We start from the raw sequence: 61,948 nt of genomic DNA, 5'->3' as shown, positions 1-61,948 counted from the left end.
TGCTGTTTGGAAGCCTGCTGTTCTTTGCCCTAAATCACACCACCCACTTGTCTTTCACCCCTGACAAAAAGCAGAACACAAAACTATGAGAATAGGGGTGAGGGGGGCATCTAGATAATACCAGTGAGAAGTTACTGTATCTCAAAAATATAAATATGGAGGTGATAATAAGTGTTAATGCCTAAAATGACTAGCTTAGCAAGTGTATGGCAGACTCAACCACATTTTAATAATCACTGCCTAAGGCCTCTGAAGTTAAAGAAAGCTCTTAGGCTGAGGAGGGCAGAGGCAGAATACTTTGGATAACATTAGAAGAATAAATACAAGGTTGGGGGAAAGTGCCTAAAATTTCCTAGACCAAGGAAAGTCAATTCAAGGAGCTAAGGTACAGAGAGAAAGATGGTATAATTTGGCTTAGAATTAACTGCAACTTAAGTGAATGTAATGCCAAATAATTGGGTATTATACATATTTTTATTATGTTCTCATGATAAGAATTCAGAGAAAAGTGATGGGATGTGCCAACATAAATAATAATAAAGCCTCACTCCTATAAGCCACTGGCTCGACTTTGACATTTGTGACCTATCTCAGTAATTAAAGCACTGAAACAGTTCAGGTTCACTGCTGCTGTTATAAGGAAGACTGCTCGGTAAGATTCAAAGGAGCCAGTGGAATGTGAATTTTATGAAATCATAATTATTTTCACATGAGAACCGCTCAAAATGCAGAAATGCAAATAGAAGTCTTTAAAAATCTTTTAAAACTGAGGGCAAAAACAGGGTTAAAGGGAAGATAGACTGTCTGATTCTATAAGTAAGAATATTTCATTTTGAGAAAGTAATATATATAACTGGCACTCAGCAAGGGATAAATGGCTTCTGTTTCTAGCTAATGAGATTTGATTTAAAATTTTTAATTGGGAGCAATGGACGAAGCTCAGGAACCAGAACCAAGAGCAAATACTCAGTTTTTCTGAGGGGTATGACAAAAATTCGTCCTTATTTTTATACCATGGAACTCTAAGATGCCTTACTCACTGCAGTAGACAACCCTAGATCCTATAATATTAAAATAATAAAAGGATATAACACTAAAAAAATTCAGGGCTTCCCTGGTGGCACAGTGGTTGAGAGTCCGCCTGCCGATGCAGGGGACACGGGTTCGTGCCCCGGTCCGGGAAGATCCCACATGCCGCGGAGCCACTGGGCCCGTGAGCCATGGCCGCTGAGCCTGCGCATCTGGAGCCTGTGCTCCGCAACGGGAGAGGCCACAACAGTGAGAGGCCCGCGTACCACAAAAACAAAAAAAACAAAAAAAAACAAACAATCAAAGACTAATTAAAATAAATTAAGAAATACATTTATATGGAAAAAATGATAAACAGGTATCCTGAGTTTCTCAACTATAAAAAGAACACAATAATCTGAAAGGTTATCATGATGAGTAAATAACATACATAAAATTCTTAAAGATGTGTCTGGTACACAGTAAGTGCTTTGCAAATGGTAGCTATTATCATAGCCAGGATGAAGAATAACTTTTGAGCTAATTAGATTGGACTAATCACCACCTCCTCCATGCTTCAGTTTCATTCTGAGCATACAGATGTGATCACTGTTAGCCGACTAGGCAGCTTTTGAGATCTTTGACTAGATCACACAAGAAAACCAAAAATAGTATTTGGAAACCAAGGTGAGGGGAAAAGAGTTACCTGAGTAGGCAATGGCTAGCAAAACATATTATGACATTATTTATAAGCAGCATTCATAAGGCAAGGGGTCACTCACAGTACAAAGATAAGAAGTCAAAGAAAATCAAGGCAATTTAGAAATCTTAAAAATTAAAGGAAGCTGTGACATAAGCCCTAATGAAAAGTAAAAAGTACTTCCAAAGGAACCTGTAAGACTCTTTGCTGGAACCATTTTCATCTAATTTGAAAACAATTCAAGACTCATGATTTTTTCACCTACCAACCAAGAGTCAGTATACTTATTTTCAACCCAGTATAGTTCTAGGAGGATTTGGATTTATTCTTCTTGGTTTTATGAAGCACTTAATTCCTTTCTGCTCCCAGTATGGAATTTATTTTTTAAGAATTCCACTTTCTTTTCCCTTTAAAGTCAAGGACCTTTCCCCTACTCATGTAATCCTAGAACTCAAAGCTGACAAAAAAGAAAACTGTTTTAACTCTGGGAGCATATTCTTGGGCAGGACATTTAAGGCTACATAGAGGAATGGTTATTAACGTATAAAGAAGGTTCCACGGGGATGAAAAAGAAATCCTTGTGCAATTTGAAGGCTAAATGCAGAGAAAAAGCAAAGCTCCTGAAGGGTAGGAGATAAAAATGTAATTACTATGGCTTTTCCTCTCTCGCCATTAATGGAAATGCTGTTTATGACTGAGAAATCTCTTAAAAAATATTCTGAAAGTTGCCAGGTAGATTATTAACAGATTTATCTGTTTATTCCAAAGTTTGGGATTTGCTTCTTTTCAAATATTCCAAGAGTCAAACTGAGAGAACTTGTTTCTCAGAAAAACATTAATAAATAAGAGCTTGGATTTTATTGCCTTTGTCCACTCTCCTGATACTGTTTTTTCCTTCTTTAAAAACAATCCAAATGCATCCCTTCCCAAAATACATATTGATCTTAACAGTGAAATAAAGGAACTCTTTTTTTTTTAATCTTCCCACATAAGGACTCATAAAAATAGGCCTAGAGGTAAAGATGTTAAAAAAAAAAAAATAGGCCTAGAGGACAGTGACCTGAAACCAGAAAAATCTAGGTCTCCAATTCCCATCACAGTCTCTCCAACCCTACAAGCACACTTAAGGTTCAAAAAGAAAAATTAATGCCCAAACAGCCTGTGAGGCACATAGACATGGAAAAATTTTCTATCCTGGTCTTACCAGGCATCAGATAACATATTGTTAAAATCGTCAATGGACCATTCATTTAGAAAGGGTTCTAACCTTTTAAAATCACGAACTAACATCAGCAACAGTATGTCAGGGATCTTGGACCACACTCACAATGGCTTCTTTGTCGAGTAAGCAAAGAAGCTGTGTTATTTTGGTTGCCTGGAAATTCTTATTTGTTCCACTGAACTGCAAAGATCTTGGATCCCTATTAAAGGCTGTGGATCTCCACATAAGTGATATCTCTGTTACAGAGAAAGAAGGGGCTGCTGCACTTGCTAGAATGTCTTCGGCTTTGAATCAGATGCTCCAAGTTTGGTTTCAACCAGACTTCCAGTGTGCCCAATGCCAAACTTCAAGCTTTAAGGGGAGAAAAGTCTAGATCCCAGGAGCACACCAAATCACTCAGATAAAGGAGTAGAAGCATGCTTCAATTGGACTAAAGTTGGTTCCCTTTGTTAGCACCAATCTCTCATTTAGTTCTTCATAGAGTAAATTACAGCTTCTCTCAGAGAAGAGGACCTGGATATTGAGAATGAATTAAAGTAGGTATTAAAGTAGAAATTTCAAGGCCAAATATCCACAAAGTCAGGCAAAGCAGCATCTGAGGCCAGTACCAGAAAGTGGTGGAATTCAATGGGCAGCAATTCTGAATACTTGAGTTCCCCTAGAACCTGTCCAGCCTCATGGCCCAACCTGTACCCCAATCATGGGCACCACCTCCTCGATCCACAGTAAGTCCAATGGGGTTGAGGCTCGACTTTGTCGGTGGTGAATTCGGCGTAGCCGCAGAAGGTACAGGATGATGGCCAGTAGCACCACCAGGATACAGGCGAAGAAAAGATAGTGGTTGTACACAAAGGAGAGACGGAACCAGCTACCATGGGCTTGTCGGGCACCTTCCTGCCGTAGATCCCTAAGGAAGAAGGTGGAAAGAAATGTTAGTTTAGGAGAGAAATATTTATGCCAATTTAAAAGGCCCAGAGGTTTTACCCATTTACTCCATCCATGTAAACATGCTATAATACCAGCTCCACAGAGCAAGCAAAGCTGAAGCATGTCCCCAGGCCCAGAGCTGGTATGTGTGATTCCTTCTGTACCTTCCTTTCCCCGGCCTAGAGGGAGCCTCACAGGCCTACCCCCTCTAGAATCTGGGGGCAAAATTAGAAGCCAAAGAAATGAACAGTAAGACAAGACTGGTCATCTGTCAAATAAGTCTTAACAGTGACCCCATACCACCCTGGCCTACACAGTTTGTAAATATGGTGCTAATGAGTAGGGTGGCCCCTGAATTTAATCAAGAAATCAGAGTATATCTAAATCTTAAAAAAAAAAAAAAAAAAAAAAAAAGTTGCTGTGCTTCCTGAGGATTTAGGATTTATCTAGAGAAAGCTGTCACTTAATCAATTGTATTGTAAACCGAAGAAAAAATAGACATGTAAATCTAAGTGCAGTGATCTGTCTAGAACAGAAGTCCTTCTCTCATGGTCCAGATACCAGATCCATTTTCATTCTGTTTGACCTGCAGTGTTTTTTAAAGATGTGAATCTCCAAACAGAAAGACCACATATAAAATATGGATTTCTGGCTTCTCGACAAAGGAGAGCTGGCAGATGCTGGGACAGCACTTCTGCATGACGTAATCAGCCTTTTGTTCGGGGCACATACTCTCCAGTTCCCCACTTCTCTCACCCGCCTGGCTTCTATACTGACTTTAAAGAAACAGGCACCAAAGATTAAGGGTTCATCTTAGTTTATTTAAAATAGTCCAGAGGAGAGAGCACCTACAAATTATCCCAAATATCTTATGGTACGTAAGAGCAAGACATCCCCTAAAAGCATCTCAGGTCCTTTGTTCTAACTCTGGCCCACCAAAAAGCCTTCCAAGTCAATGACATCTCTAGAGTGACTCTACCCATTAGGAAAGATTGCTGTATAGGAACAACATATCCCAGTCCTCTAGTCAGATAGAGATAGTTCCAGAGTAACTTTAGTTCATCAGTCAGTATGTTAGAAGTTGTTAGTAAGAGCTTAATTCTAAAGATTGATTTGTTGTAAATAAACAAAACTGAATTCCTGGGAACTCCCTGGCGGTCCAGTGGTTAGGACTTGGTGGTTTCACTGCCGAGGCCGTGGGTTCAATCCCTGGTCAGGGAACTAAGATCTCACAAGCCACGTGGCACGGCCAAAAAAAACCACTGAATTCCTGAAATTGCAAAGAAGAACATACTCCAGACCAATAATTCTCAGACTTCTTTCTGTTTCAACATGCCTGGTAAGTAATAGTAGTTTCACGTGGCAGTAATAAGGGGAGTTTGGGTGGTTTTTTTTTGTTTTTTGAGGGGGAGGTTACTTAAGAAACCTATTCTGAGGCACCAACTAACATCCTCTGAGCTCAAGATGCCAGCTTGGTCAGTCCACTTTACCTGAGTGGTAAGAAGCGTGTTTTATACAAAATGGCTCCCAGTGTCCACTGAACCTCTCGGTCATAGACCAGTTGGGCTGTCTGCAGATTTGGGTAGTCATAGGGAAAGTGGAATCCTTCATGAAGAACTTGGTACATCCAAGCTGACTTAAAACACTGATATCTGTGTGACAAAAAATAATTAGTTTTTTTTAAAGAAGGAAAAGAGGGACTTCCCTGGTGGTGCAGTGGTTAAGAATTCGCCTGCCAACGCAGAGGATGTGGGTTTGAGCCCTGGTCCGGGAAGATCCCACATGCCACGGAGCAGCTAAGCCTGTGCGCCACAACTACTGAGCCTGTGCTCTAGAGCCTGCAAGCCACAACTACTGAGCCTGTGTGCCACAACTACTGAAGCCCGCACGCCTAGAGCCTGTGCTCCACAATAAGGGAAGCCACCGCAATGAGAAGCCTGCGCACCGCAACGAAGAGTAGCCCCTGCTCGCCGCAACTAGCGAGAGCCTGCACGCAACGAAGACCCAATGCAGCCACAAATAAAAATAAAATTTTTTTTAAAAAAGAAGAAAAAAAAGAATTCAAATGCTTTCTGCATATTCCCCCTAGATGTCAAAAAGACCTCTCTTTCCCCGTTTCACCTTCCTCACCTCTAGGTGGAGCCAAATCTGAGCCTCCTTTATGTTAACATTTAACACAAAAGGGAAGAACACCTCTATGCAATGTAACAACACTATTGTGAGTACGTTTTACTTTTCTTTTTCTTTCTTTTTTTTCTAACAGCCCTTATCTTCAGGGAGAATCCTGAAATATCTACAAATATGATGTTTTGGATTTGCTTCAAAATGACTGAATTGTGGGGTGGGAAAACAGATGAAACAAGAGGGCTGGAAGCTGACAGCTATTAGGAGAGAAGCTGGGTGACAGATATTCAGGAGTTCATTAAACTGTTCTATTTTTGTTTATGTTTAAATTTTTTTTAACTAAAACATTTACAAAATGGGAGGACTGATGAACCAAACTGGCAAAATACTGATATGTGTTCAAGCTGGGTGACAGTTACATGTGGGTTTCTGTTACTGTTCTTTCTACTTTTCTGCATGTTTGATATTTTAATTAAAATTTAAAAATAAAAAGACCACCACTTTTGATTTAAAACCACCTGGAGAGAACACTTTTTGGTAACCACCAGTTTCCCTTGGCTTCACTAAAATAAGCTCACTATTTTGGCCTCTACCCTTCAGAAAATCAAAATCTGAAGTAACCAAATTCTCCTTCAACATAAAATCCAATCTGTACTATCACTTGCTCTCTTTCATTCATTGTTCATACGCTTTTTTTAAAAATTTAATTTAATTTTATTTTTTTGGCTGTGTTGCATCTTCATTGCTGCGCACAGCCTTTCTCTAGTTGCGGCGAGCGGGGTCTACTCTTTGTCACGGTGCTTGGGCTTCTCATTGCGGTGGCTTTTCTTGTTGTGGAGCACGGGCTCTAGGCACATAGGCTTCAGTAGCTGTAGCACGGGGGCTCAATAGTTGTGACATGCGGGTCCTAGAGTGCATGGGCTTCAGTAGTTGCAGCGTGTAGGCTCAGTAGCTGTGGCGCGCAGGCTCTAGGGCGCAGGCTCAGTAGTTGTGGTGCACGGGCTTAGTTGCTCCGTGGCATGTGGGATCTTTCTGGACCAGGGCTCGAACCCACGTCCCCTGCAATGGCAGGCGGATTCTTAACCACTGCACCACCAAGGAAGTCCCGTTCATACATTTTAAGGCCACATCTAAGGGAGAAAAGGAAGTTACTTACTTGAGTCGATGCTCATCTGCATGTGATGAAAAGAGGCCATTCTTGAATCTCTGAGTGAGTACTGACCAAGCCATGCCACAGTAATCCTGGAACAACCACAGAGAAATGGTGCAACATGAAATGGGAGGCAAACTGTAAATCCGCCACAGTCATAGCTGTTCCATTTCTAAAGTTACTTGTGGGATACTAGTTGACAAAGGAAAACAGAAATGGCATATTCATTCACCAAACACAGTGCTAGGTCCTGGGCAAAGCAAGTCCCTGAACTCAGGCCACTGAGTGACTTGAGTTACCTGGGAATAGTCCTTTTTATTCCTATTGCCTCCACGTTCACTACGAAGCCTGCCTGACATGGCTCCTGAGCCTCTTAGGCTTCAGATATGGGTAAGGTTAGGACCAGGAGTAGCAACATCAAAAGCCAAACAGAGCTTCATTCTATCCTATGTAGGACTGACATGAGTAGGTCAAACAGATGGAACAGAAAATGGTCAAAGATCTATCACTGGGACTTCCCTGGTGGCACAGTGGTTAAGACTCCGCCTGCCAATGCAGGGAACACGGGTTCAAGCCTTGGTCCGGGAAGATCCCATGTGCCGCGGAGCAACTAAGCCCGTGCACCACAACTACTGAGCCTGCGCTCTAGAGCCCGTGAGCCACAACTACTGAGCCCGTGTGCCACAACTACTGAAGCCTGTGCGCCTAGAGCCTGTGCTCTGCAACAAGAGAAGCCACCGCAATGAGAAGCCCGCGCACCGCAACGAAGAGTAGCCCCCGCTCGCCGCAACTAGAGAAAGCCCGCTTGCAGCAATGAAGACCCAATGCAGCCAAAAATGAAATAAATTTATATTAAAAAAAAAAAAAAGATCTATCACTGGCCTGCCTCTGTGTTGTAATTCTCACCAAAGGAATCATTCCTTTTCGTTTGTTCAGTGAACTAACATTTCCTGCATGTCTACTATATGCCAGGTACTATTCTAGGTGCCAGGGGGATCCAGCAGTGAATAAAACAGACAAAAATTTCGTTCCTTATGAAGCTTACTTTCTAGTGGTGGGGGACAGACAATAACCAAATATACATGCATACATACATACATATACACATACATACACAGAGTGGGTTAGATGATGTAAGTGCTCATGGGAAAAATAAAGCAGGAAAGGGAAATAGGTAATATTGGGGAGGGCTGCAATTCTGTATAGGATGGCCAAGGAAGGTGTCACTGGGACGATAACAGTTGAGTCAAAGTTAAAAAAAACAAAGGGCGAACGAAATCATCTTTTACCTAGGAAAGAAAACATATTAAGCCACTAGCAGTTTGGGCAAGTAATAACCTGAGCCCTTTGATGTTCAAGGGAATAGGATTTGAGGAAGTTTTAAAATGAGAGAAAGATTCAGGCTACGGACGCTTAGGGGACGCTGGAAAGGAAAGGGAATATGAGGGTATTCCTAGAGGCAAGGGCAAATACAAACCAGGTTTTCCTCACTATTTCTTAGGGACTGCCTTTAGAGAACAGAATAGTACTAACACTGCAGATATTATTCCTTTTGGAAGCCTTATACCAAGCGAACCTTAGAGAATTCTAAGAAAGCAGAAGGGAAAGAATAAAAAATATAAAAGAGGACAGATCTCCCCATAAATTTTTCTGATAAAAGAGACAGATAGGGCTTCCCTGTTGGCGCAATGGTTGAGAGTCCGCCTGCCGATGCAGGGGACACAGGTTCGTGCCCCAGTCCAGGAGGATCCCACGTGCCACGGAGCGGCTGGGCCCGTGAGCCATGGCTGCTGAGCCTGCGCGTCCGGAGCCCGTGCTCCGCAACGGGAGAGGCCACAACAGTGAGAGGCCCGCGTACCACAAAAAAAAGAGACAGATATACAAAAATTAAAAAGAGATGAATCCAAATTAAAGCAGACACTGTAGAAAGCTAGTAAACTTTTACCTGTCCAAATAACTAATGTTTTAAACCTATAAGATGCTTAAGTCCTAAATGTGCTCTAAGTGCATGTTTACTTCTTCTGCAATTTAAATGCACTATCGTTGCTTTTTGCAACATCTTTTTAATATTCTAAGTGACCCTATACCATCCTTAAAACTCAAGGTAAGAAAATGAAAGTGGACTTGCCCACCTGTGTGACATCATCTCCAAAAGCACATTACACCTGGGAACAACCAGTAAGGGAAAAATACCTGGAGATGACACTTTTGGCCACAAACATTAATTAAGACTATTGGGAAGTTGGAGGAAAAACCATTAACCACCATGACAATATTAGGCCTGGGTGATAATTTGGGTAATAGGACACCCGTGGAAACCTAAGCTTAATTAATTAGAAGGCAGTATAGCACAGCAGGTTCCTTAACTTCTCTAAGTCCACCTCCTCATCTGTAAAATGAGGGCTCACAGGGCTCCTGCCAAGAATCCAGTGAGATCATGCATGCAAAGCCCTTCGCACGGCATCTGGTACAAAGTCAGGCGTACAATAAATGGCTGCTGCCAGGATGAGTCACTTTATTATTAATAATTTACCTGAGCAGCCTTGGCAAACGTTGGCCCGTGGTAGCGGCCACCGATGCGTAACACATCCTCTGTACAGTAAAAGAACTCGGAGAAACCATAGAACTCGCTGTTGTTGAAGTCAATGGGTGACTGGTAGATGCCATTCAGCGAGGCCTGGCTGGTGCTGGAGCGAGCCAACAGGGGGCTCAGCATGGCCCCACAAGCCACCCAGTCCCCTCTTCCTCGGACATGAAGGACCTGGCTGTTCCTTTCCACCACATCTGTGAGTCCCACAGGCAGGCAGGGATCTAGAAATGGATTGTCAGGACTCAGACCTGTCTTCTGGCCCAGCAACCTGTCACAATGACAAAAACAAACAAAACACATCAGTACTGTACTCAGCCTCCTCTAAGATGCTTCCCAGATATCTTGTTATTCTTCTACATGACACCCCTAAAAACAAGGATGGAGTGTTACCACGTAGTTGTGTCACGTGAACATTTAAATTATGCAAATTCAATTTAGAAAAAGAAAGAAATATGGCAGTGATTTTGTTCAACCTTTTAGTCAACATGTATATTTCCCAATGTATAGTGAAACTGGAGATGTGAATCTGCTGTTCTCCCTCTGGTCTTCATTCCCATTTGCCTCTTAAAAGTGAAAAGATCTCACCATTCTGAGCGCAATTCTAATGTTTAAAAAAACAACTGGGAGGAGGTGAAGTGGGAAGGGCTGAGGAGTGTCCTGAGGCAGGGACCATGGCAGTGGCGCAGTGGCGATGGGTGGCAAAAGTGACCGAGTACATGCCCAGCTCTGAGGGGGAAGGGAGGGGCAGGTTTTGATTCCCACCATGGCCATCACACAGCTCTGGTTAACTAAAGTCTGTACTTGTCTAGCAACAGTATTCTCATTCCTAAAGAGATTAATATGCAGATCTGGCCAAAGGTGGAAATTAAGTAGAGGCCAAATAACTTGGCCAGCCACAGTTAATTACTCATCAGTCCCTAAGACAAATGTTGAAGAGTGGACTTCCTGGGATGAAGATGCACCCACAAGTGTAGAGACTGAAGGAGGGAATGGTAATGTGGCAACACAACAAAATGCTTTGGAACAAGTGGAACCTACTTTAAAGATGTGACACCACCTATAAGGAAAACTCAGAACATTATTAAAAAGAGAGAAACATTAAGTTTTAACATCCCAGGAAGCACAGGTTTCTCTATAGATTAGCAGATACACAAGATGGGTAATCAATCTTCTGAACTAGGTAACTTAGATACATGGTAAAAAAAATACCAATGCATGAGAAGAAGATGCTGCAGCCTCTTCCGAGGCAGCAAAAAACATGATACAGAGATAAAAGAGCAGCAAAACAACAAAGGAAGGAAATGGAAGAGGAAGCACAGTGGCTAAAGTTGGCGTGAAACTTTCATAGTAATTGTTCTTCAGATGCCGTAGTGATCTGAACTCCATAACCCAAGCAACATTTGTATGGATTTAAGAGTACTTTCAGAATACAAACACACTGCTTGGTTTTAATGCATTCATCAATCATCCAGATAACAGGATTCTCCCAAAGCACCTTGAACTCTTAGGAGTTTAGACTCAGAAAAACAAAAAAGACTTATGAGACAATATTTTCTTTAACATGCTCCCAATACAAGGCAATTGACTACTGTAGAGAAATTATTACAAACGGGATAAACCAGTAGCTCTTCAAGCCACTGTTTCCAGCTAAACAAATGGGGGTAAATAGCTTTATGGTGGAAAAGAACTCTGCTCTCTATTATGCTTTCCTTTAATATGCATAATGATAAAAATAATTTTAAATGCTAAAAACCCCACAACTATTTGTACATTATGGTCTAAATACTTCATCTCGTACACAATGAAGAATCAGTGGTCTGTCCAATGCTAGAGGAAAAAATGTCTATTCTGGACTTAAAGAGAATATTTTAAAGGCTAATTTTAACTACTATTTTAAAGGCTAATTTTGATTAAGATACTTTTAATCTTTTATGCACACTATGGAACCTTAAGTCCCACGTAAGATGCAACTCCACTGTAATTCAGAAAACATGTCCTGCGCACTTCCATGTATTGATAAAATGAACTTCCAGTAGCTACATTGCACTGCACAACTTAAACTGGTGACTTAATTGATCTCACTTATCCTGTGGTACCATGTCTGAAGATGGGCGCAGCAAGAAGTCACCACAATAAGCCACTGTACATTTTTGAGTCTTAATAACAAAGATTAGAAGGCACTCTCAAGCAGATCAAGTGGGACTACTAATAGAGGGTCTCTAAAAGATGCTACCCCATTGGCAGGGGTGGTCAGAAAGGAGGAAGCAAGGACGTATCTATCTAGTAGGATGTAACCATTTTTTCCTAATATCTGCAGCCTGACAACATTCTATTGCAGAATCACAGATCCCATGTCAAACATACCTGTTTTTGTTAAGAGTTTCATTCATCACAAGGTCTTCATAGCGCTGCCGGGCAAAGTTGCCCCCGAATCCCAGAAAGGTTGTGACGTAAACCCTATACACATGTTCAGTGTGTTGCACATCACAGCCCAGGTTGAACTCGGCCAGCAAGATCTTCGCAGCTTCTTCCTGTAATACGATGTAAAGGGAACTTTACTTTCGGTTGACTTCTAGAAAGGTATGACATTGCTAATACACTAGATTTCATCTGCTATGACTACTCTTTAAAACGTCTTGTAGCATTCTTTCAACCTCACAGCATTATTTTAAACAAAGACATAAAATGACAAGACTACACAAAAAGGAACAAATCAGAGACTAAATAACAAATTAGAGACTAAAATACTTTCTGTAGTTAGACAGAAGGTAGAATCATTACAGATGATGTCATTATCTGGCGTGTACTTTTCTGATTTTCCAATTCTCCAAAATGGGAATGTACTATTTTTATAATCAAAAAAAAAAAAAATTCAGAGACACATAGTTTTTTGAGGCAGAAGCTTGGTGTGTCTCCCTAGTTTTTTGAGGCAGAAGCCTGGTGTGTCTCCCTTTGCTATCCTTTTCTACTTCAGCCAAAAAGAAAAAAAAAAAATCCTTTGACAAATAAATTTAAGGAATTTGAGAGATCATCATGAGATCTATTCTATGGCTTTTTCTAAAACTATTTAAGATGCCTTAATATTCCCTGTGACAGATTTGAGGATTAGAAAAGTTCAATTTTATTGTACCTCTGTTTTTGTTTTTTTTTTTGACTTCAGGTACAGAGGTTGAATTAGTCATATTCCTCAGTTCATGGCACACTATCATGGCAAAGCCCCACTTTCATTTTATTTATTTACTTCCTTTTATCCTCATACTCACTGCCATTCTGGCTCTTGCCACAGGCAATCATTCTAATGTGCTTAATATGTAGTATTTGTTTGTATGTATTGTTGCAAAATGGGATTGTTTTGAATGTATTTATTTTAAATTTCTGAAAATGCTACTGTGCCCAGCAATTCCACTCCTAGGTATATACTCAAGAAAGCTGAAAACATGTCTACACAAAAATGTTACATGAGTGCTCATAGCAGTGCTATCCATAATAGCCAAAAACTGGAAACAACCTAAATGTCCATCAGCTGATGAATGATAAACAAAATGTGTCATGGTCACACAATGGAATGTTATTCAGCCAAAAAGGGAATAAAGTACTGATATCTGCTACAACATGGATAAGCCTTGAAAACTTTTGCTAAATGAAAGAAGGCTGACATAAAAGGCCACATATTTTATGGTTTCATAGGCAAATCCATAGGGACAGAAAGATTAATGGTTGTCAGGGCTGGGGAGAGGGGAATGGTGAGTAACTGTTGTGGCCTCTCCCATTGCGGAGCACAGGCTTCAGACGCACAGGCTCAGCGGCCATGGCTCACGGGCCCAGCTGCTCCGCGGCATGTGGGATCTTCCCGGACCGGGGCACGAACCCGTGTCCCCTGCATCGGCAGGTGGACTCTCAACCACTGCGCCACCAGGGAAGCCCAGGGCTTCTTTTTGAGGTGATGAAATGTTCTGGAATTTGACAGTGGTGATTGCACAACTTTGTGAACGGTACAAAAAATTAGATATTTAGGATTATTTAAAATGTTTAAAGTACTATTGTGTTATGTCTCTTTGTTTCTTTCCTTTCTTTACTAAGCACAAAGATCCATTATATTGCTATGTACACATCTAATTTGTTGCTTGCAAATATACTTTCTATACCAGTGTTGCTTTCTAAGTCTGCACACACACAAAAAGCCATTTGTTTAAGACTTTAAGGCTCAATGCCACCTGTCACTTATTCCTTAGTATCAGAACCATGCCTTCATTTTACCTGTTGAATACATACTAACAAATATAGACTAAACAGTCTCATAACCTAGTTCCCCAAATCTGCAACCCCACCACAGACAATCTCCTCTGAATGCCAAACCCACATTTTCAACATACCCAAAATTGAACTGCTTGGTGATAGGACTTCAGAGCTAGAGACCAGAAAGATACTCTCACCCAAACCATACCTGTGTGCTTAGCATCAACCCTGCCCTTTCCCCTGTGGTCTCTCTCTCTCAGTGACTAGGTTCTTCACCCTTCCAGTTACCTAAGCTGGACCCTTAGCATCTGGCCATCCCTTCCTGCCCTACCCACATCACCACGTTACACTGTTTTTTTACTCCAAAATATCCCTTGAAATCTGTCCCCTCCCTTCCATTTCCACTTACACTGTCTAGTTTAGCTCTTTAGCACTTCTCACCCAAGGTTCCCCAACCTACAGTTTTTTCTCCTGACACCAAAATTATTTTCTTAAAAAATAGATTGGGGGGCTTCCCTGGTGGTGCAGTGGTTGAGAATCTGCCTGCTAATGCAGGGGACACGGGTTCGAGCCCTGGTCTGGGAGGATCCCACATGCCGCGGAGCACCTAGGCCCGTGAGCCACAACTACTGAGCCTGCGCGTCTGGAGCCCGTGCTCCGCAACAAGAGAGGCCGCGATAGTGAGAGGCCCGCGCACCGCGATGAAGAGTGGCCCCCGCTTGCCACAACTAGAGAAAGCCCTTGCACAGAAACAAAGACCCAACACAGCAAAAATAAATTAATTAATGAATGTCAGATGCAGGCTTGTGACATCCTCTGTCACATAGGGGAGGATGTAACTCAGGCACCCGCAGATAAGCAAAGCTTTCACTTTAAAAAAAAAGAAAAAGAAATAGATTGGAACTCAGTCACACAATTAACATATAGTCACAAAATTCAGAGCTGGGGACCTTCAGAGTTTAATTATTTCACAGATGATGAAACTTAGGCCCATATGACTGCCCTACTCAAAAACCTTTGCTGGTTCCCCACTGTCTACAGATAAAAAAGCCAAATCCCCTAGCATGGCACCCAAGACTCCTTATGATCTAACTTCATCTTATCTTCCCAGCCTTCCCTATTACCACACTTGAAAATCCCATACTGCAACAGGCTATTCATCATCACCTGGACATTCTGGGCTCTTTGCTGTTTTCTGTGCCTTTGTGCATACTGTCACCTCCATGCAGATGGCCTTCCCTCAACCTCCACTATGCAAAAGCCTGCTATCATCCAAGGCCCAGGTAAATACCTTACTTTCCACGAAGGCAGCATGGAAGGCTCCTATTCAAGCCTTTGCAAATGGGGTTGACCCTGCCAGTTCCCACATTGCTGCGGCTCTCTGTTTAGACCCAAGGTTCTCAACCAGAGGTGATTTTGCACCCCCAGGGGCATCTGGCAATGTCTGAAGACACTTTTAATTGTCAAAACTGGGAGTTTGGGGGAAGTACGGGCGTTGCTGCACCTGATAGAGGCCAGGGATGCTGCTAAACATCATATAATGTACAGAACAGCCCTCCACAAAACCCTGGTTTAGATCAAATTACAACACTGTCATGGTCTGCCTGTTATCACAGGCTGTCTCCACTGATAGATTATAAGCTTTTGGGGGCAGTGTAACATGTCTTATTTCTTGCACATACTAGGTGCTAAAAAATGTTTTATTTCTTTTTCCTCTGTATGATGAAACTTCTCCCTCAAAATACATTTTTACATTCTAGTCAGGTAAGGAATAACAGAAGCACAAGGGTGGAATCATCAGTAAAGGAAAGGGAATAACGTTTAATTAACAAGTATGTAATAAATACTGTACTCCAGGATTTATATTATCATGCTTAATCCTCAGGCAACCCTTCCAGATAAGTAGTATAGTTATAATTGCTAAAATGTATTAAACGTTATTACGTGCTGGGCAGCTTGCTAAGTGCTTTATACACGTGGTATTATTTCATCCTCACAACTTTATGAAGTAGATACTATTATTATTCTGTTTTTACACACGAGGAAACTGAGGCTCAGAGAGGTAACCAACCCAAGATAACACAAGCTAGCAATGATCTGAACCAACATTTGGACCCAGGCCATTTGGTCTAAGTCCAAACATAGTGCCCTTCCTTCTCAAAGACTGGCATTCCTAGCCACTGAATTCCCCCAAAAGGTAAAATACCTGTTGTGGAGAAAGGACAGAAGTTGAGGTAGGAACTTCATAAGCAATTTGGAGAGAGGCTCCTCCCATATCCAGTATCCCTACTGTCCTTCTGCGTCCTGTTGCCAATTCCTGGGGAGCCTCGGCATCTGATTCGGAAATAAATAAGAGAACAGAAGGGGTCTAGTAATTAAAAGCCAAAATTAAGTTTAAAGGGAAAAAAACCCCAGAAATCCCTTAAAAAATTGAAAGCAAACTGAGATAAATTAATCTAACTGTACCAACTATATATTATACAAAGAATTACTTTAAGTGACTTAAAACATGGTATTTTGACTATGTATCTCTTGTAGAATATATCTTAATGACAAAAGAAACAAATAAACTGCATTCCAGTAGTTTTATTGGTAATACATTATTGGTATTATTATTTTTAAACAATTAAACATATATTATGAAATAAAGTTAAATAAATGTTTATGTAAATAACTTTAGGAACAAATATTCAGCATAAGAGAAAAAGGACTTGATTTTAATATAAAATCAAAGAAATTAAACAATAATCTTATAATCTTAAATATGAATCAGAACTATCACTATGAGATCATGATTTATTTTTCTTTTTAAAAAAATACAATTTCCTAGCTCTGTCCACTGAAAAGGCCTAGAAGCGATGATAATCCAGGAGCAATGAGCACCGCTGTTGTCTAGACCACAATCTCTAAACATCATTTTCCACTAAAAGAAACAAGGGCTCCTTAAAAAAAAATGGCTGATGCTAGGGTCTGAGAGTAGAAAAAATACAAGATGAGCATAGAATACCATCGTATGCCAATATGCCAGGGAAACAGAAAAGACTACCGGGATCATGTTAAAAGGGTACAAGAGCCAACTTAAATGTGCTCCTACCGGCCAATGATGGTAAAATTTGAGCACCAAAAAGAATAATGATGTGATGGACTGCAAGGCATCAGATAAATTAAAATCTGCAAGTTCATAAGAATACTGAAAAAAAAATTCACTGGTTACCTTCGGAAGTTGCTAGGACACCAGCTCATTATTCAAAAACTTGATAAATAAAAGCAAAGAATCAAGGGTTCATTCTGTTTTTCCCGTAGGAACTATATTTCAGGATAACCAAATGGCTAATGAAGAAAATTTCATTATATAAAAATCCTAACTGTTAAAATGCAGAAAGAATGACAGAATTAGAAAAATCACCATTCTGCAACCTCTAATGAGAAAACAAATCTAAGTAATGATCACAATTGGCTGCTATAGCCATTAGGTGAAAAGTCGATAGAAAATTTTTATAACAGATCAGATCAGACTGACAATACCTGAATCCTGAACACCTGTTCAGTCTTAACATGACTAAAAGTAAGACAACCAGATATTACAAAACTCCTGATGTGATACAGCAGGAAACAGCACCACCTATGATTTATTCTTGCCAAAAGAACTGAATCTGGGTCTAATCAAGCTTCTATACCTAACCTCCAGTTTACAGAACAAAAGCGGGGGAGGGGAGGAAAAACATGTTAAAGATCCCACAAAGATTCAGTCAACCAAAGCCAGAATGTGGCAAATTCATTCCATCAAGTGACCCAGTTTTGGTTGTTTTTTGGTTGTTGGGTTTTTGTTGTTGTTGTTGTTTGTTGAATGATTTGGAAAAAAGAGTTTGGGGGGAAGGTTAACTGTTATAGATTAAAAGAGACCTATCAATCAAATGTAATCTGTGATCTATGTTCAGATTCTGATCTGAACAAGACAACTACAAATAAATATTCTTGATACAATCGGGGAACTCTCTACCTAGGTATGAGATGGTTGTTATCAATACATAATATTAGGAATTGTTAAGTTTGTTAAGTTTAAAAATGGAACTGAGGGGGAATTCCCTGTCTGTCCAGTGGTTAAGACTCCACGCTTTCACTGCTGAGGGCCCAGGTTCAATCCCTGGTTGGGGAACTAAGATCCCACAAGCTGCATGGCATGGTGCAGCAAAACAATTTAAAAAAAAAAAAGAAAAAAATCAAATAAAAATGGAACTGTGGATATTTTTGTTGGTTTGTTTTGAAACTCCTTATCTATTAGAGGTATTACTGAAGTACATGAAGACAAAGTGATTATGTGTGGTGTTTGCTTTTAAAAATCCAGTAGGGTTACAGCAGAAAATAACACAACATTGTAAAGCAATTATACTCCAATAAAGATATTTTTTAAAAAACCCAGTAGGGAAAAAAACCTGTGTTGTATGGAAGGAGTGTGGGAACAAAACAATGGCAAATTGTTAATAACTGTTGAAACTAGGTAATGGGTTCATGGAGGTTCATTTTATTAATTACTCTACTTTTGTGAATGCCTGAAACTTTCCATATTAAAAAGTTAAAAAGAAATAAAAGAAAGCAAATTACGACTGGGAAATGAAGCATCTTAAGTTTTGAAAAAAGAAAGAAAAAAAAAGAAAGAAAACTCAAAATTAGCACTTACATGCTACTGATAGGTTATGACATAAACCTACAGCCCTTAGAACTGTCATAAGAAGACAATACTACTCACCATCCTCATGGTCGAATCTTCCCAAAACAAAGTTGATTCCAATCCATGCATAAACCCCTAAGTAAGAAATATAAAAGCCCTTGCTTAATCCTCTACTGCTATAGCATGTATATAACTCTCCCAGGGCTGCTCTTTTCCTCCTTTTCTTGGAAAAAAAGTGATAACAGTATTTTATTCCACACTCTCAGTGGATGAATTTAAAATCTTTTATCTTGTGATGTTTTTCCCTTTTAAAATTATTTGCATTTTCTAAATTTCTTACAATGAATAGGAATTAATGTATAAAAATAAATGTAAAAAGATAAAAATCTTGGAGTTCTAGTTCTGGGCAAGCACACTCACCCTGTCTCCCTACTGACTACAAGTATAAACTCTGGATAGAATATTTGGAGCAGCTGAGAACTCTGAAAGTAAATGATAGTGGGCACACTGGGACAGAGATCAGACTTTAAAGTACCACCAAAACCACAGTGAGTTTCCCATTTTTCCCCCTCAGATACTGCCTGGCCTGGACTCAAAATCAGCTTGAAATACAAAAGTACACACCAGATGTGGACAGAAAGAACTTCAAGACCTTGCTTTGTGGTCCAAGGATCAGAAAAGGGGACTCCAAAGGTTCAGAAAGAGTGGCAAGAAATTCCTTGCTTTTTTAAAAATTCTGTTCTCTCCTACCCCAGGCAATCTTGCAACAGCAGAGGTAGAGACTGGGTAGATGCCTAAACCAGGCATGTGAGAGATGTGAATCCTTCTTTCTGACCAGAGGAGCTACAGCCTCAAGAGCTGGGACAAATCCCTATTGCTTTCTTTTTCTCCCTCCGTCCTCTACCACTTAGCCTTGGATATAGATGCAGTCATGGGAAATGCATGGCAGAGTGGGCAAATTAAATCCCTGGCTTTCTGACCTAAGGACCATGAAAGTGAACCTCAGGGAACCAGAAAGTATTGGGGAGGCTGTGGAGAGTGGGGAATAAACTGGTGTAGGAACTCCTGGACTCACATGCATGATCTGACTCTAAACAACATATCAAAGCTTTTGAGAACTGACATACGGGCTAGTCAACACATTTGTATGGGGCTGTGCCCAGGTTCAGACGGGCCACTGGCTGGCACACACATGGGACAAATCCAAATAGCCGTGCCAAAGCTTTGAAAAATGAATCAGCAGAATCACAGCCCACAGAAGCCAGGTCAGAACTTAAGGCTTGAACCTAACCAGTCTGCTAAGACAAAAATTAACATTCTCTTTATGATTGAAACAAGACCCAGGGTCTAACAATGTAATATTCAAAATATCCAGGATACAATATAAAATGACGTGTCAGGGCTTCCCTGGTGGCGCAGTGGTTGAGAGTCCGCCTGCCGATGCAGGGGACACGGGTTCGTGCCCCGGTCCGGGAAGATCCCACATGCCGCGGAGTGGCTGGGCCTGTGAGCCATGGCCGCTGAGCCTGCGCGTCCGGAGCCTGTGCTCCGCAACGGGAGAGGCCACAACAGTGAGAGGCCCGTGTACCGCAAAGAAAAAAAAAAAAAAATGACTTGTCATACAAAGAACTAGGAAAATCTCAACCTTTCCAATCTCAAGGGAAAAGATGCCAACCCTGAGATGACACAGGTGTTGGAATTATCAAATAAAGCAGCTATACAGCCAGGAAATAAGAGCAGTCTTCCAATGAATGGAAAGATAGAAAGTCTCAGCAAAGAAATGGAGTAAAACCAAATGGGAATTTTAGGACTGAAAAAGGCAATACTGAGATTGAAAAAGGTGAATCTTTTCCTTTATGTGAACTGCAACTAGAAGACAAAAGATTTTCTGTTTTTCAAGAAATTGAAACATAATTCATCATACAGGCCACATTTGGGCTACATGAGAACATGCATTCAACTCCACCCCAAAACTACAAACCCCAAGTGCAAGCTTTTACTCCTCAAGGCCCAATACCTTCCTGCTTCCCAGAGATCACTTCTGCCTGAGACTGAGAAAAGAGGAAGTCAAACTCCAGAGGTAAATCTTTCACTAGATCAGCCAAGATAGCCAACTGCTTCCTGCAAGAAAGAACAAAAAACCTGAGTTAATGGTTAAACTCTCTTCTCACAAACAACCTCAACTTGACCTTCTACTTAGCCTTGTTAGACCTCGCTGTTCACCTACCCAAGACACTTGATCCCTGCTTCTCTTTGGTACCCCCTTCGAGATTTCAAAGGTTTAAAATTACTCAAAAGTATAGCCTCCTCAGGGCAGGAATAAAGACATAGACATAGCGAGTGGACTTGTGGACACGGGGCGGGCAGGGTGGGGGGAAGCTGGGGCAAAGTGAGAGTAGCATCGACATATATACACTACCGAATGTAAAATAGATAGCTAGTGGGAAGCAGCCGCATAGCACAGGGAGATCAGCTCAGTGCTTTGCGATGACCGAGAGGGGTGGGATAGGGAGGGTGGGAGGGAGATGCAAGAGGGAGGAGATATGGGGATATATGTATGCATATGGCTGATTCACTTTGTTGTATAACAGAAACTAACACAGTATTGTGAAGCAATTATACTCCAATAAAGATCTATTTTAAAAATAAGTATAGCCTCCTTCTTAAAAGGCAATATGGTAACAGTAATACTTATCCTTTATACAATGTTACAATTCAAATAGTATTAAAAGATGAGACTATGGTTCTATGCCTCTCACAGGCTAAGTATGGACAAGCTACAGGAAACTGAAACACAGTTTCATAATCTATAAAACAGATGTAATTACATTACTCCTAACCACTATGAAAGGAAGCTGTTAAATTGAGGAACACAATCTCATCCTTAGATCTCACACAATACAGAAAAAGTGTCTCACATCACCACATAAGAAGCACTGTTTGGCCCACAAATTTTTACATGATCCTTTACATTAACAATGAACTTTTAAACCTCCTTTTCCATATTTCAAGGTTGATTTTTTTTTTTCTTTATAAAAATCTTATCATTTGGAAAACCCAGACCAGGATCAAAATCCAAAGGTCATAATTTGGGGATGACGCTTGAAGCTTAGTATCTACAGCGCTGTTTTGTCCTCTAAAGTTTTATGTTATTAGTATTATCAGATAAAAACAAGCAAAGAAACAAAGCTAGAAGTAATCATATAAATCTAGAGACAATGCTCGTTAAAAATAAGAGCAATTATCTTGGATTTTTAAAATTACTCATTACAAAAATATTCTGCTGGCTATCCTGGTTGCCAGCATGACTTGGTGAAGAATGTTATTAGCATTTGAAAGTGAAAATTACATTTAAAGTAATAATCTTCCAATATATAACGTCATTGTTATACACAAGAAATTTTTATGATAAAAATTTCATATGGGAAACTAGAGGTGCTATTTTGCCCTCCTTATTGGATATGGTTCTAAACTACCCAAAGAAGAGGGCTTGCTGGTTTCGGTGATGACATGGAAGAATGGGTACCAACACACACTGCTGTTTGGAATATAAATTACTGGTACAACCTTTCTAAAGGGCAATCTGGGACTAGGTATCAAAGTTTTTAATGTGCTTAACCTTTGACCCAGCAACTACATTTTAAGACATTTATTGCAATGAAATCATCAGATAAGAATACAGAGAGAAAAAATACTACAGCATTATTTATAACAATGAAAAACTGGAAATAACCTAAATGCACATATATCAGTAGTGACTGGCTAAATAATTTATGGGATAGTCATGCAATGTAATAGTACACAGATGTTAAAAGAAATGACGTCAATTTATATCTACATGTATTGACATGAAAAGATGTCCAATATATTTTGAGTTCCAACAGGTTACAAAACAGTACATATAATATGATCCCAATTTATGTTAATAAACAAAACACTCTTCATGTATTACACAGGATAGGACAGAACTTTCATTTTCTAAAATTCAATATTGTTTCTTTATTAAAAAAGAACATTTTATGGCAAAACATTGACAATTGTTGAAGCTGGGTGGCAAGTAAATGCGGATTCATTACATCATTCTCTCTACTTCTATATACATTTGAAATTTCCCATAATAAAGTTTTTTTTCTTAAATTATCACTTCGTAATTCTTTAAAGGTATTTCCATCACAAACTAAAAAGGCAGTGGAACAAATTCTGTTAGTCTAGGCCTTCAGCAAAAAAATAAAACCTAGTGCTAATAAATCCAAAATACAGTCCAGGGGATTCAAACCCATTTTGAATATTGCTCACAAATGCTAATAAATTAACAAAGCATTAATTATACAAAACAGGTTCTTGCAGTGATTGTTACACTTACGTCAACAACTATAGCTACCTTAGAGGTAGCAATGATTTCATAAGCCCAGGGTAGATCTAGGCATTATTAAAAGAGCTGATCAAAAAACAAGTTAGGGCTTCCCTGGTGGCGCAGTGGTTGAGAGTCCGCCTGCCGATACAGGGGACACGGGTTTGTGCCCCGGTCCGGGAAGATCCCACATGCTGCGGAGCGGCTGGGCCCGTGAGCCATGGCCGCTGAGCCTGCGCGTCCGGAGCCTGTACTCCGCAATGGGAGAGGCCACAGCAGTAAGAGGCCCGCGTACCGCAAAAAAAAAAAAAAAGTTAAAGGCAAGTTCTTTAAAAATTCTTAAGATAAAATAAATACTAATATTCAGAGCTTCCACGATGACAGGGAACATCTTAGACAAATGGGGTGGAGCTACATAGTTGATTTTGTTTAAATAGAAACTTCTTTGACAAACAGAGGAAAGGCTGGGCAGTGCCAGGAGATGAGGCAATCCTCTCCTTTGCTCCAGACACACAAAATGTGGCCATTTCATCACCCTGCTGGTTGGCTCTGCCTTTTTGACCTCCGAGTCAGCTTTTTCTCTGGCCCTCCACCCTCCTTCCTTGTTTGTGAGACCTTAGTCCACTCATAGCCCTGTGATGTGGCACCACTTATGTCATCCATACTCTTCACATGGTTTCTAAAAGTTTGAATGATGTATTACTTATGTCAAAAACAAAAATTCTAAATTTCATGTGTAGTATGATTACAATTTTGTAGAAGTTACACATAGATATACAGAGAGAAAGGAATAGGACAAAATGAAACAGTTTTGATAGGGCAGTAGAATTATAACTTCTTTGTTTTGATTTTAAGATTTCCTTTAATGATGTAAGGTTCTAGCAATAGCATTTTAAACTTTAGTTTTAAAAATAAGTAAAAACAAACCAAAAAAAAAAATTTAAAGATCAAGATGTATGGGAAAACAAGGAGCTAGAAGGCCTTTCAGATTGACAAATGGCTACATAAAATAATCTGCTTCTCAACAGTAAACCAGTAACTCTGTGTCTGAGCAGAAGGAAAGTAGTCAACTGGAAGAAGTGTTGACATACATGTCTGGCACAAGCAGAATGGAGCCCTACACACATGGCAGAGGTTTTCATTGCTGTTGGCCAAGTACATGAAATGAAACTTTGTGGAAAAGGGAACTGCTATTTATCAAGGAAAAACATTTAAGCTAATAAAAAATACCCTATGACTATGAGACTGTGAACATTGCAGAAGGATGGGTGCTCAAGTTAAGGGAGCTCATTCCTACCTCAAGACCATAATAAGTATGGAGGGGTCAGGGAGGTGTCAAAAGGGAGCAATCACAAACAAGGAGGGGTCTGACCTAAGCATAGCTGCTGCCTCTTCGTCTTCCTCCTCTTTCAGTGAAGGAAAAAGGATCAGGTGGCAAAAAGCCAGGCTAAACTGCCAAGGTCAAGTGGAAAAGACTTAACCAGCAGGGGTTGAAAAAAGTGGTCTAAAGCAATGGAGGCTAAGCTTTGCAAGTAGCACCAACTATCATCAGGGAGCCAGGCAAAGTTATAGAGAAAACCCCATTCCTCCCAGAGCCCTCCTACTAGACCCCAGGTACCCAGTCCCTCAGGTGACCCTCCTACTACCCTTCTGAAATTATGCTCCCCTTCTAGGTGCCTCATGATCCAAATTTATTACATCACCACTGCTCCCAACCCTCAATCAAAACTAAGAATCATTACAACCATCTCAAATAGATATTGATCCCAAAGAAGCAAACGACATGGAGGTGTGATCAACTGATTGCGAAATAACGGGGTGTAGGAGTGGCTCTGCTCTATTTTGAGCAAGAAGTCTTTTAGTGCCACCTGTCAACTCTGTGTGCTGTACCCACATCCTGGGAACCACAGAGAATAATGTATAAAACTGCACTTTCAACTCTTGGGCCACCCACTCTCCTGCATCTCACCTCTCGGAGAGAAGCCTCATGCCTGCTGTGCATAGGATGTAAAGGGGGGTCTCCTTGTGCTTCCTCACAGGCACATGAGCAGCAGCAAAGCTCAGCAGAGGACGAAGGTAATCGCTGGCATGTTCTGGAGTGTCTGCCATTGCAGAGATTCCTTAAGTAAGATAAAATACTTTCTTTAAAGAGCAGATCACATAGACTCAGAAGACTGATACCCCATAAGGTTCTGTTTAAGATCCTAAACATTTATTTCATAAGAGAAGGGTAGCAATGAATCCCTCCCATTATCCAGAACCTCCAGAAGAAAAGGGTAGCTTTCTTTCCCCCTCTTCTCTTCTGTCCTCTCATTTCTGTAGCAGATAAAAGAGACTGACAATGAAATATATTCCATTTAGTACCTGGCTTGATTTTTTTAACCACTGGTTGGCTGTTACGGTCTCTCATCTGTTTGATGTCCAACAAGTCATGAGGATTCCCATTATGTCTTGGCCAGAAATAAACAAAAATCCGAGAGCCACTGCTGCCACAGTCCACAACAAGTCCATAATTTAGATTTGGGTCTTCAGTGTCAGTAGCTTCAAGATCTCCTACTCGAGCCAAATACCTAAGCCGGGCAAAAAGAGAAACTAGTGTTAAGCAAATAGCACCACCACTTAATTCATCTGTTCGTGAGTCTTCATTAAGTGCCTACATGTGCCAGGCACATGGGACTACACATCCTAACAAAGGAATGAAACAATATTGGCCATATTTACTGATGTATATGAGGCAACAGCTGGTTTATACTGAAATTAGGTAACCAAAAGACTCCCCTAAGTTTGGGGTTAGTTCTGAAACTGGCCAGGGTAGCAAATCTTTTACTAAGCATTAAAGGGCTTCTAGGCCTGAGTAAATACTGAGCCACTAAATTTGAGGGTGGTTTGCTATGCACACTAGATAACTAAAGCAATTCTAATAATTTCTTCTCTATTTATCTATCCTTTCTGTATATAAACATGAAGAATATGGCGGAATGATATCTGGCTGACAGCAGGAAGACGGAACAAGTAAAGATGTTACCACCAAAATCCCAAGGTTTGAGTCTCAGCTCTAGCACTTTCTATGTTTTGTGACCTTCAGGAAATTACTTCTCTCAAGCTGTTCCCTCATCTGTGAAATGAGGGTAGTTAGGAGTCTCTACTCTCAGAGAGGCAAAAATGTATGTTGAGCAGTTAGCACAGTGCTGTGCTTGTTACATAGCTATTGGGAGAACAAACAGCAGAAGACTCTCTGGAGAAAAGGGCTGAAATACCCAGAAAGAAAAGAAGGCTAAAAGCTGATAAAACCCTTCTTCTGAGTGATGAGGCTTTAATAAATACTAAAGTTTCCTCAGAGCGTACGGGTCTGAAAAGTACAAACGTCACTGATGACTCCTCTTCAAAGGCTTCACCTGAAGAGGAGCCCGGTGAGAATGAGAATGGCTTTTAGCTTATTACTCAAAAAAGGAGAGCTCTTTCTTTTCTTTTTTTTTTGCGGTACGCGGGCCTCTCACTGTTGTGGCCTCTCCCGTTGCGGAGCACAGGCTCCGGACGCGCAGGCTCAGCGGCCATGGCTCATGGGCCCAGCCGCTCCGTGTCATGTGGGATCTTCCCGGACCGGGGCACGAACCCGTGTCCCCTGCATCGGCAGGCGGACTCCCAACCACTGCGCCACCAGGGAAGCCCGGAGAGCTCTTTCTTGATGCTAATATATAATGCATGGTAGGCAGACTAAAATTTTGCCTTCTAGATTCTTTTAAATTTGAATAAATATTACCATAGGTTGAGCTAATAATTGAACGAATATTCTGAAAGTAATGTTGTGAATTTTTTCAAGTAATACACCTAAACTCCCTTCTGCCCTATCATCCAACATTGTCTTTAGAGGTAACGCCCAGATCCCCAAGACCCTTACATAGAACCCTTTAGAACTAGCTTTTGTGAAGCCTGAAACTAATATAATGGGAGAGGAAGGTTCTTTTACACAAAATATTCAACATTACAAATACAAAAGGGGCCCATGCAAGTGAGGGGTCTTGCGTTGCAGGTAACATTCCCTTCACAGTAAATCCAGAAAAGTAAGCCATGTGTCATACCTCTCAGAACAATCTAGCCTGTGTTTACTGGTGATTTCACATTGCTGCACAGACTACAGAGTTCCTTACTTTGGACAGAAAAGCAAACTTGATGAAAAGAAGACTGTGTAGAAACAGTTCTGAAATCAAAAAAGTAAAGCTGAGTACCTTTCCTGTTCTATAACACACAATGCATTATTTTAAAAAGAGGAGAACATATATTTGAGCTTCAATACAATGCTGTAAATTATTGCTTAGGATAGGGTCAGGTAGAACTTTTTTCTGGATCTGATATAAGAGTGAGTTGCAGGAAGTGAAGCAGATGGTAAAAGTCTGTTACACACTAGAAAGGTTACAGTCCTAAAGATTCCATTCCACCACAGACTTTCCCATTCTAATCAAATGATTGGGCTGAAATGGGCTCACAATCCACCAGTCAACTCGTAACAGCTCACTTCTATCACAGGAAAGCTGGGCAGACATCTGTGTGCCACAGATAGAAAAGAAATAGGCAAGATAATCCATCTCCAGCCCGAAGTGACTTTTCATTTCTCATCAGCAATCTTTCTACTTCACAGATCTTTATCTGCTTTCCTTCTCTGAAAACCACCCCTTCTACTTCTCTTTGACAAGATTCTGGATCCTGTCCCCTCCTGCTTAATGAATAACTTTTTCCAGTACATTGGTTCTCAAAATTTTGGGGCTCAGGACCCCTTTATAGCCTTAAAAAAATTACTGGACCCCAAAGAGCTTTTGTGGTACATCTATCTATATTTACCATGTTAGAAAATAAAACAGAACATTTAAAAATACTTATTTATTTATTTAGACACAATAGCAAACTCATTACCTATTAACATATTTTATGAAAAACAACTATTTTCTAAAACAAAAAAGTTAGAAGAGTGGCATTGTTTTAGAGTTCTGCAAATCTCTTTTGTGTCTGGATTAATAGAAGATAACTAGATTCTCATATTTGCTTCTGTATTCAATCTGTTACGATAAGTTGTTTTGATTGAAGTATATGAAGAAAATCAAGCTTCACCCAGGTATGTTGTTGGAAAAGGGAAGAGTACTTTTTAGATCATTGGTACTACACTGAAACTCGACAAGTGGAGTTTCTTAAAGGTTGGTTGCAATGTGGAATCTAAACTCTAAGAACTTTTCATACTGTTACATTAAAATGCACTGGTCTTTCACTTTAAATTGCTTTTACCCATGCGTAATGTTGTCACATCGTATACTGGAAAATACTGGTTCGCTGAGCTATGCAAATCTTCTTAATGTTGACACATTTCATTCTACCAAAAAACCACACACATTCATGAATATCACTACCAATTTTATCAAAAAAGTCTTTTAAGTATTGGGAAGCTGTCAAACTCACAGTGGCAGATACAAACTTCCCAAACTTCTAATTTTCACTTAAAAGCTCAAATTTTATCACTGGCAATAAATACTGACAGTTATTTTCCTTAAAGTGACAGGTTTTTACTTCATTCATTTTCAAGAAAATGTCTATGAAATACCCACATCTGAAATCTACAGTTTTTCTGACAGTTATTCTTTCAAGTGAAAAATAGTATTCCACGACTGTGTTCAGCTCACAACTCAAACAATTGCCTAAGTGCTTTTCCTTGAGACAACCTGAGTATGCAACAGAAGTGCTTAATTCCTATTTCCCATTTTGTCACACAGAATATTAAAAAGATATTCTTAAGTGGAATTAGACTTTTCTTCCCACTGCAATTGTGTGACAATGAAGACTGCCATAACTACTAGTATAATTTGGTGCTCTATCTTGATTTGTGCTAAGGCACCAGCAGTTTTACCCACCATCGCTTTTGCATCATCAGTGTAAATGTCAACTCAGTGAAAAAGGCAAATAGTATCACCATAGCCAAAAGGTAGAAGGAACTCGGATGTCCATGACAGATGAATGGATAAACAAAATGTGGTATATACATACAATGGAATATGATTCAGCCTTAAAAAAAAAAGAAGGAAATCCTGCCATACGCTACAACATGGGTGAACCTTGAGGACATTATGCTAAGTGAAATAAGCCAGTCACAAAAGACAAATACTAGATAATTCCACTTATATGAAGTTTGTAAAGTAAGCAAATTCATAGAAACAGAAAATGGAATAGTGGTTACCAGGGGCTGGGGATAGGGAAAAATTAGGGGTTGTTGTCTAATGGGTATAGAGTTTCAGATTTGCAAGATGAAAAAGTTCTGGAGATTGGCTTCATAGCCATGTGAATATACTTAACGGTACTGAACTATACACTTAAAAATGGTTAGGATGGGTAAATTGTGTTATGCATTTTTAAACACAATTTTTTAAAAGGGCAAACAACATCTCAGTATTATCATCAAAATAGCTTTGGCCTCACACACTCCCTGAAAGGGTCTCAGAGACTCCCAAGCGTCAGTAAGCACTTTGAGAACCACTACTCTAACGTGACCTTTTTTCTAACATCCGTTTGGCTTCTCTACCTATTCCTCCCCCTTTCCCTTCTTTGATATGGCTTCCCAGTTCTCAAGAAGCCTCCCCTCAACAAGCTGATTCTTGTAATGATCTAAAAAAGGCCTCCTCCTTCTGTTCTAACATGTGGAGTGTCATTCTCTTTAAGCAGTTTGCTTACATTTCAGTATGAGCCCTAAGAGTTCTTTCATATTTGTTTGCTCCACCTCTCCATTTAGACTCTCAGCTTCTCAAGAGCAATGACCTTATCTGCATACCTCAATACAGACACAATGTTCCTCACATTTCTCTGATACGTATCAATCAATCCTGATTGGCTTGGGCCTAGAGCTCACAATATGAAGCTGCTAGTTTGTTAATAATTCATCTGTGTCTTTGTATAGCTATATTCAAAATCAGTTGTTCTCCTTAGAAAATTTCAATGGCTTTCCAAAGCATCCTATCATTCTCTTTGGTTCCTGTCAAGATAAGCAACTTTACAGCTCTCATTTGGGTACAACTCAACTTTGCTTTCTCTTCTCTCAGAAGTCGCCATGTGTGCATTGGCAGAAAAAAGTCAGCTGACACTAGAATACAAGGGAGAAAGATAGGACCAGATGACATTTATGTTACATTTCCCACTTGAATCCTTGATCAGTTGCTTCAGGCCGCAGAAAGTTCTGGAATTCTGACCTCTTATGACCTAATCAGGCTTCTTACACTTTTCAACCACCTGAAGGTCTTCCTCTGTCTAGGCTCCTAACGCGGATGGATCACTGGTCCTTTCTCGGATATTTTCATTCCTGATTTGCAGTCCCAGCCTTAGCCATCATGGTTAATTACTTGCATTGCTGGATCCTTCTGCTTTGCTGATACTGCACTAAGTCAACCCCTAAAGAAGACCTAAAGCCCAATAGAAAAGTTCCAAAAGCTTTGGATCCCTCACATCCACCGTCCCAGGAGAGATCTGATTCACCATCACATGCACTTACCCCCGCCTCACACACATATATCCTCTCTATTTGAGAAACATGATTTCCCTCTGGTCACTGCTGAGTCAATGAAAAGAAAGATACCCACATATACATCACCCAAGGTAGAAATGGAAGAGATTGCTTTTTGTTGCCATTATCCTCAAGACATTAACAGCATTAGAGCTATAACTAACCAAACCATTACCTAGCTTACAAAATCAACACTAATTACCACTTCTAGAGTTCAAAAAGAACTCAGTAATATGCCAAAAGTCCATTAAAGTGGTCCCCCATCAGCATGGAGCTACCACCTCTTTGATGAATGTCATCATATCCCAACTCTGTTCAAGGCTCAAAACCAAATATAATGACATGATAGCCAAAGTAGCTGTGCATGACTGATGATAGCAATACATACCCAGAAAAGCATCTTGTAAGGTTACTACTTATCTCGTAACAAGATTAATCAGATCAGTCAGGAACATTTATAATTTAAAGCTCTGCTTATAAACATTATAAACACCATTAAGGACAAGTAAATGAATAAATAAATAAATGCAAATAAATGCCTTCAATTTCACCAGCAAAATCTCTGAATTTTTCCACTGTGCATAAGAACCCTTAACTTCACCTGTATATCTGCTTATCATTTTTATTCTAACCATAAGTAATGGCTCTTTTTCACTTGCTTTAAACAGAATTAAAACTCCTAAGGAAGGTCAGTATTGAGCTGATTGCTGACACAGTAGCGCTCATTCAGTTATTCCCAGATGGCAAAGGAACATGAGGCACCACCTTTCAATAGCTACATTCTTCAGGACAATAAGTCAACCAGACAAATATTTCCCCACTAATAAAGACAGTAGTGGGGTTACCAAAAAGTAAACAATATTAAACATTAAGGTGAAAAGAACATTTAAGTAAGAACGGTTCACTGTTTGTCTTGCACAACATGTATGAATACATGCTAAAAGCACCCCTTATAGTAAAAATTATTAATAAATTTTAACAATTTACCCAGTATCCAGGACTAGCACTTTCCAGCAGAACTTTCTGATATGATGGAAATATTCCCTTTCTGCACTGTCTGATAGGATAGCTACTAGCCACATGTGGCCAGTGAACACTCGAAATGTGACTAGTACAAATAAGGAACTGAATTTTTATTTTATTTAATTTAAATTAATTTATATTTAAATAGCCTCTGTGGGTAGTGGCTACCCTATTGGATACCACAGTGTAGACAGTGTTTGTTGAGTAAGTGAATAGATGAATGAATAAATGGGTATAAAATATGAATTAAGTATGATGAAGTTGTTGGAGCCCATCTTATATGCCACATGCTAGATAAATAGTTGATTAAAACACATCTAACAAAAATTATTCTTAAAAACAGCTTTGCTGTGCGTGGTGGGGGGGGAAGGCAAGAGGTATATGGGAAACCTCTCTGTCCTTCTGCTCAATTTAGCTGTGAACCTAAAACTGCTCTAAAAAATAAAGTTTGTTTTAGAAATATAAATTTTAAAAAAAATTCTGGATTCTATCCTTACTGACATCCATCAATCTGTAAATTTACCTTTTCCTAAATTCTAGTTCTGATGCAAACCTTCTGCTTTCTCCTTCCAGAAGCCATGTGGGCATATGTTTGTAAAACAACAGCTCTTCAGTTTTGAAACTACTGAGGGAAAACCCCCATGCAGGCTTCTAAAATCCTGGGCCATATCACCTCAGAAGTGATATGCTATATATATACTAATATGTATAAAATAGATAACTAATAAGAACCTGCTGTATAAAAAAATAAATAAAATAAAATTTAAAAATTAAAAAAAAGAAGTGATATGCTAGGTTCTACCAATGGCTGAAAAAATTCAAATTAAAACATTTTTTTCTATATAAAATATTGATATAATTTCATCATGTGAATTAAGAACAATTTAAGTTGGAAAAAATATGACTATATTCAATGTATGTAATATAAAAATCACAACCACAAGCACTTGTCCTAATTTTTAATAAGCTGTTGAACTTGAGTGTTAGGTGTTTTCATCAATTCCTAATTATTTGTTTAATCATTTTATCATCAGCTAGTGCTTACCAGTGCCTAAGTAGTAACAGCTGCCACAGAAAAGAAATTCTGGAAGGAAAAAATTTAAATGGAGATAATGCTTCCCCTTATCTTCACTGCATATTTGCAAGGCACAAAACAGAATTAGAGAACAGAAAAATCAAGATTATTCCAAATAATACTAATAAGACTAATATCTGTGATGTACCAGGCAGTGCTAGGTGTTTTTCTTTTTTAATCCAAATGACAAGACAAGGCAGGCATTTTACCTCCACTTTATACTTAAAGAAATGAGATCCCAGAATAGAGCACCTGTCTGAGATAACCCAACTAGAGAATGATGGGCTGATTAGCTCTAAAATCAATCTCTTTCCCCTATACCACAATACTTCGTTCCCAGATAAATATAACTAAACTGTAGAGCAATGGTTCCCAACTTAGGCTGCATATTAGAAACACCTTGAGAAAAAGTCCAGTTATTTGCATTTTTTAAAGGTCCCCAAGTAATTCGGATACATAAAGTGAAAACCACTGACTTAAGGTCATCGTTAACACAAATAATTAGACTGTATAATAAAATAGTTTTAACAAAATGTGTAGAACTGCTTAGCACTATAGAGATGGTCTGTAGAAATTCTGAGTTACTGAGTCTACTTTTTTCTTTTTTTTGGCTGTGTTGGGTCTTCGCTGCTGAGCAGGGGCTTTCTCTAGTTGCGGCGAGCAGGGCCTACTCTTCGTTGAGGTGCACAGGCTTCTCACTGTGGTGGCTTGTCTTGTTGCGGAGCACTGGCTCTAGATGTGCCGGCTTCAGTAGTTGTGGCACTCAGGCTTAGTAGTTGTGGCTTGCAGGCTCTAGAGCTCAGGCTCAGTAGTTGTGGTGCATGGGCTTAGTTGCTCTGCGGCATGTGGGATCTTCCCAGACCAGGGCTCGAACCCAGGTCCCCTGCATTGGCAGGCAGATTCTTAACCACTGCGCCACCAGGGAAGCCCCTGAGTCTACTTTTAATAAATTTCCTCTCTCCTGCCTCACTGTCAAGATGTCAGTACGTTATTAATTACTGTCATCAGTGTGCCCGCATCTAATGACCATCACACCCTTCCCACTACCACCATTCTAACTTGCTATTATTTGCTGTGTCCTGAGACAAGAGAGAACCGAGCTAATTACAACAGTATGCACAAGTACACAGTACTATATTTAAAATGGATAGGGACTTCCCTGGTGGGGAAGGATCCCACATGCCGCGGAGCGACTAAGCCCATGCGCCACAACTACTGAGCCTGCGCTCTAGAGCCTGTGAGCCACAACTACTGAGCCCGTGTGCCACAACTACTGAAGCCTGTGCACCCTACAGCCCGTGCTCTACAACAAGAGAAGCCACCGCAATGAGAAGCCTGCGCACCACAACAAAGAGTAGCCCCCGCTCCCCGCAACTAGAGAAAGTCCACGTGCAGCAACAAAGACCCAACGCAGCCAAAAATAAATAAATTAAATAAATAAATAAAATAAAATGGATAACCAACAAGGACCTACTATACAGCACAAGAAACTCTGCTCAATATTATGTAACAACCTAAATGGGGCAAGAATTTGAAAAAGAATAGATATATGTATATGAATAACTGAATCGCTTTGCTGTACACCTGAAACTAACACAACATTGTTAACAAACTACACTCCAATATAAAATAAAAAGTTGAAAAAAACAAAAAAAAACCAGTATGTAAAACAAAAGTAAACAGCCTCTATGTGAGAGCCTTTCTTATCAATATAGTACATAAGCTCTTAGTACATGAACTCAGTGATATCAAAATTGGTTACTCATGAGCCTCTTCTTATTAAGTTCTGATTCTTAACTTTATTCCTCATTCTTGACTATGTACAGTTCCTAATTCTTTATTCCTGATTCTACATAGTTATACTTAAACTATTATCTCATCAGGAAACAATTATTCCTTCACATCTGCCTCTCTAACTAGATTATTAACTGCATGAGTTCAGGGGCCACGTTTTATTCATCTTCGTACCCTAGCACCTAGCACAGTCACACACACAGCAAGCTCTCAACAGATGTTTGCTTCCTAAATGACTCATGTAGGCAGCCATGAGTGAAGTTTAAGGACACCTGGTAATTTGTGGCCATATGCACATAACATTTCATTAAAGAACAAGGAGCTCTAGGCTATATGGCTGCTGGCTGCTCAGCCAGAGCATTACAGGGTGTGAGGATTTTGTTAAGCTCATTACACAGGCACAGTCTGTGTGTTCCTTAGCTCTGTGGCTAACTTGTTTCAATTAATTCAGCATAAGTATTTATTGAATCTGGCCACCTGAGTTTAGTGGTAGATAAGAACTATCAGATCACTCTACCTCCCAGTATCCCTCAGATGCATTTACTTCTCTTCATCATCATTGCTGCCACCCAAGTCTAGGCCGCCATCATCTCTCTGCTGGAGGATTCCAATTCATTCTCCACCATGCCATCAAAATGACCTTTCTGTAAAAAGCATTTCTGATCATATCACTCTTCAAAGCCTTTCAAAGTCTTCTCTCTGCCCTTAAGATAAAGTCTAAACCCCCTAAAATGGCTTAATAGGCCCAGCCTGATCTACCTCTCCAGCTATATAGATCACCGCTCACTGCCTAGCAGTCTTTACTCTAGCCATATTATCCTACATAGAATTCCATAATTAGACCATGCTATGTTCCAGTGAGAAACTGTGCTCAGGTATGTCAAGAAAATCTCAATAAGCATTTAAAAAACTCAAATTATGGGCTCAGTTTTCCAAAGCTACAGGCTTCTTAAGACCAACTGTTGACAACTCTAGTCATCTATCTAAATAAGTGTTCCCTCTTCGAAAAGGAAGAAAGAAAAATACAAAGGAATAGTGCTGCTAGATGAGAAAAGTCTGAAAATATAAACTTCTTGAGAAAAAGTACCAAGTCTCCATGCCCTAGTTCCTATCACCCAGCACATAGTAGCTGCTCAATAAATGTTTGTTGAATGAATGAATGAATGAATGACCAAAGTGAATAGGAAATGAGAAATTCTGGGGACAGAACAACCCAGAAATATTAAGGGGAGGAGGTATGTGTCCCAATTCTGACCAAAAAGATTCAAGGAAAGGGTTGCTAGAGGTTTCCAGGAAGGGTCTTCACTCTTATAAGAAAGCATGCAAGACCCATTTCTCTCCTGCAGGACATGAGTGAGGATGCAGGTAGCCCTGGCTGCTATTATGCAACCATTTAGTAAGCTGACAAAATGGGCAACTGAGACAGAGACTCCCATCCTGACAGCCAATGTTGAACTTGTGGTCCCTCTATCCCTGGACTTCTTGTTATGTGAGCCAATAAACTTTGTTATTATTTAAGTTGGTCTGACTGTTACTTGCAGCCCAAAGCCTCCTGATACTTTCTGGGAAGCAATAAAGAGAAAATTATGTTGAAGATGATGAACACATGTCATCATTTCATTCTGTAGCCTAATCAGAAACTAACCTTTAAAAAATAGCAACTTCTATGCAACTGGTAAGGCATTAAAACTATATCAAATAATTCAAATATATTTTCTGTGAAAAAAGGTATTCAGTTCTCACTGAACTAACAGGAGAGTAGACTCTACAGAAGAAAATACTAATGAACCGGAAGGCACGGCAATATATTAATAAAATATCCAGAAAAAACAGAGAGAAAAAAGACTGAAAAAAAAAAGAAATGAATAGAGCATCAGTGGGCTGTAAGAAAACGTCACACGGCTCAGTATGTCACTGGAGACACCAAAGGAAAAGTGGGAGAGGATAGAAAAATATTTGAAGAAATAATGGTTAAAATTTTTCCAAATTTGATGAAAAATTACAATCCATAGATCCAAGAATCAACAAATCACAAACATAAGAATCATGAAAAGGGAATTCCCTGGTGGTCCAGTGCTTAAGACTTTGCCTTCCAATGCAGGGGGTGTGGGTTCGATCTCTCGTCTGGGAGCTAAGGTCCCACATGCCTCAGGGCCAAAAAACCAAAATATAAAACAGAAACGATATTGTAACAAATTCAATAAAGACTTTAAAAATGGTCCACATCAAAAAAATCTTTAGGGCTTCCCTGGTGGCGCGGTGGTTAAGAATCTGCCTGCCAGTGTAGGGAACATGGGTTTGAGCCCTGGTCCAGGAAGACCCCACATGCCATGGAGCAACTAAGTCTGTGTGTCACAACTGCTGAACCTGCACTCTGGAGCCCGTGAGCCACAACTACTGAGCCCACATGCCACAACTACTGAAGCCCACGTGCCTAGAGCCCATGTTCCACAACAAGACAAGCCACTGCAATGAGAAGCCTGTGCACCCCAATGAAGAGTAGCCCCCACTCGCCACAACCAGAGAAAAGCCTGTGCGCAGCAACGAAAACCCAACACAACCAAAAATAAAATAAAATAAATAAATTTTAAAAAATAAAAATAAAAATAATTTTTAAAAAAATCTTTAAAAAAGAATCATGAAGAAAACTACACCAAGGCACATCACAATCAAATTGTTTAAAACCAGTGATAAAGAGAAAACCTTAAAAGCAGCCAGAGGAAGACATATTATGTACAGAGAGAACAAAGATAAAAATGACAGCAGACTTCTCCTAAGACAAGCCAGAAGACAGTGAAGCATCATCTGTAAAGTAATGAAAGATGAAAACGATCAACCTAGAGTTCCCTACTCAGTGAACATTTCTTTTAAAGGGAAAACAAAATAAAGACTTTTCCAGTCACATAAAAGTTTAAAGAATTCACCAACCACAAACTCACACTACTAGAAATGTTAAAGGAAGACCTTTAGGCAAAAGGAAAATGATACCAGATGGAAATATGAAATCTACACAAAGGAATGAAGAGGCCCAGAAATGGTAAATATACAAGCCTTTTTTTCTTATTTTTAAAAACCTCTTTAAAAAATAATTGAATGCTTAAAGCAAAAATAATAACACATGGTGGAGCTTGTAACATATGTAGAAGTAAAAGATATGACAACAATAGCACCAAGGCCAAGGGGAAAGAGAGGAATGAAAGTACACTGTTGTTAGGTTCTTACACTGTGTGTGAAGAGGTATAATATTACTTGAAGTAATAAGTTAAAGATGTATACTCTAAACCCTAAAGCAACCACTGAAAAAATAAAAACAGAGTTATATCTAATAAGCCAAGAAAGGGGCTAAAATGGAATCATAAAAAATGTACTCAATTCAAAAGAAGGGAAAAAAAGAGGAAAGACAAACAAAGAACAGATGTGACAAGCAGAAAACAAATAGCAAGACAGATTAAAATCTAAACAATTGATAAATGTAAATAGCCTGAAGGGCCCAAATAAAAGGCAGACATTGCCAGATTGGGTAGAAAGAAAGACTCAACTAAACTCTGCCTACAAGAAGCTCACTTTAAACATAAAGACACAAATAGGCTAAAACTAAAAGAATGGAAAAACATCTATCATGCTAACACTGACACAAGAAAGCTGAAGTTGCTATTGATATACTAATACCAGACTAGTAGATTTCAGAGCAAAGAATATAGTCAGAGATAAACAGAGTCATTTAATAATGATAAAAGGGTCAATTCATCAAGAGTACATAACAATCCTAAACATTTATGCACCCAGTAAGTCAGCCCACCAAGACAAAAAAACCAGAAAGATGTCTTTCATGGTTAAAATGCAGCAACAGCATTCCTGAATCAAAACTGAACATTGCCTAAATGGGGCTTAAGATCTTCTTTATGTAATAAGTGGCATGCAGTTTTACTAATAAAAGTGCGGTATTCCCCAAAAGAGTCAAAGGTGGTAGTGTGTTAAACAGCTTATCAAAATATTTATGACTTCAACACCAAAGCCAATCGAAGTGATGTAAAGCTGACTCACCTTTCATATTGCCTGTCTCGTGGTAATGAAGCACCCCAATGTCTAAAGTCCATGATTAACATAAGCAAAAGGAGACAGGATATGAAGAAGAGTCCTAGGAATGCCACCCGCTGCCGGGGAAATGGGCTCACTGTGGGCACAGTGAAGTACCAGGAGGCTGGGCAGAGGTAGGAAAAACTGATCCTGAAATGAGACAAACATTAGTAAGAAAAGTCTCTACAATCCAGTGCTAAAAAATGGTTTTTAAGCTGAATTAAAGCGCTTCCTGATAAAGGCAAAAAATTTATGCCCCTAGAAGTCTAAATGTTCATTTAGTCTCGAATTTTAGAAAAGGACATATATAGTTCATGGAGCTTCTACTATATAAATAAAAAAAGGCTTCTCTGCTCTTTTTTCAGAGTGCACTTTGGGATGCAGTTCAAAGAACCAACTTCATGTTAATGAAAAGATCACCAGTCTCCCTGTGCAATCTCATAACGCTGAAGAATCAGAGCACTTGTAACATTCCCATCAAGAATGCTGTCAAAAAAACTGGATAGTCAGAAAATTTATTCAACCGATTTTTTAAAATATTTTAATAGGTAACATACGCACACAATAAAAAAAAAAATCAAACAGTTTAAAGGATATATAGTGGAAAGTGAGTCTTGGGCCTTAACCCCATCATTTCCCTCAGAGGCAACCACTGTTACCCAGGGATATTCTTGTATACACAAGCATAAATACATACCATATAGGTAATATATCTGTGTGTGTGTCTGTGTGTGTATCTCCATTCCTTTGGTTTTACACCATACCTACTGTTCTGCATCTTTCTCCACTTACTCTATTTGACAACTGTCTCATTTGGTACCTGTTGCTCCACAGATCCACATTAATCTTTTCTGAAAGCTTCAGAGTGTTATAATGTATGGATAAGCATACTCAACTGTCAAGTTCACTTTCCATAGTAATTCAGAAGGACCTCGGTCTGTTTTCAAAGTTCATTAAAAAAAATTTTTTTGTTTTGTTTTGGTTTTTTGGTTTTTTTTTTAACCTCCTCAAGGGGCACCTAGCTTCACTCAAGTGGAAATTTGAAAGAACATTACAATCTACAACTTACCAGAGCTGAACAAGCACTCACTCTATCACCCCGGGGGCTCTGGGCTGTAAGGTATTGTTGACTCTGCCTTCAAAAGAATGCAGCTTTGATCTTTGCATCCATCTGACCAGGCTGCGAAGTCCATATGCAGCCCTAGAGCAAACCTCACTCGTAACAGTCTCCCAGCCACCCCCCACCGAGCTCCCAGCTGAGGATAAAGTCTGCAACCTTACCTAGCCATGGGTTCCCTTCAGTGGTCTCAAGGCCTGTCACCTCCTTTTCCTTTTGCCTTGAGAAGGTGGTCTCCTCGTCCCAGTCATCTCCGAAGTCTGCAGCCTGGAAAGAGCTGGTTGGGGTTCCGGCTCACCTCCAGCAGTACCCACGAGACTAGACCCCATACCCCACCACGAGAAGCTCATGGCGTCCACCCACTCCCCAGGCTCCCACTCCAGATCCGTATGCTCTTGTTCCTGGGGCTCAGTGGACCCTACCCAGGCTCCCTGGGTGCGGGGTATTCTAGAGGGCCAGCGACATCCTCGAGGAACCCGCGGTCCGTCCCTCCCGGCCCCGCAGCCCTCCCGAGCTCACACTCACGGGTCGAGCGGCCCGCCGGCTCCCTCAGCTCCGCTCTGCTAGGTCCGGACGTGCTCCCCGCGGCCTCTAACCGAGCCGGAAGGAGGCCTGGGCCGCCGGCGGCGCCACGTCCCCAAGGAAACCGCAGGGAGCCAATGACTGACAGGGGACCCGCGGAGAGGGGCCCGCCTTCCGCCCAGCTGGTGCCGCGGGCGAACCAGCTCCGTCGGCCGCACGTCGGTCCGCCAGGGTGGCCAGTCCCCTAGAGCGCTAGGCCTTAATGCCCGCCCCGGGATTTCGAGCGCGTCCAATCCGGAAGGGCGTCGTGCGGGGCTCCGCCTGGTGGGGCCGGCTGTGGCTCACAGGTGAGCAGTACGGAGCGGCGCCCAGGTACCTTGCGGCTGCTACCCTCTCGGTGGCGCTAGTTCTCTGCTGGCTGTTTTCTCTGCGGTCGTTTTCAGGACGGAGCGGCTCGGGTGCGTGGGTCTCGGGGTGTTCGCGACACAAGTGCATCCCTTGCCTAAAGCCAGTCGGAGGTTTTGTGTCCACAAATCCTGCCCTGCAGAATGGCAGTTCTCCCACCACAAACCTTCCCTACAGCCTCCCAAACAGATGCCCCGGATCCACTGTGTTGTCCCATGAGAAAAAAACACAAGTTGGGGGGTAATGACGACTACACCGCAGCGCTTATATCCATTCATTCAACATTCATTTAATGTCTACTGTGAGCCAAACATTAAGAGCGGCTGTGTCCCTGCCCTCCCGGACCTTAACGGTGATACACAAAAGGTAATGTTTCCTGAATGTTGTTTTTGTACCTTGCTTTCACCAGCCCCTTCTCTCATGTCCAGGCGGGAGCCGCTTGGACAGGGTGAAATCCAAGTCCTTACAAACTTGGCACACACATGGCCGTCCACGACCTGCCCACGCAGCATCTGCGGCTGCTCCGCACCTCCCTTATCATGCTCCAGCAACGCACCTCTGTGGTTTCTGCCCTCTTGGGCTTTGCTCACTCTGCCTCCTCCACCCCTCCCCTCCACCTGCCTTGAGTATCCTTCCCTGCCTCTTTACCGGGTCAACTCGTCCTCAACCCTTACCACTCGATTTAAGGGTCACTTCCCCTAAAAGCCTTACTTGATCTACACCTCCTTTATATGTTGTTTCACTTACCACATTGAATTACAATTATATTTACGTATCTGTCTATCCCAGTAGACAGAATATCCTTGAGGGCAAGGACTATCTGCTTGCATAGCAATGTTGGGTACTGCCTGGCACATAAAATACAACTAATATATGATAAATATGTGAATGAATGACTGTGGAAATAAATGAAGACCACCCAAATGAGAACAAAGAGGCTATTTATTCTATGCCTGCTATAACAGGGCAGTCAACCACTATCACTTCGCATCTGGCAGAGAATCAAAGGCTGTCAAGGGAGTGGGGAAGTTTAAGGTGGAAAAACAAAAAGGGAAGATTTCATGTATGCACCGAATGGCATGGGGAAGCTGGAGGCAGGCTAACTAGAAGCCAGGCATCTAATGTGATTGTTTTGGGGGAGCATATTTGACCTTCACCAGTTGGTCCTGAGTTGGAAGGGCAGGGGCAAAAATTAGGGAAGCTGACAGTTATTGACCAGTCATGAGGGTTCTGGGCTGATTGCTGCAGAGGCTGTGGGTCAGAGTTTTAATTGTCATACGGTCTGGCCATTCTAGTTTGCGTATTCAGTCTCTCATGACTGTTTCTTTTTTCCTCCATTACCCTCCCAACCTTGTTGGGTTTCCTAGGTTGCTTTTCTCCTGCAATTCTCAATTTTCTTTTTTCCCTCAGTCCCTGCTTCAAGTGTTATATTTTATCCAGGCCCCAGAAACCACATCGAGTATAATAGTTGCATAAACTTAGGATTAACCACAAAAAATTACAAAATACCAGGTGATTTTATTCTAGAGCCCAGTTCAGTGCCTGGAACAAGGTAGACATAGGAAAAGCTCAACAAATGTTTTGGCTTTGTTTTTTAAATTCTTGAAGTTGCCTGCCAACTGTGCAGTTCTAAATCTAATCTATGTATATTTCAAACTCCAGTGTTCCACTAAATGAGTGTTTTTGAGTGGAAATAAAATTCCTATTTATGTTTTAAATAGTACTTGTTTCATATGGTTTATGAACTATATTAACTTAGAACTTGAAGGTGCATTGAAACATCTAATTTATATTTTGTAACTACTGTTATAAAACAGAAAAGAAACCTACATTTTAATCCCAACACTTTCTCATTATACCTTCTTTGTCCATCCGGTTTGGACAATAATTCCTTCAATCACTCCATATGCTCTCAGGCATGGTAAAGCCTGCAGTGCTTATCTGATTAACAGCCTACAGGGCTAAGTTCTGAGGTTTCCAGTTAGGAGGCCAAAAAAAATGGGTTGAGATCATTTCTCCATCTCATTTGCTGTAATTCAACATGTTGAAACAAATTACAGAAATCCATATTTCAAAACAGGTTTTAACTGCTTTTTAAAGGCTTGTCTACAATTACATTTGCAATTTTCTCAAGGCATCCTTGACTCTACCCACCCTGCGCAAAATCAGTCAAACCAGTCCCACACTAGGTGTCCATTGTCTGCATCGCTTTATTTCTCCTCATCAATTCTCCTTCATTCCACACTCCATCCTGCCCTAACCTCTAATGGAATTTAATGTGGTCTTTGCTCTCCCCTCCAAGTTTACTGATCTCTCTTCATGTGTCCTGTAGGTACCTCACTGTCGAAGACCAAATTCACTGTCTCTCCATTCTCACCTTATCCACCCAAACCTCCTCCATGCATATTCCCAACTTTGACAAAATACCCTGTGATTCACCCAAGCAGGTATCTGCAGGTTATTTTTTTTTTAATTTTTTAAATAGATCTTTATCGGAGTATAATTGCTTCACAATACTGTGTTAGTTTTTGTTGTACAGCAAAGTAAATCAGCCATATGCATACATATATCCCCATATCCCCTCCTTCTTGACCCTCCCTCCACCCTCCCTATCCCACCCCTCTAGGTCGTTGCAAAGCACCAAGCTGATCTCCCTGTGCTATGCGGCTGCTTCCCACTAGCTAACTATTTTACATTTGGTAGTGTATATATGTCAATGCTACTCTCACTTTGCCCCAGCTCCCCCCTCCCCGCCACTGTGTCCTCAAGTCCATTCTCTATGTCTACATCTTTATTCCTGCCCTGCCACTAGGTTCATCAGTACCATTTTTTATTTTTCAGATTCCATAAATATGCGTTAGCATACGGTATTTGTTTTGCTTTCTGACTTCACTCTGTATGACAGACTCTAGGTCCATCCACCTCACTACGAATAGCTCAATTTCGTTTCTTTTTTTTTTTTTTTTTTTTTTTGCGGTATGCGGGCCTCTCACTATTGTGGCCTCTCCCATTGTGGAGCACAGGCTCCGGACGCGCAGGCTCAGTGGCCATGGCTCACGGGCCCAGCCGCTCTGCAGCATGTGGGATCTTCCCGGACCAGGGCACAAACCCGTGTCCCCTGCAACGGCAGGCGGACTCTCAACCACTGCGCCACCAGGGAAGCCCCAATTTCGTTTCTTTTTATGGCTCAGTAATATTCCATTGTATATACATGCCACATCTTCTTTATTCATTCATCTGTTGATGGACATTTAGCTTGGTTCCATGTCCTGGCTATTGTAAACAGTGCTGCAATGAGCATTGTGGTACATGTCTCTTTTTGAATTATGGTTTTCTCAGGGTATATGCCCAGTAGTGGGATTGCTGGGTCATATGGTAGTTCTATTTTTAGTTTTTTAAGGAACCTCCATACTGTTCTCCATAGTGGCTGTATCAACTTGCATTTCCACCAACAGTGCAGGAGGGTTCCCTTATCACCACACCCTCTCCAACATTTTTCCTAGATTTTTTGATAATGGCCATTCTGACCGGTGTGAGGTGATGCCTCATTGTAGTTTTGATTCTAATAGTGATGTTGAGCATCTTTTCATGTGTCTCTTGGCCATCTGTATGTCTTCTTTGGTGAAATGTCTATTTAGGTCTTCTACCCATTTTTTAACTGGATTGTTTGTTTTTTTTGATATTGAGCTCCATGAGCTGTTTGTATATTTTGGAGATTAATCCTTCGTCCGTTGTTTCATTTGCAAATATTTTCTCCCATTCTGAGGGTTGTCTTTTCATCTTGTTTATGGTTTCCTTTGCTGTGCAAAAGCTTTTCAGTTTAATTAGGTCCCTTTTGTTTACTTTTGTTTTTATTTTCATTACTCTAGGAGGTGGGTCAAGAAAGATCTTGCTGTGGTTTATGTCAAAGAGTGTTTTTCCTATGTTTTCCTCTAAGAGTTTTAGAGTGTCTGGTCTTACATTTAGGTCAATCCATTTGGAGTTTATTTTTGTGTATGGTGTTAGGTAGTGTTCTAATTTCATTCTTTGACATGTAGCTGTCTAGTTTACATGCAAGTCATTCTTGAATCTATCCCTTCTACTTCCTTTTCCCATTCCAATTAGTCACTAGGTGTTCTTAATTCAAATGCCTAAAATCCTCTCTAATATCTTCTGATGAAATCTTCTAACTGGTGGCCCTACCTCCAGACCCACGCCCCTCTTGAGTACCCCTCTATTCTGACATAGTGAAATATAATCATGCTATTTCCTGTTTTAAAATCTTCTGTGGTTTCCCATCCCAGTGGGAGATAGTTCAAATTCCTTGGCATGGTGTGGCAGATTCTGCTGACTGCCTAGCCAAAACACCAACGATCTCTCTTCCACCTTGTTAACAGAATCCCAATTTTATTCTAGTAACCACACTGCTATGCTTACCATGTGCTTCAAGAGTGCTAGCTCCCACCTCAGCCCTAGGGAGTAAACTGTGACTGGTCTATATCAATCATGGTGGCCTATTCCCTTACCAAATACTGAGCCTGGGCATATGATGCAATTCTAGCCAATGATACTAAAGGGAAGTCAGCTGTTGGGAGGAATGGGAGGAGGAGGGAAGACATTTCTGGGAAAGGCTTTCTCCATCTTAAAAGGAGTATGTCAATCAAAAGTTTACATAATGAGAGAGAAGAAAAGGCCCCTTTTCTACCTCCAGAAGTAATCTTAAGGGTACTTGGAGCTGCTTTAGTCATCTTACAACCACGGGGGTAGGGTTGGGGTGGGGGATAGGGGACAAGCCTGGGAATAACAGAATAGAAATATGGAAAAAACCTGGGTCCTTGATAACATCATTAAGCTGTGAAGGTAACCAACATGCGAGCAGCCCTACTTACGGACTTATTATTTGAGATACTAAATTCATTATTGTTCTTATTTTTAAGTCAGTTGAATCAGGGGATTCTGTTAGCTTTGGTCTCCTAACTGATATATGTGGCTTACAATGCCTGATATGATCTAGCCCCCAACATCAACCAAGCTCCTCAACAGGTATTCTCATGCACAACCCTGACATATTTACAGGTCTCAGAATTATGCCTTTTCTTACCTCTGAGCCCTTGTACTTGTTATTACTTCTGTTTAAATGACTTTCTTTCACTTCTCTACCAAATGAACTCCTACTTATCCTTCCAAACTCAGCTCAAATGTCACCTTCTCTCTATGAGCTCCCCCAGTCAGCTTAGGTGCTTCCTCTCTGCTCTTGTAGCACTTCGCTCACGCATTCTTCTATTAGGGCAAGAATACTTGTTTTAAAAGCTGGCAGCTGTTTGAGTGGACCTGGTACCAGCTGGCCAGGTAGGAAGACAGAATATCTAGGTTTTGGACCATAATGGGTATGTTTGGTCAGGGAGAGTGGGATCCCCTGGGCTTAGTCTACATGGGAGAGGTTTAGACCAAGAAGACTTCAATTACTCTCCAAATAAAATACAGGAATTTTGAGCATTCCCTCTAGAAACTAGGTTCAGGGAGCTCTGGTAAAGGAAAAAACAAATGAGATAAAAGAAAGATGAGGGACCTCTGCAAGATGGTGACAGTTGGGACTGGAGAGAAGAGCACATGAGAGAGTCCCTGTATTCTTTGTCTATAGTTGCATAACAAATTATTATCTCTCCCAGTTTTCGTGGGTCAGGAATTTAGGAGCAGCTTGGCTCAGTGTCTCTCATGAGGTTGCAATCAAGATGTCAGCTGGGGGACTTCCCTGGTGGCACAGTGGTTGAAAATCCGCCTACCAATGCAGGGGACATGGGTTTGATCCCCGGTCCAGGAAGATCCCACATGCCTCAGGGCAGCTAAGCCTGTATGCCACACGACTGAGCCTGCACTCTATAGCTCCTACTCCACAACAAGAGAAGCCACTGCAATGAGAAGCCCGCACACCACAACAAAGAGTAGCTCCAGCTTGCCGCAACTAGAGAAAGCCCACGCGCAGCAACGAAGACCCAACACAACCCAAAAAATAAATACATGAATTTTTAAAAATAAAAATAAATATTAAAAAAAAAAATGTCAGCTGGGGGGATTTCCCTGGTGGCACAGTGGCTAAGACTCCATGCTCCCAATGCAGGAGCCCTGGGTTCGATCCCTGGTCAGGGAACTAGATCCCACATGCATGCCACAGCGAAGAGTTCACATGCCTCAACTAAGATCTGGTGCAACCAAATAAACATTAAAAAAAAAAAAAAGATGTCAGCTGGGGTTCTAGTCATCTAACATCTTAACTGGCACTAAAGTATGTGCTGCTAAGTGATGGCTGGCAAGTTGATGCTGTCTATTGGTGGGAGGCCTCTGTGCCTTCTCATGTGGGACTTTTCCAGGGATCCTTGAGTGTCTTCATGACATGGAAGCTGGCTTCTCCCAGAGTGATCTGAGAGAGAGGGAGAGTGTGAGTGCCAGGTAGAAGCTTTATTCTTTTTTTTTTTTTTTTTTTTTGCGGTACGCGGGCCTCTCCCTGCTGTGGCCTCTCCCGTTGCGGAGCACAGGCTCCGGATGTGCAGGCTCAGCGGCCATGGCTCACGGGCCCAGCCGCTCCACGGCATGTGGGATCTTCCCGGACCGGGGCACGAACCTGTGTCCCCTGCATCGGCAGGTGGACTCTCAACCACTGCACCACCAGGGAAGCCCAGAAGCTTTATTCTTTTGATGACCTAGCCTCAGAAGCCATGTCTTCACTTATGCCACATATTATTTGTTAAAAGCGAGTCACTAACTCTCAGTCCACATTCAAGGGTAGGGCAATTAGGCTCCACTTTTTGAAGAGAGAAGTATCAAACAATTTGCAGACATATTTTAAAATCACTAGTCCCCAAGACACGGTGGTCAGGGAAATTTCAGGTAATAGCATTGACATCTAGGGTTCAATTTTGAATTCTGCGCTATGTTATAATCCTCTCCATGACCCTAAACCTTCAGTAAAAGTCTGATAACACTACTGCCATGTGTCGGAGTATCTTGAGAAATGATGGCATAGCAGTGCAAAAAAGATGACAGCAACTGTAGGAAGTGAATTAACAAGTAGGATGATTGAAAATTTGACAAACGCAGGAAATCAATGCCATAGGTCATTCAGAGAAATGAAAGGCCACTCTTCAGAGATTCCAGCTGGGGAGGTGGGGTGCAGTATGGCAAAGTTTAAAATTCCCATAGTACTTGGGACGAAGGCATGGGGAAGATATTGATCCCTTTCTCTTGGCATCCATTCCGATTTTGAGTGTGGGCACCTTCCCCAGGCATAGGCCGTGTGTACTTGAGGATTCTTTCACCCTGGCTCTAGGAGTGGGACATGCAAGCCAGGTCTAAGGTATTGGCCAAAATCCTATCCCTTGGCCACAGCTGTGTTTTCAGGAGTGGGCATATAGTCCAATTCCAGATAAAGAGACATATTTGCTGGGGCAAATAAAACGTTTATTCGCTTTTCTTACGGAGTGTAGTGAGGGAGCCTCTCTCTCTCTCTGTCTCTCTGTCTGTCTCTCTCTCTTTCCCCTCCTTCCTAAATTCTTGATGACATGGTTAAGTTACTGAGTCAAATGAAACCTGAATTCCATTGTATCTCTGGATACCCAATTATTTGAGCTAATAAATATCCTTTATTAAGTCAGTATGAAGTGGGTAGTATTCTTTCAATTTTTTGTATGTTTGACGATTTTCACAATTAAAATATAGGGAAAAAACTACATTAGATACCATTTTTTCAGCTCCCAATCTGGCAAAGATTAAAATGTTTGATGACACACTATGGTAGTAAAGGAGTAAGAAACACTCCATTCTTCCAGATGCTCAGGCCCAAAATCTTGGAGTTGCCCTAACCCTTCTCTTGCTCCCATACCTACTCCTCACCCTCCATCAAGACCATGAGCAAAGCCCATTAGCGCTACCTTAAGAATGCATCCAAAAGCCAGCCATTTCTCAGTAACCTCATTGCTGCCACACTGGTCTAAACTACTACCATTTTTTTTTTAACATCCTTATTGGAGCATAATTGCTTTACATTGCTGTGTTAGTTTCTGCTGTATAACAACGTGAATCAGCTTTATGTATACCTATATCCCCATATCTCCTCTCTCTTGCGTCTCCCTCCCACACTCCCTATCCCACCTCTCTAGGTGGTCACAAAGCACCAAGCTGATCTCCCTGTGCTATGCGGCTGCTTCCCACTAGCTATCTATTTTACATCTAGTAGTGTATATATGTCCATGCCACTCTCTCACTTCATCCCAGCTTACCCTTCCCCCTCCCCATGTCCTCAAGTCCATTCTCTACGCCTGTGTCTTTATTCCTGTCCTGCACCTAGGTTCATCACTACTATTTTTTTTTTTTAGATTCCGTAAATATGCATTAGCATACCGTATTTGTTTTGCTTTCTTACTTCACTCTGTACGACAGACTCTAGGTCCGTCCACCTCACTACAAATAACTCAATTTCGTCTCGTTTTATGGCTGAATAATATTCCATCGTATATATGTGCCACATCTTCTTTATCCATTTCTCTGTTGATGGACACTTAGGTTCGTTCCATGTCCTGGCTATTGTAAATAGTGCTGCAATGAACATTGTGGTACACGTCTCTTTTTTAATTATGGTTTTCTCACTGTATATGCCCAGTAGTGGGATTGCTGGGTCATATGGTAGTTCTATTTTTAGTTTTTTAAGGAACCTCCATACTGTTCTCCATAGTGGCTGTATCAATTTACACTCGCACCAATAGTGCAAGAGGGTTCCCTTTTCTCCACACCCTCTCCAGCATTTATTGTTTGTAGATTTTTTGACGATGGCCATTCTGACCGGTGTGAGGTGATACCTCATTGTAGTTTTGATTTGCATTTCTCTAATGATTAGTGATGTTGAGCATCCTTTCATGTGTTTGTTGGCAAACTGTATATCTTCTTTGGAGAAATGTCTATACCATTTCTTACTGAATTATTGCAGTAGCCTTCTTCCTGGTCTTTCTGTCTCTACCCTTGCCCCTTATAGTCTATTCTGAACACTGCAATCAGTGGGATCCTTTCAAGTATAAGCCAGATCTTGTCACTCCTCCAAACTCTCTAGTAGCTTCTCATCTCAGAGGAAAAGCCCTAGTCCTCACAATAGCCTACAAGTCACATACCTCTTACCTCTCTAACTTCACTTCTCACTGTTATTCCCTTCACTCACTATACTTCAGCCACAGGGGCCTCCTTACAGTTTCTACCTTATGACAGGCCCTGTCTTGATTTAAGATTTTTGTAATTAGTGTTCCCTTTGCCAGAGTTTTTATGCATCTGTTCTCCCTACCCAGTGCTTTACCCAGACCCTTACCTCCTTCAGTCTTTATTAAAATATCAACTTCTCAGTGAGACTCACTTAACCACCCTAATTATAACTGTCCTTCCCACCCACACTTCCTATATCACCATTTTACATACAATATGTTTTATTGCCTATCTTCCTGCAACTAGAATATAAGCTCCATCAGAGCAGGAATTTGGCTCAAAAAATGAATAAAGAAGCTCTTTATGTACAGATATGAGAAGATCTCTAAGAAATATTGTGAAATGAAAAACTGACAGCTAACAAAAAACCTCATATCACATATGAAAATTAACTTGAAATAGATCATAGTCCTAAATGTAAGTGGTGAAACTATAAAACTTGTAAAAGAAAAAACTAGATGAAAATCTTAGTGACCTTGAGCTTAGCAAAGATTCTTATATTCAGCAGCAAAAGCATGATCTACAAAAGAAAAACTTAATAAATTGGTACTCACTAAAACTAAGAACTGTTCTTCAAGAGACACTGAAAAAAATGAAAAGATGGGCTACACACTGGCAGAGAAAATATTTGCAAATAATCTATCTGTTAATGGACTTGTATCCAGAATATAAAAACAATCCTCAAAACTAAATAATAAGAAAACAACAACAAAAAAAACACATTTATAAATGGACAAAAGATTTACACACCTCATCAAAAAAGATATACAGATGGCAAATAAGCAAATGAGGTGTTCAACATCATTAGTCACTAGGGAAATGCAAATTAAAACTACAATGAGGGGCTTCCCTGGTGGCGCAGTGGTTGGGAGTCCGCCTGCCGATGCAGGGGATGCAGGTTCGTGCCCCGGTCCGGGAAGATCCCACATGCCGCGGAGCGGCTGGTCCCGTGAGCCATGGCCACTGAGCCTGCGCATCCGGAGCCTGTGCTCCGCAACGGGAGAGGCCACAACAGTGAGAGGCCCGCGTACTGCAAAACAAACAAACAAACAAACAAACAAAAAAACAACTACAATGAGATGCTAATATATACCCACTAGTATGGCTATAAGCAAAAAGGCAGAAAATAATTTGCCAAGAATGTGGTACAATGTGCTGCTATGTCATAAGGACCCTTAAGCAGCTCTCTGGAGAAACCCACAAGGAGAACATCTGAGGCCTCCTGCCAACAGCCAGCAACAACTTGACAGCGAGCCATTGTGGAGGTGGATCCTCCAATCCCAGTCAAGCCTTCAGATAGCTGCAGCCCCAGCCAACATCTTGACTGCAACTTCATGAGATAACCTACACCATAACCACTCATCTAAGCCGCTATCAAATCCCTCACCTGCAGAAACTGATAGTGAATGTTTATTGCTGTTTTAAGCCACTGTGTTTTATAGTAATTTGTTCACTGAGCAGTAGATAACTAATATACAACCAAAGAGGATTAAAAGAAATAATATATACCTTGCCTGGCACACAGTAAGCCCTTCATAAAAGTTAGCTGTTATAACTGTTGTTGTGTAAATGCACGCACGTCCTTTTCACCAACAGTTGCAATCTTCTTGAAAAGGACTGCAGCTCATTCCTGTTTTTGCACTCTCTGCCTCTCCTCAGCCCTCTCAGCCCTTTAGCATAGTGCTGGGCACACATACAACAGAAGCCCAGTAAGTAACTCTCAAAGAGGGAGTTAAATCCGAAGGTGAAACAATTTCCCTTTGTCACCGTGAGGATAACTTTCCACTTCCTAAAATATTTGACTACCTTTTGGTGCAGTTAATGTAAATGCTTGGACTTTTATATGCTAGTTTGTAATGACTAAGCTGTAAAGGCCAAGGGGTGGAAAGGGAAGACTTGGTTGACTAAAAGGAGGCAATGAAGAAATGTACATTGGATAAGGCAGAGGACCAGGTAAGACGGTCAGGGATGTACCTGTAATAAAAAGAGTAAAAATGGGAATTGGACCTGGAGAACAGCCAGGAAAATTACACATATAATTCAGGGCTTCAAGCTTCATGGTTTTGAGGCCCACATCTGCTGTTTTTTGCTAATGATGATGTTGATAATGTTTGCTGCCTCCGTAACTCTGGCTAGTTGCTTTGAGAAGATATCCCATATTTATAAAGGATTCAATACCACAGAGCATTAAAAATACATGACATCTACTTAGATAAATAACCCAAGTGTCATTCCCTGCTAATAGCTTATCTTCTTTGTATGTCAAAGACAACAGACCATTACAGTCTTTGATAATATTCAAGGAAAGTTTTGCAATTTTACTTAAGAAATTAAAAATATTTAAATCTACTCTTTATGATACAAAGCTCATACAGTAATTGAAGTCATACATGCCATGGACCTGAGGTCAGGATATTATTGTCAGGCTTATTTGTGAGATATCCCAAATTTGGTGTGCTAGTCTAGAAACAAGTTGATTGTGCAAAGAAGCAAAGGACAGTAACTAGTCATGGGCATCTTTGTTTCTTGATTGGCAGTTAGGTAACATGATGCCATCGATTTCTGCAGTGTGTGGGTGGACAGTCATAAAGAAAAATAGGTAATAATAATTATAATAATAGTAATAATAATCAACATTTGTTGGCTTCTAACTAACATATAGTATAGTAAGAATTTAACCTTCTTTTTCTGATTGAATCCTGAAACAATGCAATGAAGTACATATTATTACTATTACCATTTTACAGATTAGGTAACTGAAGTTTGGATTAAGTCATGGAACTTCAGCTACCCTATGCTTCCCTCCTTGATCTCTGACAGTCATGACCAAGGCAATGTCAGAATGAGTCAGAGATAAGTCTCTTTGTTTCTTCCTTTCTTAAATCATTGTAACTAACTCTATTTTGGGGTTTATTACCTTGATCTGGAGAGACAGCACTGTGTGGTTAAGTTTATACTCCGATGTCAGGGAGATAAGTGTTTGAAAGCTGTTTTCACAACTTACTAGCTGCGTGACCTTGAGGAAGTTATTTTCGTTAAAGCTCATTTTCTTATCCATAAAATAACAATAATGACAACACTTCTAGGGTTGCTGCCCTCAATCTTTCTCCACAGCAGCCAGAGAGAGGTTTTCAAAATGCAAAATTGACCATGTTATCTAATTTCAACTCAAAATGAGATCCCATTGTTCTTAAGATATATAAATTGATACCCTTAATATGACTTTCAAAGCCTCTCATGGTCTGGCCCCTAATTCACCTCCCAGGCTGCATCTCAATCTATGCTTCCTCTACCCCAAACACTGGCTTAAGCCTCTCACTACAGGACTTCTGCAATATGACGGTCTCTTTGTCCAGAAAGTTCTGCTTCCCTTACCCCTTCTGCTGCTCCCCATCCGACTTAGCTTAATTAACTCTTATCTTTCAGATCTTATTTCAAATGCCACTTTCCCTGTGTAACATAACTCCCTAGACTAAGTCAAGTCCCTCTAACATACGCTTTTAGCGCGTCATGTGTTTTCCCCTCATAGCATACATCCCAGTTGTAATGTTACATTTGTGAGTCTCTGGTTAATGCCTGTGCTCTTCGCTAGACCCTAAGCGCCACCAGAAAAGAGACCATGTCTAGTTTTACTCATCTTTGTCTCCCTAGCACCTAGTTCAGGGCCTGGCACATATCATCTGAAAGAACACTTGAATTGGCTAGCACTATTAAGCTTCACTGCCCCTGCTATGAGTATAATTTTAGCCTGTGAAACAAGCACCACCTGGATGTTTAGAATTAGTATGGTTATAACAAAGCAGTATTTATCAAACAGTGAGAATCTGCTTGGAAAATGCAGATTCCCATGCCTCATTCTCAGAGATATGAGTTGATAGGTCTAGGATAGGGTCTAGAAATTTGCATGTCTAACAAGTCCTCAGGGTGACTTGAGAACCACTGGTAAGAAAGGAAGGAAAGAAAGGAAAGGAGAGGAAGAAGCTAATTCATAGTCTTACTACCTTAGTAAACTCTGATAAAGTAATGGCAGGACTCTGTTTCCAGTCCTGGTTTCTGAATTCACTGCTGGGCTTGTTGCTTCCGAGGCAGCTTCCCAGAATCAAGGCCATGATTAGGAAAGGGATGACTGAGCTTTGCTAGCATCCTGTTGGGTGGTGTCTCTGGTGACAACTGCAGGACACTGGGGAGGGTTGAGGGGTGAAGGAACTGGAATTTACTGGATGAGTCAGTCACTGCTACTGCCTAAGGGGAGAAATAGCAGCTCAGGCCCAAGATTCATGAGTGTCTCACTCATTATTTATTTATTTATGCAAATAAATTCTACCAAATTCTTACAGTGTTTCAGGTACTAAGCTATTCTGAAAATATAATGACACAGGGGAAAAAAGTAAAAAAGATACTCCTTTCTGATGGGGCTTACCATCTACCGGTGATATAGACAGTAATGAAAGAATTTTATAAACATATGCAAAATTGCAGCTATCTAAGCTCTGTAAGATACAGGACCTGAGACATGATGCGGGAACTGATCAAGTCAGGGAGATCAGGGAAATAACTATTGAACTGGGATATGAAAACAATATAACTATAAATTAGATTTTGATGAATCACTACCTACATAAAAAGCAAAACTTTACTGGACTGTACCTCTTAATAGATGGATGGAGCTTTAAAAACATTTAAAATTATATCATTTAATGTAATTAGATGACTAGATCACTAGATGACTCATTTTTTGGTAAAGTGAAATAGAGATCATCACCAATTCTACTCCTATATTTTATTATTATAGGTAGGTACCAAAGAACTTTTTACACAAATAAATGAATGGCATTTTGCCAAATCTTTGTCACAATTTTTCCATATCCCTAAGATTTGTTAAGGGATTAGAAACCATCACATTTGCAAAAGGATGCGTTATTCATTTGAGTAATCACTTAATCTCTGGAAATAAACCCAAAAAGGCTTATCAAGTGACTACTAATTGTTCTTATTTCTCTTTCACTTAAAGGCATTTTGGTTTTGGAGCTGAAAACCCCTTAAAAATGTGTTTCATGATTTTTCTTGTTGGTTGTGAATAAAGACCTACTTCAATTATTTAGGTCATGTTAAAGTGCCGTAAGAAGACATTACAGATGGGCAGAAATTGGTATAATAAAATATTATATACAGGTTTTTTAATCTCATTTCAAGATTTAAACAAGTTTAAAATTATACATTTGACAGAATTAAAAGAACATGTCACCATCTGAGATGAAGATATTAATTATAATTAAATGAAATGGTTTCCAAAAGCTCAGGGCATTATATCTTAGGTTATATTTTGGGAACACTTTTATTTTACCAGGTACATAAGTAGATGCTTTTAAGACTGCAGTTTGGGACTTCCCTGGTGGCGCAGTGGTTAAGAATCTGCCTGCCAATGCAGGGGACATGGGTTAGATCCCTGGTCCGGGGAGATCCCACGTGCCACAACTACTGGGCCCACATGCCTAGAGCCCATGCTCCACAACAAGAGAAGCCACAGCAATGAGAAGCCTGCGCACCACAACAAAGGGTAGCCCCTGCTTGCCACAACTAGAGAAAGCCTACATGCAGCAACAAAGACCCAATGCAGCCAAGAAAAAAAAAGAGTGCAGTTTCATCTAGTTTGTGAAAATAAACAGCAAAAAGAAGAGAAGGTTTTATATGACTAGTAGGTAGAGTTTACAAAATGGTGTAAAAATAATTGTTTAGGGGGATTATTTACATAATTTACAACATGTTCCTGTCAAGGTAATAAGGATATAATAGAAATGCATAAATGAAGGGAAAAAATGAGTGGCAGTGAGAAGATTTGTGCCCAAATAATGTGGATTTACCATATCAAATAATATTTTTTTCCTGTGTCTGTTTCAACTTGAGTACGAAATGAACTGAAACTTCCTACTAGACAAGAACCAGTGAAGCTAAAGTAATTTGGGGGGATTTTTGCCTATGAGCCAGAGATGACATGATGTTTGTTTCTTAGCCTGATCAAAATTAGTGATTTTCCTTGTTTTGCCTTTTTTTCTTTTAGAAATAAGATCCTTTAGGAGAAACAAACAAAAAAATTTAAAAAGGTGGTGTGATTGCAGTAACTATCACCACCCGAAAAAAAAAATGTGCAAAGGGAAACAGTTTATTGCTTAAAGGATGATGCAACTAACTAAAGTTCTAAAAGAAGATGCTCTTTCGGTCATCTGGCTACCTGGAGGTTTTTACACACCAGGGCAATGAATTATAACAAGATATAGGACTGGCAAAGGCACACTTGTCTTTTTTTTTTTTTTTTTTGTGGTACGCAGGCCTCTCACTGCTGTGGCCTCTCCCGTTGCGGAGCACAGGATCCGGACGCACAGGCTCAGTGGCCATGGCTCACAGGCCCAGCCACTCCGCGGCATGTGGGATCTTCCAGGACCGGGGCACGAACTCGTGGCCCCTGCATCGGCAGGCGGACTTTCAACCACTGCGCCACCAGGGAAGCCCACACTTGTCTTTCATAAAGTGGAAGGACAGAGTGAGAAACGGGAGGAAGGAAAGGAGAACTGCTTCATCAGCTTTCTTAGGAAGATGAATTTTATGAAAGATACGGAAAATGAGGAACAGCAAATTGATTCCCTTAAACTGTTCCCCACATACCTGTTGGAAAGTCTTCCTGTACACATTCTCCAGTTTGAAACTGCTAAAATAATTCTATCTTCTTATCCCTTCAGCCCTTACTGACTGCCCCCTCTCTGAATTCCTACAGCTCTTATTGTCTATTCTTGATAATTTAGGAATCAATTTCCCTTTAAGTGACTGTAAAGAAATCAGTCTTATTTTCAAGTGTGGCTGCCAGAATCAACCCCATTCTATATTACACTCATACCTCATGTCTGGTCATGTACAATGGCAGTTCAGGAAAAAAGGGTAATGTAAGCTGGAATAAGTAGTGGAACCTGTTTTAGACCTTCAAGATGAGATTTTTATAAGAGAGAAATGCATTCTGGGGAAGAACGTATGCTGGTTAGGATATAAATCAGCTGCTGTAATAAAGATTCAGACTAACAGCAACTACCTAAACAAGTTCTCTCATGCACCAGAGCATGCATAGTCCAGAGGTACTACTGTAGTCCATAAGGTAGCAGGTTTCCTTTACCTTTTGCTCTGCTACCTGCTAAAGTAGAGGCCTTGTCCTCATGGCCAAAAATGGTTGACATTTTGGGTCTGTATGCTAGATGACAAGAAGGGAGAAAATGAGGAAAATACTCAAAGAGGACATAATCTTTCCTTTTAAAGGCAGAACCCAGATGTTTCATATCAATTACACTCACATCCCACTCACCAGAACTTAGTCACACAGACAATGCTAGCTGTAAGAGAAGCTGGGGAAAGTATAGACTTCTGCTGGGAAGCCATGGGCCCAAGCTAAAACTTGCAATTTCTATTACTAAAGAAAATAACTGAGACAACATTGAGAGAACTAGTGGTCTCATAGATTAATACAGAAAAGAAAATGCCAGGAGATAGAAGGGAGAATGGGGAAAACAACTGTCCTAAGAATATAAGAAATTAAGATTCTACAGTGCCCGACTGAGGAGTTGCAGGCGTGGGAAGCTATTCAGGGTTTATAAAGAATATCACTGGGCTTCCCTGGTGGCGCAATGGTTGAGAGTCCGCCTGCCGATTCAGGGGACACAAGGTCGTGCCCCGGTCCGGGAAGATTCCACATGCCGCGGAGCGGCTGGGCCCGTGAGCCGTGGCCACTGAGCCTGCGCGTCCGGAGCCTGTGCTCCGCAACGGGAGAGGCCACAACGGTGAGAGGCCCACGTACCGGAAAAAAAACAAAAACAAAAAAAAAACCCACCAAGACGGACTTCCCTGGTGGTCCAGTGGTTATGACTCCATGCTCCCAATGCAGGGGACCCGGGTTCGATCCCTGGTCAGGGAACTAGATCCCGCACACGGCAACAAAGATCCTGCGTGCCACATTAAGACCCGGCACAGCCAAATAAATAAATATTTAAAAAAAAAAAGAATATCACCAAGGAAGTCGTTTCTTTGCTTGCTAATTTGTTTGTTTTCTAGGAGGGTTTAAGTGCTGGTGAGATGTAGGACAGAGTGTGTGTAGATGTGTTGAGAGGGTATATCAGATAGGATGGGTAAGGTCCTTATTATTTGAAGTGTGGTCCAGGGTCTCATAGCATCAGAATCACCTGGGAGCTTGTCAGAAATGCAGAATCTTAGACCCCCACCAAGACCTACAGAATTATAATGTGGCATTTTTACAAATTCTTTAGGTGATTAATATCACATTAAAGTCTGAGAAGTGCTGTGCTAGATTATGTTATGGTATGGAATAATCCTAAAATCTGTATCTTAAAACCACAGAGATTTATTTCTTACTCATGCTGAAAGTCCATCTGGGAGGAAGAGGGTGGCAAATACGTGACTGCTTCATCATCCTCACCTGGGCCCCAGCCTGACGATGCCTCTACCATCTGAACGTCACCAGTCAGGTGGCAAGAGAAGGTAATGTGTGGCTCTCATGCTTCGCTCACACTTCCTTGGTCAGACAAATCTCATGGCCATGCCTATCTTCAAGGAGGTGGGAAGAACAATTCTACCATGTCCCTGGAAGGAGAGGACTCAAAATACTGGTGAAGCCAGGAGATCCCAGAGGTAGGGTGGCCTTTCAAAGGTTATCACAATATAGATGTAAAATTATCAGACACTGGGAGAGCATAATATCTATAGGAAGGAGAAGAAGAGCATGAACAACAACAACAAAAACATTTCAGGATAATTAGTCTGAAGAGGTAGTCAAGGAAGACTCCCAGCTTTAGAGTCTGATTGATTGGGTAGAAATGAAAAATTGTGGAGGAATTGGTTGCAGTGGGGAGTGGAAAGGCTGAGTTTGGAACGGACATGCTAAATCAGAAATTAAGGTGGATATTCACCCTCTGCCTATCTTTCCAACCCCCCACCGTGCTCCAGCCACACTGACCTTTCTGTTCCTTCATACACCAACCTTGTTCTCACCTTAGGATTGTTGTACCTACGGTTTCTTCTGGAATGCTCTTCTCTGGGTCTAACATGAGCTCCTGCCTGTCATTCAGAACTTAACCATAGTGTCACCTCCTCAGAAAGGCCTTTCCTGGTCATACAAGTGTAGCCACCCTGTCATACGTTATCACACCTCCTTACTACAGTTATCAGCATAGTACCTAGAGCTAACCGATAACCGATATTTTTATTCGTCTATCCCTCTCTCCCCATTAAAAAGTAAGCTCCATGAGGTCATAGACTCTGTCTATCCTGTATCACCAGCTTCAAGTACAGTGCCAAGCAAAGTTGGTACTCAATAAATACTTACTGAATATTCACATGGAAATTTCAGTTAACAGGTATGCAATAAGGGACATATAGATAGGGCTCCAATGAGGAAAACAGATTTGGAGTAGTGAAGTTCTCTAAAGTATTAAAGATGAACAAGAAGCATTAAACCTTCAGGAATGTTCCCCCCTCAGTGGGTAGAGAAGCGTAGGAGACTCAGAAGTCTAAAGGGTAGAACAGAGTGTCTCCTGAAGCGAGGAAAAAGTTTCAGTGAGGGATGGGTCAATGGGGGGCAAGTGTTATCTCTTAGTCAAGAAAAATGGGAATAAGAAAAAGACCATTGGATTTGGAAAGGTCATTTGTGACCAATGAATAAAGGAGTAAAAATGTAGGGCTTAAGGAGAGAAAGGACTTGGCAGGTATAGCTCATTACTAGAATAGGTTTGGCAGTAAAGGGAATTAGTACTCCAGCAGGATTGAGTGGGTTTCTTTTTGTGAAACCTATGGTTCTTAACTTGAAGTTAATGGATCCCTAGGGGGTCCACGAGTCACTGTCAGGGACACTGCAAATTTAGAAATTATAGGCAAAATTTTGTGTGTGCATGGGGGTAGGAGGTGGGGGGAAGAGGATTTGTAGTTTCATTATTTTCCAAAAGGTCGAGACCCAAAGGTTAAATAGCCAGTGCTGAATAGGAAGAGAATAAGTTAAAAAAAACAAAAACGAAAAACGGAGACCCATAAAAGGGCTAAGCTTTAGAGAGAAAAAGAAAAACCTCTTTCTTATCTAAGGAAAAGCTAGAAACAGATTTTTAAAAGTTCACAATTACATCATCATCTCAGTAAAAGAGGGAGTAAAGACAGATCTGGAAACACTGGGGAGACTTGTGCAAACACGCTCCAGTTAAGGGAGACTGAAGAAGCCGGGAAGACGGAGTGGGGAAAGCCTGTGTTCCTCAACCGAGCCCGCGGCCCTAGCAAAGCACCATCTGTGCAACGTCACCGCCCAGGAGGTGGTGCTCAAGGCTGGGAACTGCTGGTATTGTTCTTTAATCAGTAAGCGCCCCTCTGAGACCCCAGCCGAAGCGCCTGGTATCGAGAGCAGTCTTACCACAAAAAGCATCATCACCGGGCAGGGGAGCTCATCAGTGAGTCAGCTCAGGGACAAGCTGTGCGTCCGACAAGCTTCCCCAAATTTGCCGTACTTTCCTGCTGCGTTTGGGCAGCTGCCTCCTGCCCAGCCTCCCCACCTGTCGTCGTCTCTGAATCGTCCCGCCCCATTTCGACATCTCCCTTCCCCGCCTCCAGCTCTCGGCCTGGCGCAGGGCCGAGCGACAGTATGCCCCCGGAGAACTCATTCACTCAACAACTGCGGGGTTTGCTTGGCGACTCCGGGGCAAGCCCAGTGCCGGGCGCTAGGGCCTGAGGAGCATCAGGCCCTAAGGAGTCCGCCCGCGCGCAGCACGGAGGGGTCAATTATCCCGACCTGACAGGAGTTTAACGGGCCTCCTCCTGCATGTCGCAACAGCTTTCCCGACATGCCGGCGGGCCCCGCCAGGGGATGCCCGGCCCCGGCCCGCTCCACCCAACGCCAGTCCGAGATCCCGCGGGAACAGAGTTCTCGGGCCAAGGCCACCCGCCAGCACACGACCCGCGAGTCCCGGGATTCGGGGTGGGCGCTCTAGAAGGGGCCTAACTGCATCCGTCAGCGGTTTGACCTTGAAGGCCAGGCACCGCCCTCCCCTCCTCCCCCGACACGATCCAGCCTGCAGCACCCACAGCTCTACTGGCGCCACTCAGGGCCCGAAATTCCCCCTCGATAGCCCCTGGGCGCTTCGCTCTCTTCCTGTAGCCAATCGGATCCCGACATAAAACTGGCCAATGCCCGCGCTCAAAGTATCAAGAGTCGTTGAGCCTATCAAAGTTCAGCCTTAAGTCTCTCCCGCCCTCCAGAAAAGTCGGAGGGCGGGTTGATCTTACATGTTGGCCAATCAAGTAGCCAATAAACAAGAAGCTTCCAAGATCAAAGGGGAAGGGGTGGGATCTAAGCTGTCTCAACGCCGCGGGGCGGAGGAATGACAGGCAACTTCACTAATACCACAGACTTATATTTTCTACGTAAGCTGGGGGCGGGGCTATATTGACGGCTGCACCAATGGCTGACTGAGGGGCGTGTCCTCGGGGCCAAGCGGGAGCCCGAGGCCCCGGGCTCTCTGGGCCGCGCCTGAGGCAGACGCAACGGGGCTGGGGGGCGGCGACGGCAGCGGCGGTAGCGACGGCGGCGGCGGCGGGGGTGGGCGCTGCAGCTGGCCCGGGTGGATGGAGTTGGAGGGGCGGGGTGCTGGCGGTGTGGCGGGGGGGCCGGCGGCTGGGCCGGGGCGGAGCCCCGGGGAGTCGGCGCTGCTGGACGGGTGGCTGCAGCGGGGCGTGGGCCGGGGGGCCAGCGGCGGGGAGGCCGGGGCCTGCAGGCCCCCGGTACGGCAGGATCCGGACTCCGGCCCGGACTACGAGGCGCTGCCGGCTGGAGCCACTGTCACCACGCACATGGTGGCGGGCGCCGTGGCAGGGATCCTGGAGCACTGCGTGATGTACCCTATCGACTGCGTCAAGGTGAGACCTGGCCCTGCTCCGAACTTCACCTGGGGCTGACCCGACCCCTGGGTCATGCCCGGAGCCAGGATCCCAGCCGAGAGCCGGAGCCGACCAAAGTCCCTTTCTGGCTCTTGCCACCACACTATTCGAAGCACACACCTATGCAAGAAAGGTCCCGGCCGGGAACTGATCCCAGTCAGAAGCCAGGACCAATTTCTCACCGTCAGTGAGATCTAAATTGGGACTCTGGAAAGAAAATCTGTCAGCCAGAACCCTGGATCCC

The 61,948-nt window shown here is 41.5% G+C and overlaps 2 protein-coding genes and 1 pseudogene across 5 annotated transcripts in view; 2 read left to right on the top strand and 1 right to left on the bottom strand.

Annotated features, from left to right (window-relative positions):
- Positions 1-1,391: 1,391 nt before the first annotated feature.
- ENTPD7 (ectonucleoside triphosphate diphosphohydrolase 7) lies at positions 1,392-40,217 on the bottom strand. 4 transcript variants are annotated; one of them, XM_029201088.1, is made up of 14 exons: positions 40,120-40,182; positions 39,759-39,861; positions 39,547-39,678; positions 38,445-38,627; positions 25,342-25,547; positions 24,947-25,097; positions 20,644-20,747; positions 18,705-18,761; positions 16,164-16,291; positions 12,086-12,252; positions 9,665-9,989; positions 7,138-7,223; positions 5,348-5,509; positions 1,392-3,837 (listed from the first exon to the last, which is right to left on the bottom strand). In XM_029201088.1, exons 4-14 carry the CDS (start codon positions 38,504-38,506, stop codon positions 3,606-3,608), a joined length of 1,680 nt encoding a protein of 559 aa, XP_029056921.1. In that variant the 5' UTR covers positions 38,507-38,627; positions 39,547-39,678; positions 39,759-39,861; positions 40,120-40,182; the 3' UTR covers positions 1,392-3,605. The 4 variants fall into 4 exon arrangements, with proteins under 4 accessions (XP_029056921.1, XP_029056919.1, XP_029056922.1 ...); XM_029201086.1 differs by lacking the exon at positions 39,547-39,678 and having other exon boundaries at positions 40,120-40,217; XM_029201089.1 differs by having other exon boundaries at positions 39,547-39,861; positions 40,114-40,137.
- On the top strand, positions 10,485-11,058 carry LOC114909027 (annotated as a pseudogene).
- A 21,067-nt stretch (positions 40,218-61,284) lies between the features above and the next one.
- The window catches only part of SLC25A28 (solute carrier family 25 member 28), a 10,808-nt gene continuing 10,144 nt past the window's right edge, over positions 61,285-61,948 (top strand). The window contains exon 1 of the mRNA XM_029245853.1: positions 61,285-61,683. Within this exon, the coding sequence (XP_029101686.1) occupies positions 61,393-61,683 (291 nt within the window). The 5' untranslated portion in view covers positions 61,285-61,392. The remainder of the gene's footprint in view (positions 61,684-61,948) is intronic.

Source organism: Monodon monoceros, unplaced genomic scaffold (assembly GCF_005190385.1).
Source record: "Monodon monoceros isolate NGI ecotype Baffin Bay Population unplaced genomic scaffold, NGI_Narwhal_1 Super_Scaffold_4, whole genome shotgun sequence".
Lineage (NCBI taxonomy): Eukaryota > Metazoa > Chordata > Mammalia > Artiodactyla > Monodontidae > Monodon > Monodon monoceros.
The sequence above is the reverse complement of the archived record's forward strand: the minus strand, read 5'-3'. Positions and strand labels throughout refer to the sequence as shown.

What these genes read in the sequence shown, in the direction of transcription:
- ENTPD7 (XM_029201086.1), bottom strand. An exon ending in AAGATTCGACCATGAGGATG is followed by an intron (nt 16,292 to 18,704) that starts GTGAGTAGTATT and finishes TTTCCGAATCAG; the next exon opens with ATGCCGAGGCTCCCCAGGAA. An exon ending in ACACGCTTCTTACCACTCAG is followed by an intron (nt 3,838 to 5,347) that starts GTAAAGTGGACT and finishes CTTCTTCCTTAG; the next exon opens with GGATCTACGGCAGGAAGGTG.